Raw genomic sequence first — 62,780 nt, 5'->3', positions numbered from 1 at the left:
TGTTAGTAATAATTACTTATAATCTATGTTAGTAACTTAAAAAATCTAACACATAACTATCATTATATACATTTTATACCATTATATATATATTTTTTTTTTCTCCTTCCAAGTGCCTACTGCAAAGGCTATTGATCAGCAGCTTCATAATATTATACAAGCCAACTATTTTCGATTCAAAATTCTACAATAATATTCGAAAAGTTGTTTGATATCCCTTATTAATTCAGACAGTGATATTACAAGCCAATGAATATTTTATCGAGTTGTGTAATTAATTCAAATATTCGTCTGTGATCGATCAACTATATTTTCGAGTGTAATCATTATTTGGAAATGTAATTTGGACGAAGTAAGTTTGTTCATTGAATTATCCTTTTTATTGGGCTTGGGCCTTGTAGATGGAGGCGGCTTTTGGGGGGGTATGATAAATAAATAACTGGGAACAAATCACGCAAGGTCGATCCGGCCTCAATTTAGGATTCCCTGTATTATGGGTACCAGGGACTGACATAGATATTTATGATAGACTAGTGGTCACCCCGTTGTCGAAATTCGAGTATATAACTATATAATTAATTGAAATTATAATTTTGAACATTATTATGGTTCTATTGTCAAAGATTATTATATTTTTATAATTACAGATTTCGCCAAGACTACATTATATAAGTAGACAGATAATATTAAAGACAAACAATATTTAATCTTTTTTTAAAGGGATTTCATGACCCGGTAACTAAGACCATTATGTCATGTCTTATTTTAATTTATATTCTTATTTTTATGAAAAATGATAATATGGAGTGAAATGAAATGAAATGAAGATGATTAATTTGAGACATTAATGAACTGGGATGAAATGAAATGAAATGAGATGATATGGAATGAAATATAATATCAGTAAAACGGTCTCGCCCTTCAAACTGAAATATATGACTGTTTCACAGCAGAAATAGGCAGGTTAGTGGTACCTACCAGAGAGGCCTCACAAGATGCCCTAACACCATTATGGTAATGTGAAAATAATTTGTTTTATCTTTTATTTTCAGTTCGATTAATCACAGAGTTATTTCCATGTTCTATAGTCTTGTTAAGCATGTCGTCATGTGTACTTATACAAGACCTTGCTATTTAAAATTTATAGATATGATTAATTTATTTCATATACCATGCTACTCTTCATGCTTTTCTGGTTTACTTTGCCATGATTTATAATATCCTTTCTTCTGAATATTTCACCATTTCCTGCGCTGAGTCCCAAAAACGATATCGATTTGTTTCTCTCTACCATACAAGGAGTTTTAAGTCCTAATAAAATATTAAGTATTTATTGCGCGCACAAAACTACAATCCTTCATTAGTCATACGGAATACATTATACTAAGCCTTCCATGTGTTTAACTGGGTTAGAAACGAGCGATTATACGTATTATATTCTATTAATTTGTTTAACTATTCACGATATAGTCAACGCGAGTTGGGGTATGTTTTCTGATGACGAAACTTGCTTTCGATTCTGAATATAGAGCCCAGAGACATTCTTAGGGGGTCCTATTTTTATTACAATTTATTAGTTCGACCTACGTATGTATGTATCTTTGTATATAATCAGATGGCCCGACCAAATTCACAAAGCTCTCAGAGCCAAGCTACGTTTTTTTTATTGCTTAGATGGGTGAAGGATCTCACGGCCCCCTCCTGGTGTTGAGTGGTTACCAGAGCCCATAGACAACTACAACGTATGGCGCCACCTCGAGAGATGATTTCTAAGGTCTTACTTTTAACAGTACAGCAGCTGCCCCGCCCTTCAAACCGAAACCCATTACTGCTTCATTGTACGTCATTGGTCTCCATGACGCCAAAGACAGTCGCAACACACATATGAAGGAGCACTATCAAAGAGAAATTAATCTCTCTCTCGCTCTCTCTAAGCGCTACCACAACGGAATATATAAACCTAATTTTCAGTCAATTTCAAGTAATTCAACGTCAATTTACACATGGATCTTACATTGGCCTAATACTAGCGCAAGCTTTATTGGCCAGTACTATTGTTACGCCGGTAAGAGTAACGCCATCTATCGCGCAATAATCGAACGAATAGCGAAGGTACTTAAAAGTAGGAAGTAAGAAGTACAACGCCATCTATTGTCAGATAGCAGAAGCATACATCGAAGCTACTCGACTTGTACAGAATGTACTCGATAAATCTAGGGATGTCGACTCGTCTATAAAAACGTTGCCGAGATGGCACGAAGCAGTTAGTAATTGGAACTACTGGAAGCGAAACAGCGAACGGATCACCCGAAGCGAAGTGGAAGAAGTGAAATGCGAATTTTAGAGCTCGTTAAGTGTTCTAAGTGCTAATACAGTCTTAATTTGTACGTCGGTAGATTTTTTTTTTATCCCGAACCTCAGTGTGTAACACTATTAAATTTGATTTAGAATTATCAAAATGGGTATTTTGTAGTGAAATATATTGGAGACGTATCAAGTCTGCCCCTCCAACACTACATAACGATCACGACCACTTCTGTCGAGAGTGAAACGATTGAGGACAAGAAAACAAAGAAAAAACTTTTTTACATTTCAGCCTTTTTATAGATCTGTGTGTTCACGATTGATCGCGATTGCCTAAAATGTATATAAACAGTAACAAATACGCCGACATCAAGATGAGTTCAATTCCAAACAACCTGACGTAATACTAGTTACACACGCGATACCAACGTCAAACAACAGATAATCGATACAATATCATCTAGTACATGTGTATCAATAAAAATAACATAGTCTTGAAACGAATAAGTCGTATATCTCATTAAAAACGGAAAATTTATTATGACAGGTAACTAAGTATTTAACCAGGCAAACCTTGAAATTGGTTAAAGGAGACGCAAAATCGTGGGCCAAAAATGTAATAACTTGGAATGTAGTCTAAAAAATTTGTCATATTTTTTTATATAAGAATATAAAAAATCACCTCAATCCTCTTTCTGGGACCGGAGAAAAATGAGAAAGTTAGTTTTTGTCGGTATAACGGTGTGATCGATTTAATTAATCGATTACAGGATTATAAAAAGAAAAACATTGCACTAGGTAATTAATGCAAAGTAATTAAATGAGCGCTTTAAACTTGTTGTATACAAGTGCGGTATGCGCCGGATTTAATTGCGATTATATACATGAATGAAGAAAAAGTCTATTATTACTTAACAAAGTAATATGATTATCGATTTCAAATCGATTAAAATCGATTGTATTTTTGATGACAGCTTTGACAGTAAGCTGACATGACGTTTGTTCATAGATTAATTATACAATTATTTTTTGGCGCTTGTTGGTTTTTTCTGCACTACTCGTTTTGTATCTTCGACGCATTTTGAGTGTGTATATATCGGGCTGTTTTTATATTTTCAACGATCACTGCTTTATTATTACGGATTCCAACTCTGCCAGCCTTGTACGACAATTGCTTCTACACTGGACACCGAAGATCGCTCACACGTTTGACTTGAAATTGTTGCATTGGATACTGTTGAAATTATGGATCGCTGTGTGAATTGTGGGATAGCAATTCCATATTCCATACCTGATATATATCATTGATATTCATTCATAATATGACATTTAAAAGATTATCCAATGGATATAATAAACACTTACTTATGCTTAAATAAGTTATTATTCAGCTCTTTTAAAGAGATTGTAACATAACCTAACTTTTACTAAATCTTTATTAACTCGGCTCTCAGATTGAGAAAACTTTTATAATTTTCAGCAAGGTACTGATAAATCTGAATCTATTAATTCATATTAGTTTCATCACGTTACATTCGGGCCCAAAAATGTATGTAATCGTTTCAGTCTCCTGTCGTGCAATAATCTAAAACAAGGTCGGTAGTTGTCCGCTGCGTTCCCAAAATGAAGCACTTGTCATATTTTTAAAAGTAAAACGTAAAAAACATCACTGACTCATAAGCCATAATTTTCAAATGAACAAGTCTATTACTTTAGGCGTCCGTCAAATATCTTCTATGATCATTACTGCCTCACGAAATCTATACATTATTACGTGAAGCAAAAACTTTGTATCCCGTTTTACGAAAATTGCGCGGACGGAAGAGTATGAAATTTTCGACACTTATAGAGAATGTAGAGAAGAAGTAAGTGCACAATGCAAATTTCTTTTTAAATAATGCATTAAAGATACATTAAATCAATAAAGAAAACATTACACACACTGCCATGTATTTGACACACACACACACATAAACTCTTTGTTAATTGTCAAACTTTTGCTATTGCTTAAAGTTGACTATAGGTCAAATTGAGTTAGTATTGTTTATCTTTAATATTACGAGTATTTGTCTATAGTGTAGTCTTGGCGAAATCTGTAACAATAGGACCATAATAATGTTGAAACTTATAATTTCAATTAATTATAGTCGAATCTCGACTACTGGGGGGCCACTAGTCTTATTAAATTTACAATTTCTAAAAAAAAATTATTAATATTACAGTTTCTTAAAAACACTAAAATTGTTTACCGCTGGTCGCGGAGTTTACGACTCAACCCGCTGGTGGTTAAAGCTCCGACGTGAGAAAATATGCAGGGCCCTGAAACTGCGATACTTTAAGACAAATATTCTTTTTTATGGAAACTAGCGACATCTTGTAGCGGATGCCCCTAAACTTATATGTTGTTAAAGTTAAGGTTGAGGCATTTAATTATTGTATAACTAAAACAAAAAATAAAAAGCTTCATAAATTATACAAGTCTCTATCTGTTATAGACAAATATGTTAAATTTTATCAATTTGGATTTCTGAAAATTTACAATATCCTTCATTAAAAATAAAATACAGGATAGGTTACTGCCATCTACACGAGCAATGAGAAACCAATCGAAGCGAGGCCATCTAGTGGCCGACGCCCGTAAACATTTTTGTTGAATGCTTGAGTTGCTCATCTATAACTAATATATGTGTATTATCTGTGAAAATATGTCTTCAGAATACATGCTGGTTGCGCTATGCGGTTGGTAGACCAAAATTGTAACGGTCATCTATTACAAAAATGAGTGTGGACTGTATTTGCGTTGTTTAACTATGACACTTTCTCGGGCCGTGGCGGGAAGAAACAAAGGAACACAACCCGAGGGAAATTGTGAAGGAAAACGCCGTACCTGGAGACGATGGAGTCGTCCGAATCACGGCTGCTAGAAGTGCTTGAAGCCAGTTGGTGTATCTTCTATCTTGCACGACACTGTGATACACTGACACTAATGTTAGAATAAAGTCTTAGGCCATCTCAATAATTAAATCACAAAATAACTGATTTCTGTAATGCGGAGCGCGCGCGAGGTAACCGCCATCTTTTTTCTTTTTTTCTTTTTTCTGTGTGCCCGCGACGCTCGTACTAGCCAATCCAGGGCGCGGGGGATGGGTGAGGAAGGGGAAGGGAAAAGTGTCATAGCTGGCATATTATTATAAAAACATCTATCTACAAATCTGTTATGACGCTGGCGCAACCACATGCCATATGAAGTATAACTGCTTTTATACCAGGCACCTAAAATAGCTGAACAACGAATTTTTTTAAGGTATTTGTTAAATATCTGTACTAACCAACGTCAATTATTATTTGTATTCTTCTTCTTCTCCATCGCTCCCTCATTGCTGAGGATCGTGACTCCGTTTTAGCTTGTCGACTGTCAGCCTCCATCGGTTCCGGTCAGTTGTCTGGTATAGTGCAGCGCTAAGTGGTCCGCTGGTTTGCTCGGAGATCTGGTCGGACCAACGTTTGGGACTCCGGCCTCTAGGACGTTTTCCTTCTACTTTCCCAGTGACCAGTATTTGTATTATGTTTGCTCATTTCCATTTCCTGTTAAATCTGGCACTCTGTCATACAAGGAAAAATAAATAATATTATATGTTTTTTCTGCAAAAATAGGATTAATCAAAGGATCCAGTAGCATCCAAGATATAGTAAGCTCCTATGGTAAACAAAATATCAAAAGTATTGCTCGAAAATTTTCTGTATCAAACCATGCACCATTTAAATTTTTATTATTCTATAGATATATAAAATAACGCGTTAAACTCTCCATGAAACTAAATGTAGACCTTCTGAATAAATTATATCGACAATCACCGAGACTGGGAGCTTTCTCTCGCAATTACAAAATGGAAAAGTTTTTTTATTCTAGTAAGTTCCATTGTCTTCTCGATTTTACGAGCAGTATTCTTGTTTTGTACCTCTTGAAGACCTTCATGGTTATCAACAATATAATATTCGTTTTATTTTCTCATCTGTTCGTCAACCGATTTTCCGATTACAAAAAAAAAAAAACAAAAAAAGGAAACGTAATAGGTAGACCTTGAATTATCAGTGATTACGGACGAGTTTCAAACATTTCGTGAACATTATGACTTATGATGACAAAATTTTATTGGCGCTTTATCATAATATTATGTATTTAGTTACATTAAAATGATAAGTTTTTTGATAATAATGTTACGGCCTGGGATTCGGGATAAATAAATGTTCTACCAAAGTACAATTTAAAACTGTATTTATCTGTTATTATATGTTAAAACACACACACAAAACATTTTAATATTCTCAATTCGCTTCTTCCGCTTCGCTTCGGGTGGTCCGTTCGCTGTTTCGCTTCGAGTAGTTCCGATTACTCACTAACTGCGTGCCATCTCCGCAACGCTTTTATAGTCAATACGACATCCCTAGAATCGTCGAGAACATTCCTCACAAGTCGAACACCTTCGAGTTATTTCGATATGTGTTTCCGCTATTTGGCAATAGGTGCCGTTACACTTCTCGAGCGTTCTCGATATTACTAGTACTTTTGATAGTCGTTTCTGCTATTCGACGATAGATGGCGTTACTCTTACCGACGTAATAATAATATAATTCATCACGGACACTAGAATGTGCCCTTTGCACGCTTTGAAGTGGTAAATTTTAATTGCATTTTAGCGATGACTGAGGTTACACTTTCCACACATCTAAGCAAAAAAAAATACTCCCTCTTTGTCGCAATGAAATAATAATTTATAAATTAGTTTTTTGTTCTAATTTTACGAGTCACAGACACAATTATATCAACTTTTACGATTTAACCACATATTTTTATCGTCATTTTAATATTTATAACGTATCAAATATTTTGCAGTTTGCGTGGTCTTGGAGCGATTAAGGCGTTATTTGATGACATATTTTAAGTATTATGCTAACTACCTTCAGTTTTCCCAAAAAAGGTTTTATGTTTCATGTCGCACATAACAAATTAATAGTCTCTTGAAGTCTAACAGTTTGTTTGGCTTGAGTTATCATCTTCCCGATAACAGTATCCCTAGATGTTGTATAAGCGCCAACCGTCTTTTGTTTACCCAATCAAATGTAGTTTTAAATTATAATATACTCAATTAAACCGTTCTTCGTTAATAAAGTTACATTTCCCTAGAATTTTAATTCTAAATATAAAAATGTTGCGCTCTTACTGTTGCGCTCTTGTCTTACTGGTGGTAGGACCTCTTGTGAGTCCGCGCGGGTAGGTACCACCACTCTGCCTATTTCTGCCGTGAAGCAGTAATGCGTTTCGGTTTGAAGGGTGGGGCAGCCGTTGTAACTATACTTGAGACCTTAGAACTTCTATCTCAAGGTGGGTGGCGCATTTACGTTGTGGATGTCTATGGGCTCCAGTAACCACTTAACACCAGGTGGGCTGTGAGCTCGTCCACCCATCTAAGCAATAAAAAAAAAAAAAAAAAAAAAAATCATATACTGTGTGATCTGTGAATTATATTTTTATTCAAAACTTTACCCAAGTTCCCCTACGATCCAATTTAACACTAATCGTACCAACACTTACTGGTACCAGTTTCTACCATAGCGGGTAAATAAAGGGTATACGACAAGTATTACTACAAAAAAACAAAAAAAAAACCAAAAAAAGTATAATAACTAGATTAATTGGTAAGAAAAGTCATGAAGTCAAATGTGCAAAAGCAATAAAATGACACGTGCTATTTCAATGCAAGTTCAAAATGGGTCGTTTGACCCCTTATGGTATGTTTAGTGTTAAAAACAAATTATCCAATAAATCAAAATAATTTCAAAACGACTTAAGTGCGTCGTAAAAGAACCGGGACCCACGACTAGTTTAAAAGATATCTGGTGCAGACTAATACGGGTCAGCTCTTTCCGTGCGTTAAACCAAAAAAATCTCCAGAATGGAATTTATTCGGGGAAACCATTGAAGTTTAATCGGACCGAAAACGTTTCCCCTAATCATCCTTCTGCCATTAAGGTAATCGGGTTGGTGATTATCATCCTACGGCTCGTTACTTTCATGGCAACCATTTAAAAAAAATATATGAGTTACTAGCCGACCCGGTAGACTTCGTAGTGCCTCAATCGATAAATAAAAGACGTAAGCTTTTGTATAAAATAAACATAAAACAAACAAAAGGAATCCGTCCGTTATTTTTATTTAATTCCGAGCATTTTTATATTTATCTTTAAACCTTCTCTGGACTTCCACAAATAATTCAAGACCAAAATTAGCCAAATCCGTCCAGCCGTTCTCGAGTTTTAGCGAGACTAACGAACAGCAATTCATTTTTATGTATATAGATTATTATGTTATTCGTATTTATAACACAGTAATTGAAGCAACAGAAATAAACAAATTAGACGAACGTCTGATTCGTGAACGCCTCTGGGAGCTCATCACCTCGAAAAGCATTCTGATCGACGAATAGTTTTAATTCCGCGGTAAACGCTTGTGCATCCAACCAGTGCACCGCTTCACGGAGTATATCTTAGTAGAATTAAATAGACGTAGACCTACCCCCACGGGATCCCTCTTCTTCGATATCGCGAAGGCATTCGACAATGTCTGGCACAATGGTCTAATTTACAAACTGTACAACATGGGCGTATCAGACATTGTCGGCATAGGAGACTTTTTTCGCACTGTTCGTTTCTTTATCGAGTAGAGGAAACCTTCGCTCTCCCCCGTCAAATCTCGGCTAGACTCCAGTAAGCTTCCCGCTACTTTTTATGTATTTACATTAACAAAATACCCCAGTTACTGTTAGCTCTATTCGCCGAAGATACGGCTATCTACTACTCGAGTAGGAGGATTTATTTCATCCACACTAAACTCCACGTTGCGACCAACAATTTAAGACAGTGGTTCTAGAAGTGGCGCATCGATATCAGCCCCTTAAAAAGCACAGCCATGACCTTCAAAAAGGGTCGCCCTCCCGATACCACTGCTAGTATCTCGTCTTGAATTAGGCACAGTAACTCCATTCCGGCATCAAAATCTTTGACCAACTCATACCGTAGGCTTTGAAGGTCGAGTGTTTAGGCGTCATCCTCGACAGAGGGAGAACATTGTATCCTCACATTCGGACAATTCACAACCGAGCCGGGTTCTTACTCGGTCGACTCTACCCTATGATTTGCAAGAGAAGTAAATTGTCCCTAGGTAACAAGGTTATACTTTACAAAACTTGCATACATTCCGTCATGAGATATGCTAGTGTAGTGATCGCTCACGTTGCCCGTACACTCATAAACCCACATAAACTTGACCCTCGAATCGTAGCCGAAGTTAATTACGTAGCCGACCCAGGCGAGGGGCAAACGCAAAGCCCAAATGCCGATGTCGCCCAAAACATGTCTTTTCGGATTCACTAGATCCTCTCTGGGCACTTTTAGGTCCTACAAGCACCGTTCACAATCCTTGTAGAGCTCGTGGACTACGAAGATTTCCAAGTGCGAACTAGCCCATAGACACAACCCACTGAGTTTCTCGCCGGATCTCCTCAAGGAGTCACAATTGCGATCCGGTGGTAGATTCAGTGAAGAACTGCTCTTGTCAGGGCTAGTGTTTCCAAACTTTCTCAGGCTGAACTCAGCTACCAGTCCGTAAGCAGCAGGATTTAGGGGCTATTCCAGCTATTCTAGCTACGGTGAGAGCACGTATTGTGAGCTCACACGATGATCAAGTTTTAGGTGGGCCGGTGCACAATAAAACTGAGACCTCATGTCTCAAAGTGGATGGCAATCTTGTTATATATTATTATCTATCAAGCATCTATTCACAATACAAGGTACTAAAACATAAGAACTGAAAATGAATATCGATGAGTCGAAAATATGGTAGATATAAATAATGCCGACAGATGCCGTGAAAGCAGTAAGCTACCTATCACAATGTCCAATTCTGATTAATAGCCAAACAAGTGATTATCATTGTGTAGAGCGTGGACTGTATTTTGTGCTGGTCGCTTCAATAATTAGAGATCATTTCATATATTTAGAGAGAAGATTATTTTTATTTTATTTTAATATAGTTAAAACATGTGCACGTACGACCTGAATTGTTGATTGACTTACAATGACTGTGTTGTCAAAATTATTATTCTATTTCAAAATTCCAAAAAAATTGTTATACAAACTACATGTTTAAAATTGCTCTACATCATCTCTCAGCTCTACATCTCAAACAATAATGACCTTACCTACGTCACCTTAGAATTGATAACTGATTACACAAAAAACCAAACAAACCCATTTTAGAAGGATCTTATTATTCTACAAAATCACGAATCGTTCGAAGTATTTTAGTAAAGGTTTCTTTAAATTTTAAAACCTTAAATCTAACACCAAAAAGGTAGAGTCAACTAAACGTCTTCTTTACTGTCTTAAAATATGTATCGGATTACCAATGTTTGAACACATTGTAATTTTACGAAAATGTAAACCGGCAACACAAACAGATATTTATAAAGTTAAAAATATTAAATGAAAATATATTATGCCTTCCTATCATATAGGCCGTTTATGTTGGACCCTTCTGTATCAATGAGTGTTTGAAATATAAGCTAAAGCGATATTAATGGCATCAACAAAATTATATATGCTTATACCATTTTGTAATAGAAAATATGTATTTATCAAAAGATGATTTATAAAAAGAATAGATGAGCTTGACTCAGATATAAATTTTCTTGAAGTAAACTCTAAATATATGTTTTTCGAGAGAAACATAATTGTGCTCATATTTTTCAGTCAAAATACAAAAAAAACCTGTTAAGAAAGTAGAGCACGGAAGTTTAAAAATCTCTTAAAAGTTGCCAAGCCCGACGCAATGTTCTTAAAAATATTTTATGGGGTGACATATAGCAAAATTGAATTAGGTTCAGCAACTAATCCGTTCATACTGATGTTAATCCATTTGGTAGGTAATAAAATTATTTCAGACGCAAAATTAAAAAAAAAAAAAACTTGGCGATATAAAACATTTTTGAGGTCAAAACGATTTGGAAAACATTTTAATCACCGTCATCATTTTCGTCACAAGACGTCTAATATCGAGCACGGATTTTTATAAGCAATCAGATCAGCTTCTGTTTGTTCTGTGTCTACCTAAGTCTTGTGAGCGAAAAATATTATCTATACTAATATTATAAAGAGGAAAGATTTGTTTGTTTGTTTGTTTCGAATAGGCTCCGAAACTACTGGACCGATTTGAAAAATTCTTTTTCCATTAGAAGCCGACATTGTCCCTGATGAACATAGGCTACTTTTTTAATTATTTTTTTTAATTTTTTTTTTTTTGGTTTCATGTGTGTTTTAATGTTTCCGAAGCGAAGCGAGGGCGGGTCGCTAGTACTATATATTTAACAAGAATACAAAAACACCGTTCGATCAGTGAGTGTCGCAGTCAAGCGCCCAGTCGCCGACATTCCCCATCATAGGAACCACAACAGCAGACATACACCAGAGTTCTTCAAGGCCATCGAGCCATCAAGCGGAGTGAGCCTCAGAGTAACTTGAAGCGCACATCGTAGCTCTCATTTATGGTATGGTGGTCCACCAATTAATCGTAATTACTGCACCTAATGGCTACGATAATAGCTCCCGTAGCATGGAGTGCGGCAGGACGCGTCGAGTAGTTCGCAAGGACTGTATCAAAACGCCCAATATCTGTAACACCGGTAGCTAGGTATCTTGCATGACTCATGGAGCATGAGTGTACCAGGTTCACCACAAACCAGGAGAAGTGGCGAATGCTCGTGAGGCGCATAGCATCTGCTCACAGCAATGATATTGGCGACAACGACCGCTCTAATAAGAGTGATACGACAAGGGAAGGCATATTTTTTTTTTGTTGCTTAGATGTGTGGACGAGCTCACAGCCCACCTGGTGTTAATTGGTTACCGGAGCCCATAGACATCTACTACGTAAAATGCGCCACACACCTTAAGATATAGTTCTAAGGTCTCAGTATCGTCACAACGGCTGCTCCACCCTTCAAACCGAAACGCGTTACTGCTTCACGGCAGAAATAGGCGGGGCGGTGGTACCTACCCGTGCGATCTCACAAGAGGTCCTACCACCAGTAATTACTCGAATTATAATTTTGCGGGTTTGATTTTTATTACACGATGCTATTCCTTCACCGTGGAAGTCAATCGTGAACAATTGTTAAGTACGTATTTCATTACAAATATTAGTACCCGCCTGCGGGATTCGAACATCGGTGCATCGCTACATCCGAATGCACCGGACGTCTTATCCTTGAGGCCACGACGACTTCAATACATCTTGATACTTTAAAGTACATTACATGATTATATTAATTATTATATAATAATTAAAACGCTATATCCCATAACTTACGCTTGACCAGGTCCCGCGGAAACTCTGTGCATTAATCTCTGTTGAACTCAGATTTCCAAAGTTCCGTTGAATTTTCAACGCGAAATCGGAAACAATTTTCGTATAACAACAAACCCCATAATTTTCGCTCCCACCTTTAAAGCTATTGTTCTGAACCTTGATCACGGTGTATTGTAAAGCAATTTGAGGCAAATTGTTTCAATTACGGTATTATCGGGTGGGTGGATGTGATTCTATTTGCACAGACTTTTAATGACTTCTCAAATAGTCGTTACCCTGGAACGGTTTTGAGATTATCTGTGCGCTTACGAATCCAGTGTAACCGAATAGCTAATTTCGTGTGGTTTTCAAGCCCAAAACTCATCACTATTTTTTTTCCTTCGCCTGTATGTAATTTTAAACATCTCTCTTTTTTGATTCATATATGCAAATGTTATTAACAGATATTAGAGGAGAATAAACAGAAATCGAACCTTAATGCGATTCTCTAAGTGTCATAATAGTCTATGTAACGTTACTGTGAAAGTTTGTAAGGTTCTTGGTCAATTAAGTACAAATAAATGAACGGTTTTGAATAAAATTTCGTATAGAGTTTATTACCTCGATCAACACAGGATATTTTTTATCAAGGTAAATAACAAGATCCGTGTTGCACCAGATATATCTGCTATATTAAATTTGAGTGTTTTAGCTGACTAGTGATTTTAGGTACCAATAGATATAATACTAATCGAAAACTAGTCTATGGATCATGTCATATCATATGGATCAGGGTGACACAAGAGATATTTTATCCCAAAAAAAACGCAACATCTTTTTTTATGTTAAGTGGTTACTGGAGCCCATAGACATCTACAACGTAAATGTGCCACCCACCTTGAGATATAAGTTCTATGGTCTCAGTATAGTTACAACGGCTGCCCCACTCTTCAAACCGAAACGCATTACTGCTTGACGGCAGAAATAGGCGGGGTGATGGTGCCTACCCGTGCGGACTCACAAGAGGTCCTACCATCAGTAAAAAAGTCTTCTTTTCACCTTTATTCGACAATATGTAGAATTAGCGCAGAACTTTCTCTTATGCATGCGCTGCATGGATTTGGCATGAGTTTTACGACCCGTCACCTGCCTGACGACCACCCTCCTTAGGGCTATGTCTTCATAATATGTCAATTACATTGTGCCATAATGATGTTCTTTTTGTGTTTCTTTTACTTCTGTCGTTTGCGGGTCTATTATATTTTACGTTATTATTATTTGGTACATTTTATTATTATAAACATTTACACTAAAAATTTATGAATATATTTTCATGTTAATATAAACACGATATTATTATGAAATCCTTGAAAAAATGCTACGTGTTTTATTATTTATGATTACTTAATTTAGCGCGGCTGAGACTGCGGGGCACGTTGTAAATTATTATTTTCAGAATTATCAATTCTTAGCAATAGAATGACTTAACCTAATTTGATTTTTGTTCGATATTGGTAGACGTCGTCATGACGGTAAATTAGTATCTGGTCGGGATAAAATAAGCCAAAGCTTAATAAAAAACAAAGTAGAAAAAAAAATAGACATTACTATAATTCTCATGTTGTATTTGTTATTTTAGCTGTTCTACACACACTCATCATTTTTAATTATTATTCTCATAATTCTCTCGCAGGGCTGCTGGAAGAGGTTTCTTAAAGAAATAAGCAATGCCTTTGTACATAATTTTCCTATTACTCTGTACTATGTCTTCTTTTAAATAAATAAATAGACGAAGTAGTGGGCACAGTCAGTATGTTCTTAAAATCGCCGTGCATTTAAATTCCTGGTGTTAAATCATTCAACCGCCTTCTACTTACGAAATGCATACACCAAGAGATATGAATGAAATTCAATACGCTAGGTACGTCCCATATTGAATAGCTTCATGTGTATCCGATATTGCAAAATTCCTTTAAGTTTTCCGTGGAATAAGGAAAAAATGTTCCATTTTATCGCGGTGGAGGGCTCAAATATGTCGACAGGGGGTATCTATCGGCATTATTAGGGCAAAAGGGTTGGGCGCATCAACCCTTATGTTCCCGTTAACTTACACATAAGGGGATCTAGGCTATCTTCACATATTTTCGTATAACATCTGTTTTAGAACCCTTTTATACGAGACCGTTTTGTGTCGTGAGAATTAAAATGAGAGTTTTTTTTTTTTTTGGATTTAATTTGGCCTTTATGAACTTTGTTATTTTGCAATACTTTTTATTGTTTTAGATTTGTAGCGGTAGGCAGCGGCTTGGCTCTGCCCCTGGCATTGCTGAAGTCCGTGGGCGACGGTAACCACTCGCCATCAGGTGGGCCTTATGCTCGTCTGCCTACAAGGGCAATAAAAAAAAAGGATAAGTCCGTGGCCTACATGATATCAAGCGGTTACTGGCGCACAGACATTACAACATAATTTCGTCTCATTACCATCCCGCCCAGACATGACACTATCAACAACATTTTTAGACGCGAGATCAAGCTTGGACTATCATCATCTTAAGCCCTTTGAAACTCACTGCTGGACATAGGGTCCCCCTATTTTATGTCGCAATGTTCAATAGCCCCCCATTCTCATACATGTCTGCTCTACATCCTGACTATGTCATTGGTCCATCATGCCATAGGTCTTTCGGCACCCCTACGACTTAACGTGATGGAATGGTGACCAAGATTAGTTCGTCGAGGTGCCGAACTTTCAATAGTCAGTGTATAATTTTTCCAATGCTTATGCCGGAACTCATGATTGCTTCGCAGCATTAATAAGCAGCAGGGCGTTACTTATCCCTGAGGGATACAACAAACTCTACCACCATTAATTATAATTGCAAGTTTCATTTTATTACACGATGCTATTTCTTCATAATGGAAGCCCTGTGTGGAGTATGTACATGTATATTTCCTCAGGAAATCTACTTGCGAAATTTGGATTTTGCATAGTTTTATCGCCTCACATAATTACTTTGGCGCGCGAAATACCGTCCGAGTCTGCAAATAGTTCGTTTTTTTTTATCGCTTAGTTGGGTGGACGCGCTCATAGCCCACCTGTTGTTAAGTGGTTACTGGAGCCCTTAGACATCCACAACGTAAATGCGCTACTCACTTTGAAATATAAGTTCTAAGGTCTCAAGTATAGCTACAACGGCTGCCCCACCCTTCAAACCGAAACGCATTACCGCTTCACGGCAGAAATAGGCAGGGTGGTGGTACCTACCCGCGTGGACTAACAAGAGGTCCTATCACCAGTATGCACCTAGATGCACTAAGATACGGAACGGCCACTTCATACCGACCAACAATGGATGAATTTACACATAATACCTGATTTTTCAAAGTGACTTAAACTTTCCCACATTTTGCGAACACTCGTCGAAATTTACAAAGATTAACAGAGAAGCCAATTACCACATTCCATAACTTCAGTCAAGCTTTCAATGAGGGCGTAATGAAAAAAGTTTGTCTTGCGAATCTTGCCTGAACACATACAAGCTTAAAGATTAAAGTCCCATGAGCAAAGATAGTTTTGATTCTTTAAAGTATGTTAATTTTTAAATTAATATCTTATGGCCACTTCATACCGACCAACCATGGATGAATTTACACATAATACCAGATTTTTCAAAGTGACTTAAGCTTTCCTACATTCTGCCAACACTCGTCAAAATTTGCAAAGATTAACAGAGAAGCCAATTACCATATTCCATAACTTCAGTCAAGCTTTCAATGAGGGCGTAATGAAAAAAGTTTGTCTTGCGAATCTTGCCTGAACACATAATACAAGCTTAAAGATTAAAGTCCCATGAGCAAAGATAGTTTTGATTCTTTAGAGTATGTTAATTAGTACGCTTTTATTAGCTTCAGACGTATGTATGTTAGTATGTAACGGAATTTTTGAACATGATTTTGACTACGGACTCTGGAAACCACTTAACCAGACAGGTCATGACTTCGTCCACACCACCACGAACTTCGACAACGTACAGAAGTTCTTTGTCACAAAGTTGTCGTCGTGGCCTAAAGAAAAAGACGTTCGGTGCATTCGTATCTAGCGATGCACCGGTGTTCGAATCCTGCTGGCAAGTACCGATTTTTCTAATGAAATACGTACTTAACAAATGTTCACGATTGACTTCTACGGTGAAAGAATAACATCGTGTAGTAAAAATCAAACTCGAAAAAATTTTAAATTGCGTAGTTACTGGTGGCAGGACCTCTGGTGAGACCGCACGTGAAGCTACCACTACCCTGCCTATTTCTGCCGTGAAGCAGTAATGCGTTTCGAGTCAAAGTGTGGGGCAGCCGTTGTACTGTTAAAACTAAGAACTTAGTACTCATATCTCAAGGTAGGGGGCGGAATTTTACGTTGTAAATGTCTATGGGCTTCGATTACCACTTAAGATCAGGTAGGCCGTGAGCTCAATAAGGACAATAAGGACATCAACCGCATGTCTCAAGGTAATTAGCATTTATACCTATGAGTACCGTAAATACATATTCACCCTTCAACGCTATAAAAAAAACTTACATCAATTTTGTTATAAATAAAAAATCCCATAAATTTGAAAACCTCATCGCCAAAGAGAACTTACTTAAATGGTGCAAAAAATAACTTAACCTATTAAGTCAGACCATTTGGTACGAACGACTTTTCATCGTCTGATCAATTTAAGTGAATAAATCTTCCAAGTTTGTCATCTGCTGTGAATAGGCCAAATGAATGAAATTAATGGCATGATCATTTTGTAAATGGATTAATGCGTTGGTATAATGTAGTTAATTAATCCTCGACTGTCGATTTCTTAAGTGTTTTAGTTTTTATACACAACATGCCCATAATATATAATATGTTCCTAGGTACCTAAAAAGAGGACTATATTATTTTCGGCAATATTATCGTCCTTCAAGCGAATCTCGTCACAATCGACTGAGTAGTTTTAGAGATTAGTCCGATTTTTTGGCAATTATTTATTTAAAATAAATAAATCAAAACGCCTACATTATTTGACATAGATATAACTTTAGGAGGGATTTTGTTGCAAACAGCTAGATTATTTTGAACTAAAAGTATCCTTCATTAAAACATAATCCCAAAAATATAAACGATAATAATGTTTTGAAATATTTATTTTCTAATATATCTGGTTTTATTCATTTCACTTGAAATAAAATTAAATATTTCATTTACGTTAAAAAGTTTCTAAAAAACTTATCGTACGAATCTTCCTATCCCGCGGTATATTCAGTGAAGTACTGCTCTTGCTAGGACCGGTGTTAGGAACCCCTTCCAGGCTGAACCCCGCGAGCTCACCTAGCAATGCGTGAGGTATGGAGCAATTAGGCAAGTAATTAAAAATCACCGCTAAAAATAATCAAATAAAGACATATATTTGCGTGTTCTATTTTCCTGATACTATTGTGAAAAAATACCAGAAACACATCGAAAAACAATTTCCTTTCAAAGACATTTCTCCCTATTGGAAACAATGTGAATATAACACGCAACTTCTTACTCAGAAACTTGAAAGACGATGTAAATCTTTCTTAAATTAAATAACAAAGAATTAATATTCCATTTCATCTAATGGCGGGTTAATCTCATTCGGGATTGACCTGATTAACAAGGATACATCGACAATATAATATGATAGAAGCGACGTGAATTTTTCGTCAGTGTGCGTGACTGTTCACACTTTTCGTGTAAATTAGGAGAGGTTTTGGTAGGACCTCTTGTGAGTCCGCACGGGTAGGTACCACCACTCCGCCTATTTCTGCCGTGAAGTAGTAATGCGTTTCGGTTTGAAGGGTGGGATAGCCGTTGTAACTATACTGAGTCCTTAGAACTTATATCTCAAGGTGGGTGGCGCATTTACGTCGTAGATGTCTATGGGCTCCAGTAACCACTTAACACCGGGTGGGCTGTGAGCACGTCCACTAATGAAAAAAAATAAAAAATAAAAAAAAGTTAACAGGTGTAATATGTAATAACTATCCAGTTACTATAATTTTTAATGGTTAAAACGAGACTGGAGATCGTAGTTTTCGCTATTCTACACATCAAACCTGAATGCATAATCATAGTCTGATTAACAACAAGCCCGAGATATGAATTTGCAGTTTCACCATTGAAATAAATCGAGAAGAAGAATCGATAAGAATCGACAATGGATATTTTGTTCCAAATATACTATTGGAACAGTTTACAGACAATAGCTTAGTCTTTTTTAATTCTTCCACCATTCCTTAAAAATCCCATCTTCCTTAAAAAGCGCCACCCACCTTGAGATGTAAGTTCTAAGGTCTCAGTATAGTTACAATGGCTGCTCCGCCCTTCAGGCCGAAACGCATTACTGCTTCACGGCAGAAATAGGCGGGGTGGTGGTACCTACCAGTGTGGACTCACAAGAGATCCTACTACCAGTAAAAGTCTTCTTCTTTCTTCTTCAACCCGTGTCCGCTCAATGCTGAGTATGGGTCTCTTCTCGTTATTTGTAATCACAAACGCCAAAGCCTTTAATTTGTGAGATTAAAATATCTAAATGATCATTTAGCATAGGTAACGAATGCTTTAAGCCACCGTTTTTTTTCCATTACTGATTTAACGTAAATGGACCAATATTGTTTTGATTGCAGCGCAGAAAGTTGTTGCTAACCCAGCGGTAGATTGAGTATCGTCAGCTACCAATATCGCCTTTAATTCTTCGTTGTTGACTTTAGTTGTCTTTCTTCCATGTCGGAAGCGTTCGAAGCAATAGCAAGGCGTGCGTTCTTTTCTAGTATTCACTCTGTATACGTCATTAATATTGTAATCACGTCCTTACGGATCCATCAGATCCAATAACCTTTGCATTAGACGCCTTCAGCTCTAATACTAGGAGCAGGCTTAGGAACCTCGGTAACCGTACTCGTCGAACTCGACAAAGAGGTCAACGTGCAACCTAACCCATGCATCAGCTCGCTGAGTTTCTCGCCGGATCTTCTCAGCGGGTCGCGATTCCGATCCGGTAGTAGATTCATTCGCGAAGCAATTGCTCTTGAGTTGTTAGGTCTCCTTCGGTGGCACTCGGGCAGCTGTTAGCAAATCCCACCCCTCCTGACTGAGCCTTTGCTCGCCCACCTGTCCTGGTGAAACTGGAAAGGCCTTCGTGTAAGCCCTTTGTCCGGCATTGATACCGCAACAGAAATCGTGTTCTATAATACTATGCGTATTTATATCGTACTCATCCTGATAAAAAAAATTAGTAAAAACTAAACACTTATTAAGAAACAAATGAATGATTATCTAAATAAAATTTCAATTTTTTTAAATCAAATTCTTTAGGATTTATTACCAGTCATATTCCAGTTCAAATGGCCGGTATTCCAAACTGACTACTTCATAAGTAAATATGTATTATAATATTATATGATTATATTATAATAGGCAAAAAAAAATCATCAAACGAATACAAGATCTTCGCCTAATGGTATTTACTTAATTGTTCGAGGGAAAAATCTAAAGGTACTCTCCAATGACATTAGCAAAATCTGTTTTGTCTTTATTTTTATTTTATTTTTTATTGCTTAGATGGGTGGACGAGCTCACAGCCCACCTGGTGTTAAGTGGTTACTGGAGCCCATAGACATCTACAACGTAAATACGCCACACACCTTGAGATATAAATTCTAAGGTCTCACGTATAGTTACAACGGCTGCCCCACCCTTCAAACCGAAACGCATTACTGCTTCACGGCAGAAATAGGCAGGGTGGTGGTACCCACCCGCGCGGACTCACAAGAGGTCCTACCACCAGTAAGGTGCTGGTGCTTAGAGCTACTTGTAAATATGCCACAAGTATTAGCAGATAAGTTAATCTTGTTTAATGGTATGGTGTCAGGAAGATAAACATTCCAAAAACAAAATATTTTGATTACGTGAACTAGTTCGTTTTGAATTTCAGCAAGTTTTTTTACTGTTTTTCTGATAACTAGAGGTCCCGCAGTAGTCGAAATTGGACTATAATTAATTGGAGTTGTAAGTTTGCACACTATTATGATTGTATTTTATACTTCTATAATCACAAATTTCGAAAAGACTACACTATACAAATTTTTAACAAAGACAAACAATATTTAATCTATTCTCAATTTGACAACAGACGTCAAGAACAAAAGTTTGACAATAAAATAAATAGTAAAGTAAAGTGTGTGCGTCAAATACATGGTATGTAGCGTGTGTAATGTTTTCTTTATTGATTTAATGTATCTTTTATGCATTATTTAAAAAAATATTAGTATTGTGCACTTCTTCTCTATATTCTTTATAGGTGTGGAAAATTTCATACTCCTCCGTCCGCGCAATTTTCGTAAAAAAGGATACAAAGTTTTTGCTTCACGTATTAATATATAGATTAATTATTTTACTGATAAGCAGGTCGCGTAGGTGTTAAAAACACTTACGCGGGCAAGATATAGATCATACAAACTAAAATTAATTATAAGTAAAACCGAAACAATAGAAATAAGTGATTTTAATTAAACAAGTTATCACTACATAGTGTAAACAAAGTCGCTTTCTCTGTCCCTATATCTGTCTGTCCCTATGTATGCTGAAATCTTTAAAACTACGCAACGGATTTTGATGCGGTTTTTTTTAATAGATAGAGTGATTGAAGAGGAAGGTTTATATGTATAATAACATCCATTAAATAGTGGAGAAATCAATAATAAATTACAGTTTCCGAAGCGAAGCTAGGGTGGGTCACTAGTTTACCATAAATTCGATAAGATAAGCACTCCAAATATGTAGCTTCGTTCAAAAGTTTTCTTATTCATGTACCGAAATTTTTTTATTATAAAACTCCGACGTTACAACGTTATAAATCATCCGAGTACATTATTTACGAACGTAACCTTTCGCGGGCCGCAAATTGAATAATAAATAATAATAAAAAACCCTCAAACTCATGGTCCTATATTAAATTCTCTGTGATGTCGAGAAATTCGTAGCCGTAAACGGGAGCAGAATTTTATTGTAAATAATTGATTGAGGGAAATAAGAAAAAAAAAATTATTGCCCTTTTAGGCAGACGAGCATACGGCCCACCCGATGGCGAGTAATTAACGTTGCTCATGGTCATCAGCAAAGCCAGGAGCAGAGCAAAGCCACTGCCTAAAAATTTTACAGTCTAAGATTTTTATTATGGTCTAGAGTTTTATTATGGTATTGCTTAGATGGGTGGACGAGCTCACAGCCCAGCTGGTGTTAAGTGGTTACTGGAGCCCATAGACATCTACAACGTAAATGCGCTACCCACCTTGAGATATAAGTTCTAAGATCTCAATATAGTTACAACGGCTACCCTACCCTTTAGACCTAAACGCATTACTGCTTCACGGCAAAAATAGGCAGGGCGGTGGTACCTACCGGCGCGGACTCACAAGAGGTCATACCACCAGTAATTACGCAAATTATAATTTTTGCGGGTTTGATTTTTATAACACGATGTTATTCCTTCACCGTGGAAGTCAATCGTGAACATTAAAATTTGTTGAGTACGTATTTCATTAGAAAAATTGGTACTCGCCTGCAGTATTCGAACACCGGTGCATCGCTTAACACGAATGCACCATACGTCTTATCCTTTAGGCCACGACGACTTCAAACCACTTATCTATGAAAATACGTACGGCATATTCACGAGCGACTTCCACTATTAAGGAATAGTATCTTGTATCAAAAGTCATTCGTTTTGTCAGCCCGTATTGATTCCACAATTCTGCCTATTCTTACGACGAAGTAATCAAAGCTACATGAGCACCTTATTGTATCTACGAGATAGTCTAGCATACATCCCACCTGGTGGTAAGTGATTACCGTCGCTCATGGACGTGAGCAATGCCAGGGGCAGAGCCAAACCCGTGCCTACCGTAAAGTTGTATAAGTAGTAGATTGTCTTAACTATATAAACACTAAAACTTTTCACAGAAAATTGCTGCATAATTACTATCGAAATATTTTTTTTGTTGTTTAGATGTGTGGACGAGCTCACAGCCCACATGGTGTTAAGTGGTTACTGGAGCCCATAGACATCCACAACGTAAATGCGCCACCCACCTTGAGATATAAGTTCTAAGGTCTCAAGTATAGTTACAACGGCTGCCCCACCCTTCAAACCGAAACGCATTACTGCTTCACGGCAGAAATAGGCAGGGTGGTGGTACCCACCCGCGCGGACTCACAAGAGGTCCTACCACCAGTAAAAATTTTGTAATAACTGAGAAAGAACGTAATTACACGTCTTTAGCTGAGGAGGTCTTCGGTAATCAAATTTCAATTGCTATGAATTCGTCGTTTATCTAAACGTCCGCGAATGATTGTTCCATATCAGAATTCTTTTTCATAGTTGACATGTCCCACACGTTCCGTTTGTCCGGGATAAAGAATTGCCGGTGTCAATCTCTGGTTTTTGAATTCCCAGTCGAATTTTAGATGTTTGACGTGTAAAATCATGAACCGACGTACATAGATACTGTCGTATTTATTATCAAGGTTTATATGTACATGTACCATGGTAAATAGTGTGATATACCGCATTTAGAATTGAAGCTGCTTAATCCAAAATTATTGTATTTTCGTAAACGCCAAAAATTTAATTGAAGAATTGTATTATTTCAATTTTGATTTTAATACTTTAGGTCTTAAAATACATACCATAAAGTCTTAAAGCTTAAGGTATACGCTTTATTTAAAAGAGACAGAAAGTGTATTTTGTTTTTTTTCTAAGTAAAATTTAAATTTAAATTTTAGTTAATTAGTTTAGTTAGAATTTAAATTTTATTAACTTATGGAATACAAAATATTTATAAGTCGTTCAAAATATAATACTCATTTTCTTAAAGTTTTTAGTTAAGCCATTTCAAATCTTAAGGTGCAATATTATGTTAATAATAAATAAATAAATATTTACTAACAATCACGCCACGATAACTGGTCCCATGGTAAGTTCGTAAAGAACTTGTGTTACAGGTACCAGACAACGGAAATAAATGTAATATTTTTATTATACACATACATATATTTAATATACATCCCTAACCCTGGAAAAGACATTTTTATATTTATCATAAAAAATATCCTCCCTTGGCGGGATTCGAACCCGCGACCCCCTTGTGTAGTGACCATGTCACTTACCACAACCCCAGACGGCCGTTGATTAATTCAGGTCATAAAATTTGTTTGTGCCACAAAAATAACTAATTCTTTGAGCATACAATCTCTCACATTTATCAAATCAAAAAATAGTGATATAGTTAATTCGGGTTTCAGTACCAATTTCAATTTATTGTAAACTAGCGACCCGCCCTCGCTTCGCTTCGGAAACATTAAAACACACATGAAACAAAAAAAATAAAATAAAATAAAAAATTAAAAAAAGTAGCCTATGTTCATCAGGGACAATGTCGGCTTCTAATGGAAAAAAAATTTTTCAAATCGGTCCAGTAGTTTCGGAGCCTATTCGAAACAAACAAACAAACAAATCTTTCCTCTTTATAATATTAGTATAGATATATTGTAAATGTGATTTGATTGATGTTTTATAATGATCGTAAATTGATGTCACCACAAAACTAATATAGTAACACTTGTTTGAAGCTATGTCTGTTTGTTACGCTTTCACGCCAAAACCGCTAAACCCACTTTGATAAAATTCATTATATAAATTAACTGTGTCATAGAAAGACTATCTATTCCCCTGCCTAGACGTTTTTCACGCGATATATGGTTTCTTCTTCTTCTGAGTCGGTCTCTTCATTGCTGAAGGTCTTGTCTAATTTAAGTTTTTGACTACTCGATGCACAATGCTTCCCCGCTTCTTCCTGTCCTCTGCGGTCTTAATAGCCTCGATTATTGGCAGGCCGATGAGCGTCTTTACCAGATCAGGCCAGCGGGTAGGTGAGCGTCCGCGCGATCTTCTTCCGTCAACCTGACCAACTACCATCAGCTTCTTTAAGTTATCGGGGCCTCTACAAGCGATGTGGCCGAAGTACATGAGAATACGTTGGAAGCAGATAGCGGACAGCCTTGTGGTAATACCGAGCTCCTTCAGAATGGATAAGTAGGTCCGACGCGTTTTCCATAGAATTCGCAATATCCGCATCCAACACCACATTTCAAAAGTGTCGATCTTTGCCCTTCGTCTTATCGTCCAAGATTCGGCACCATAAAAGAAATTTGAGAAGACCAATATACGTACCAACCTCACTTTGGTTTTGCGGGTTATTTGCGGTCTTTCCATATCCTAGTGAGTTTAGTCATTGCTCCTTTGGACATTTGGATTCTTCTACTAGCCACAAAGAAGAGAACCAAGATAAACGAACTGGTCAATGGGATGGGTATGATTTATGTGGGAAAAAATATTTGAGTTGTAAAGACGAAAAAAAAACAACATAATTCTTTAATAGACTTCATTATTTTAACGACTAACAATATTAGCGAACAGAATTTCTGTATAATATATTTCAATATGGATTTCCTATTTTGAAATTTGCCTTGAAAAAGAGGAGATTCTGTGTTTGTTCTGGCAAGCTTCGAGAGAGAGACTATTTAGTACCAATTATAGGGAAATATACAAAAGGTAGCACAAAATAAAAACATTCTATACTCTTAAGTTCGACCTATAAGGCTTTTGAGACTAATAAGAAATGAGATGATTTTTCTACATTAGCTTTCAGAATCCATTCGGTTGTCAGTAATGTCGGTTTAGTTAGTTAGATAGTTGAACGTGACAACGTCATAAGAAAATACTGATGGAATGGTTTCATTTTTTCAAAAGAAAATTTTAATTTTATTTGTTTGATAGTTATTTTGTATGTACAATTGACACCACATTCACTTTTCACTGAACTTGACGAATAAATACTCGACGAAAACATGTAAATGTATTATTGTATAGCAACTGTCCACGCGGATGCATCGCTCACTCAAGTAGGAGAGAGACAGATGTCGAAAGCTGCCGAACGCGGAGGCCGATTGTGCCTCTTTGTCGCTCGTAGCGCGCTCTCGCTTGCACTTCAAGCCTTAAATGGAACGCCTCCATGAGTCATGGTTTTTCGTGCGTGCAGCCGGCTCCATCGAATTATAAGACGTTGTCACGTCAAAAACCTTTGAAAGTTATATACACGCCCCTTCCTGGGGCTACAATAACAGTCATTAGTTAGAATAGGCACGTAGGCCAAACACTAGGATAGACACCATTTAAGATAAGAACTAGACGATCTAGGATAATAATATGTGTGTGTAAATACACAATTTCGCGATCATTTCCTACAGTGTATAACAATTAAATTGTAGTGAAATGTGGCGGTCTTTGTGCGTCTATCAATGATTCTCATATCTTCCGCGACTTCCATGATATCGTCAAAGAATTGCTCGTAGAGTTTTTTGTCCACATTGAAGGGGCTTACAGCTTCTAATATATCTGTAAATATTAAAATGTTAATTGTGTCAGCTTGTATTATTCGAATATAAGGTGGTTGGTAATAAATATCGAACAAGGATAATTTTCAATATGCACATAATTAGGTACTGATAGGAGGGTGTGAAACCCCATAACCAAGGTGATGGAACAATCATTATACAATACAGTAGATAATTTCATACAAGATAGGCCATGACTTCTACCACAGACTTAGTGGAATAGAAGCATTTTTTTGTTTCAAACATCAACAAGAAAATGAATGGCTTGAAAAACAGCTTGGTGACATGTAGTTATCGGAGCTCATAGACATGTGGCGGCACATCACTAGTACCATAGACATAGCAACGTGAATGCCGCAATCCGCCTTGAGACATGAGTTCGAAGACTCAATTCAAGCCTAGATTCTGCGAAACACTGGTCTTGGTAGGGCTAGTGTTAGCAACGTCACCAGGTTAGAGCTCCGTGAGCTCATCTAGTCGCTCGGTGAATCTAGCATGACCCCTTTAGGTCACCAGAATAGGTATGGATTTACTAACAAAAACCAAACTAGGCTTACTTCTCAGCTGTTGTATGTCCTTGAATTCATATTTCTTTTGTCTGCAACGCACGTCCACATACTGGAAGCCAACTTTCTCCAATAACGACTGTATTATCACGTCTGGATCCTAAAAATGGTTCAATTTTCAATCACTCAATTTTTTGTAATAGAAAAGATTATTTCTCTTAAGGCATCTTAGACATCTACAGGCCTTTTCGAAGTTCTGTCAGGAGAGGACGTTTGGATTTTAGACATGTTTAGTTTTGCGCCCCACTGTGCCACTGCTAGGTGTGTCTGGCTAGCGACTTTCTATTAAGTTAAAAAACATCAGCTATTACTTCTAAACGTTTGCCACAACGATATGTTTATTTGCGGTATGCCACGCGATCATCAATGTCACCAGATTGGAAACCATTATATTGAAAAAAAGTGTTTTTCTTTAATCATCTTAACGTAATCAATTTGACTCTCTGAATATTCCAGATTACATATTCCGCAGCCGCGTACTTAACTCGACCTCGCGCACGACATACACAATTATGGTTGTTATTATTACAAGCAAAACTTATTAATTTGCGTAATTACGTAATGTTTTTTTTTTTAAATGTTAATTGTGTTTTGGTTTGCTATAAAGTATACTCTCTCTTTCTTTCAATATTTTTTATAACTTACGGAAACATCATGGTAAGGCGAGATGAATTGATTGATGTATTTAAGCAAATATCCCCATGTGTCGGTATCCTTTAGTGCATTGAAGAGGCTGTATACAGGTATCCGAGCCAGGAGAGTCAACAGGCATTCACCGTCCTTTGCCATCAAGTCGTAGATGTTTTGAAATGCTTTCCTGCGAATGTCTATGATATGATAAAAACGTTCTTTATTCTTAAATACAATATAATACTTTTGATTGCTGTACTCAAAACTCGTTTGAAGAAGAATTCCTCATTCGTCGCGGACACCATATTATGTATTCCAAATTTACTATTCATTCAAAACTTCTTCATTACTCATCAAACTCAAAAACACTTATTCATTACTAGCTGACCCGGCAGACTTCGTAGTGCCTCAATCGATAAATAAAAGACCTAAGCTTTTCTAAATAAACTTAAAACAAACAAAAAGAATCCGTCCGACGGGGAACACATCAAAGGGAAAACAAAATTGTTATTTTTATTTAATTCCGTGCATTTTCATATTTATCTACCTTTTAAACCTTCTCTGGACTTCCACAAATAATTCAGGATCAAAATTAGCCAAATCGGTCCAGCCGTTCTCGTGTTTTAGAGAGACTAACGAACAGCAATTCATTTTTATATGTATAGATTTCAATGTTTCCGATTTAAGTTCGACCTTTAAGGCTTTTAAGACTAAAAGTATTGAGATAAATTTTTTTTCTTCAAGCTGACTTCTGACTTTCAAAATCCATTACTTAATAATATCAATAGTAAATGTTTTGAAATGCTTTCCTGCGAATTTCGATGATATGAATTTCTAGAAAAAATATGACGCTAAAATTACGCTTTATCGCGAGGTCACGACCCGAGTTATGAGGTTTGTGTTATATTCAATTTAGTGTATAATTGATAAAGAATTATCAAGAATGAATTTTGACATATTAGCGCACAAAAAAATTATATTATGTCTGCACTAGGTGATGGCTGCCTTAATATATGAAGAGTGCTATACTAGAATCAATAATATGACATATAGGTTATCGAATTACTATGATTCCAACTTACGTCTTAAAGCGCTGTTTTTGTAACATATAATCTTGGTCAGGAAGGCATCGTTTCGACGGCCCATGGACTCAACCCACTGAGTTTCTCGACGGATCTCGTCAGCGGGTCGCGATTCCGATCCGGTGGTAGATTCAGCGAAGCACTGCTCTTGCTAGGACCAGTGTTACCAATTCTCTCAGGTTGAGCCCGTGAGCTCACCTACCTACATTCGAACATTTGTAATAACAAAAACACTCACTCTTGATTCTTGATCCACTGCAGCGTATAGAACGAGAAAACGTTATCAAACTTCCCATTCATCTCTTTCGGCAGTTGCCCCTCTATGTCCATCACGCGGAAAATCATTTTGTCAGTTCCGTAGTATTCTGTAGCGTATTTCACGGCCCGTTCATTTATGTCACACGCTTCGAACACTTCGTAATCGTTGTTACAAAACGCGCTAATAATATTAGTGACGCTACCATCGGCACAGCCGATATCAAAGATCCTCTTTTTGCCTTCCTTCCATCTGAATTTGGGTAGGAATTCTGTCAATACGTCAACAGCGTCGCGTCTAGGATAACAATTACTTTTCTGGTACAAGGCAGCGTCATCGTTCATTGCGAAACTGTAACAGACCAATTTGTAAATATGTGGCGAATGCAATTTGTATAGGTACTATGACTGATCAAAGGAAATATTTACAAAAGTCTCACATAGAAGCATTTTACAAATGGAGATCCGAAAACCGGCCACGGTGTTTTTTAGGGCTATGTCAAGCACTGGACAACTATATGCTGATACACCATATGAATAATTGGTCACGCACACTGCACAGAATCGATTCGCGTTTTTTAACGCATTCAGCACTTCAAGGTAACAAGGAATTTAAATCCGCAGGAAAAACATTGTGTAAATTTAAAAAAATGGACAATTTATACAAATATTTCCAGGCAACTGTGCAAATTTCCATGGAGTCCGGGTAAATTGTGTTGAGAATTAGCTTGTCTTAATCAGTTATATAGATAGAACTTACTTGAGTGAAAACATGCTATTATAGATTCGTATTTAAAGTGTGAGTCATATTCGTGATTTAAAAAATAATGTATTTACCTCTTTGCCTTGTAGTTCTGACTGTTTTGTTCGCTCATCGTATTAAAAATGATAACATTTTAGTTTTGGACGCAAATTTATACTAGGAAGAAATAGTTTTATAAGCAGTGTTTTTAGGGTTCCTTTATCAATCGATTAAGCAAGTTTTTTATTTATATTTTTTATTCTCACTTCTGTCCGTCTATCCAGAGCCACATTTAAATCTTGCTTATTTCTGCCGCGAAGTAGTCGTTGTACACCGTACAAGACATTACTGTTCCATCAAACACCCCTGTTTAAGCAATACAATAAAGTCCTAAATATAACTTTATGACACTTATTGTATGATAATTCTTTCTATATGACATAGAAGCTACGAGATATCTTCTTCTCGCATTAAAACTGTATAATCTCAAAACTTACAAATTTTACAGGAGAGCGTTTTAAAGGTTTAACATGTGATATTTTTAATATTAATCATCCTTGCAACATTTATTTTCTATTTTATTTTTTACCAGTTTCATTATATGTATTTTAAGGTAAGATAAAATTATGTACTAATTTTGGTAATAGTAGTCAAAACATAGGTAAACTAAAAAATAAACTAAAACTAAACTACACTCTTTTGACAGTATTTATGAGAAAAATACTGGTGATACAAAATAATTCGGCACATTAACTCAATTTCGAATATTTTTGGAAATTGTACACTTTTAATACGAAAAGACGATATGTTCGAATAAGTGGTTACCGTGTGGTTACTATAGATATCAACAACGAAAATGCTGCAACCCACCTTAAGATAAATGTTCCACGTCTCAGTTTTCGTAGTACAACAGTTGTCTATTTCAGTATACTACGAATGAAAGGGCTGATTGTGTGCTAACATAACACCGACCATATTTTTACCACGAAACCATCAGTCTTTAAAGGTTGGAGCAGTTGTTATATAATACTAATGAGATGTGGTTCGTGAGGAACGTTGACCTACACGACGACCTTGGCCCCGAATCAATCCGGAAATACATGAAGTCAGCGTCAGAGCGGTACTTCGATAAGGCTATGCGTCATGATAATCGTCTTATCGTTGCCGCCGTTGACTATTCCCCGAATCCTGATCATGTAGGAACCAGTCACCGTCGACGCCCTAGACACGTCCTTACGGATTCATCAGATTCAATAACCTTTGAATTAGACGTCTTCAGCTCTTATACTAGGAGTAGGCTTAGGGACTTCGGTAACCGTACTCGTCGAACTCGATAAAGAGGTCGACGTGCAACCTAACCCATGCATCAGCCCGCTGAGTTTCTCGCCGGATCTTCTCAGCGGGTCGCGATTCCGATCCGGTAGTAGATTCATTCGGGAAGCAATTGCTCTTGAGTTGTTAGGTCTCCTTCGGAGGCGCTCGGGCAGTTGTTAGCAAATCCCACCACTCCTGGCTGAGCCTTTGCTCGCCCACCTGTCCTGGTGAAACTGGAAAGCCCCCGGGCCACCAATAATCTTTCAATCATAAAAAAAACCTAATGAGATTTTGACCTCATGCCTCAAGCTGGGTAGTAGTCGTATTCCGCTCGCGGGGTAAATTTGAAAAAAAGCAAGACCTATTTTTTTTTGGAACGAAGTTCCTTATGGGATGATGCGGAGGGGTACACTTGCAGTAACTCAAATGAACATTAACTTTGTTCAAGCCAATTAGCCTTGGAGAACATTCATGTGATATAAAATGTACAGAACCGTAAAACTAGATAGAGCGACCCGTTATCAAAACTCATTATTCCTGCATTAAAGGCAATTTTCAAAACAATCTCAAACAATAATGATCAAGTACATGTAATAATTATATTTATTTTTATAAGATTAATGTCCAAGAAGATTGCGTAATATTTGTATTACGTGTAGCATTAATTATGTAGAATCGACAACGCTAAATTAGCAAATTCATGGTCATTAAACAAAAAATAAAATACAATAATAATAACTTAGATTGCCGCTTGGAATATCTTTGTAAAAAGATTTAGTTTTCTTGGTCCAATTGAATTCGTTATGTTGTCGTGTTTTTTTTTATGATTGAAAGATTACTGGTGGCCCGAAGGCCCTTCCAGTTTCACCAGGACAGGTGGGCGAGCAAAGGCTCAGCCAGGAGGGATGGGATTTGCTAACAACTGCCCGAGCGCCTCGGAAGGAGACTTAATAACTTAAGAGCAATTGCTTCGCGAATGAATCTAATTTTGTCGTATGTGTTTCCGGTACTGACCCTAGAGCTAGCTAGCATGGAGCCGCTTGATTAAGAAGGTGAAATTATTGTATTGACGGCGCTGTGTCTGAAGCAAAAAGTGAAATGTAGTTTTTGAAGTCGTCGTGGCCTAAAGGATAAGACGTCCGGTGCATTCGTATCTAGCGATGCAACGGTGTTCGAATCCCGCAGGCGGGCATCAATTTTTCTAATGAAATATGTAAGTACCAAATGTTCACGATTGAATTCCATGGTGAAGCAATAGCATCGTATAATAAAAATCAAACACGCAAAATTATAATATGCGTAATTACTGGTGGTAGGGCCTGTTGTGAGTCCGCACGGGTAGGTACCACCGCCCTGCCTATTTCTGCCGTGAAGCAGTAATGCGTTTCGGCTTGAAGGGTGGGGCTGTTGTAACTATACTGAGACCTTAGAACTTATATCTCAAGGTGGGTGTTGCATTTACGTTGTAGATTTCTATGGGCTCTAGTAACCACTTAACAACAGGTGGGCTGTGAGCTCGTCCACCCTTAGAAACTGAAATGAAAATTGAAGCAAAACACCGACCAAGGCAGGCAATTAAAAAATTGTAATTTCGATCCAAGCGATGATCACGTATCCCGTCTGATTTGAAATGACATCACGCATTGATATCGTTCTCAGAAATAGTCTCAGTCAAAACGACTTACATAACTTAATTAATAAATAACTGTAATAACTAATCATGATTTGTCAAGCTCAAACATATGCATCAATCATACATCGACTAGAAACATTATGCGCTAAAATGATTTAAATATATCACTTAATCAATAGATTTGATACGCACATGGTCACTAGAAAGATTATCCGCTAAAATGAGTGATATAATTCAATTACTGTATTCTATTTTTCCGTCAATCTGTTTCAAGGAAATCAGTGCTAGTATTGATTGCTTCAGAATTTCAAGATCCAACGCGACTGTGTTACGATAAAATTTTGCTTTAGTAACACGTTTTTTGTATAGAGACCCTTTAGAATAAACATTGTTTATATCTTTCGGCATTCTCTTCACAACAACAACACAACTGCTTTTTTTTAAATTGAATGAGATTGTTATTATTGGCAAGAATTAGATTTATAAGCAAGGTAGATTTTTTAATTTTATTTTTATTATTCGATGCCCAATATTATTATTTTATTCTTATCTTAATTGTTTGATGTTTTTTTTTTGCTTAGATTAGCTCACGGCCCACCTGATGTTAAGTGGTTACCGGAGCCCTTAGAAATCTACAACTTAAATGCCGCCACCCACCTTGAGATATGAGTTCTAAGGTCTTAGTACAATATTATTATTTTATTCTTATCTTAATTGTTTGATGTTTTTTTTTGCTTAGATTAGCTCACGGCCCCCCTGATGTTAAGTGGTTACCGGAGCCCTTAGAAATCTACAACTTAAATGCCGCCACCCACCTTGAGATATGAGTTCCAAGGTCTCAGTGTAGTTACAACGGCTGACCCACCCTTCAAACCGAAACGCATTACTGCTTCGTTAAACACAGATACGTTAGTATTATAAATATATAGTACGTGATAATAATAATATAGTATGTCATTGTATAGTTTGTGATAATAATTAGGTAAAAAATGAATAAGTGTTTGGTTTTAAGCGCGTTTCGACAGACACGTGTCTCATCGGAATGTTAGTTAGTACTAGAGGTCCCGCAGTAGTCGAAATTCGATTATAATTGAAATTGTAAGTTTGTACACTATTATGATTGTATTTTATACTTTTATAATCACAAATTTCGCCAAGGCTACACTATAAAAAAAATATTAATAAAGACAAAAAATATTTAATCTATTCTCAATTTGACAACAGACTTCAAGAACAAAAGTTTGACAATAAATAGTATGCATGCGTGTGTGCGTCAAATACATGGTGTATAGTCATAGTGTGTGTAATGTTTTCTTTATTGATTTAATGTATCTGTTATGCATTATTAAAAAAAAATATTAGCATTGTGCACTTCTTCTTTATATTCTCTATAAGTGTGGAAAATTTCATACTGCTCCGTCCACGCAATTTTTGTAAAAAGGGATACAAAGTTTTTGCTTCACGTATTAATATTAGTTAGTATGTTTTTTCAGGGTCACACGTCGTTATCGCTACTCTTGCTACTAATCTTTGGAAACTATCGGATTAGCAAGATAACAAAATCTATAATCATTTTATCTATTGTGACGTAAAGCGTGTATTCTATGTTTGTTTGAATAGTCGTATCGGAACTAGGAAAACTGGATGAAGCAACTTGCTGCTTTTTTTTTATGATTGAAGGATTACTGGTGGCCCGGAGGCCTTTCCAGTTTCACCAGGACAGGTAGGCGAGCAACGGCTCAGCCAGGAGGGATGGAATTTGCTAAAAGCTACCCGAGCGCCTCCGAAGGAGACCTAACAACTCAAGAGTAGCTGCTTCGCGAATGAATCTACTACCGGATCGGAATCGCGACCCGCTGAGAAGATCCGGCGAGAAACTCAGCGAGCTGATTCATGGGTTAGGTTGCACGGCGAACTCTTTGTCGAGTTCGACGAGTACGGTTACCGAGGTCCCTAAGCCTGCTCCTGCTCCTCCAGTTAACAACGCTTCCTGTGATTCTACGCATATCATCCGCTATTCCTTTGAATATTTTTACGAGCACAATATCTTTAAAAACCTGAACAGAATAGTAATACATTTTGGCGTTTTAGATTTTTTTCTTTTCAGTTACCGATTCGGATTTTTATATAATTACGATATCAATATTGTATCACATAGTTTTTAAAACCATACAATATTATTTTCCTATAATCTTTTGTACGTAAATTACTCGTAGGCTGCCACCAACTACGTATTCTATACCTACCTACCTACCTATAAAATTAGGGATTGGATATAAAAATCTTAGGGAACAAGAAAGTGACTGAATAGAACAAACTCTAATCATTGCAGAATCATACCATTTGCAGGAGCAATATTACAATTAAATCAGTCCCGTTGCAAATATTGAAAAATTATTTGCAGTTTTTTAAATTTTTTTTATTGCTTTGTTGGATGGACGAGCTCACAGCCTTCCTGGTGTTAAGTGGTTACTGGAGCCCATAGACATCTACAACGTAAATGCGCCACCCACCTCGAGATATAAGTTCTAAGGTCTCAGTATAGTTACAACGGCTGCCCCACCCTTCGAACCGAAACGCATTACTGCTTCACGGCGGAAATAGGCGGGGTGGTGGTACCTACACGTGCAGACTCCCAAGAGGTCCTACCATCAGTGAAAAGAAAATAGAAAATCATTTCAATTTCTGTTAACCCTATTTTACGATGAGCTTAAGTATTAGGGACGTCGATATCCACAGAGCAGTAACAGTATAGAAAGGTAACTTCCAAGATAATAGCTTAGTTTGCGTAAGTAGTTTCCGCACTAACCATTACCATAGTGGAATAAAGGAAGAACTCCTCAGTACATTGAGTATAAAATATAACGTTTATTTTTTGTTTACCTGTTACCAATATTTTGCTGCAATGTGATGCATCGTGTGGTCAATATCCTTGGTGGAAAGGCAACTTTTTTTTTATTGCTTTGATGGATGAACGAGCACACAGCCCACCTGGTGTTAAGTGGTTACTGGAGCCCATAGACATCTACAACGTAAATGCGCCACCCACCTCGAGATATAAGTTCTAAGGTCTCAGTATAGTTACAACGGCTATCCCACCCTTCGAACTGAAACGCATTACTGCTTCACGGCGGAAATGGGCGGGGTGGTGGTACCTACCCGTGCGGACTCCCAAGAGGTCCTACCACCTGATGATGAGTGGTTACCGTCGCCCATGGACTTCAGCAATGCCAGGGGCAGAGCCAAGCCGCTGCCTACCGTTTAATACTCTCCACAAGCCTCGTTTGAAGAAGGACATGTCATAGCGCCGATGACATGGCACACGATTGCTTCTGGCATGACGGCATTACAATGAAAACAATTCGCCCAATCTCACGACCCTGGCAATATCGATTTATACATTTTACGAGATGTTTTTTCCACGATCGAAGGATTAGCCTTTATCACGAATGTTATTCATGCATATTGCATTTAAACATGCAATATACTTCTACACTTCTTATAATATACTTTACAAGATAATCTAGGATCACAGCTCAGTGACTATAATCTTCTATATATAGGTAGGTATATAATAATGAATTGCTGTTCGTTAGTCTCGCTAAAATTCGAGAACGGCTGGACCGATTTGGCTAATTTTGGTCTTGAATTATATGAAAAAGTCCAGAGAAGGTTTAAAAGGTAGATAAATACGAAAATGTTCGGAATTAAATAAAAATAACAATTTTGTTTGTTTTAAGTTTATTTTATACAAAAGTTTGGGTATTTTATTTATCGATTGAGGCACTACGAAGTCTTCCAGGTCAGCTAGTAACTAATAAAGCGATTTCAATGCTCCAGATGTCAGACAGACAAACTACCACTGTGTTAAGAGATTTTGGAGGTCACATCTATCAAAATTTGATTGTCGCATTAAGGCTCTATTGTGTGCGATAACGACGACTCTAACCTTCAAACCAGAAAACGTTATTGGAGCATTATACCTATTAGTCCACAACTCAAAAAAAACGTTTTCTACATTTTCACAATTCACATACAAATCTAGGCCATTTAGTACCTCTAAAAAGGTTTCTTTAACACTGCGAAACATCCAGAAGGTGGCACGGTTTAGCACCGTTGTCGGCGCTAATTTTTTTTCCAAAAAATAATTCTACGTTCTGATGGGAATTCGAAAACATTATGTCCCAAGGTCAGAAAGGGCATTCAAATAGTGTTATTGATGAGGTTTTGCGAGTAAAAAAGAAGCTATTATAAAACTTAATATCGCTCACCATAATGCGGTGAACGAAAATTTTATTGAATAGGTGAACAGATCCAAAGAAATTAAAATCGCAACTGAATAGAAATGACCCAAGACTAAGATGATTATTTATATTAGAAAAAGGGTCCATGCTAACCAGCGGTTACGAACTGAAAATTTTGATGATATCACTGATATTGACATGTTACCGATATGTATTTTATTTTAAACTAGCGATCCGCCCTCGCTTCGGTTCGGAAACATTAAATTTTATTATTGATAGCTGAGTCCGCCATGCTACCCGCGATTATAATTATTGTCGTACGGCGGGTGACGCCGCGAGGCGAAGCTAGTCTAAATAAAGTAGCCTAAGTTACTCCTTATATCATCAGCTACATATCAGTGAAAGTCTCGTCAAAATCGGTCCAACGGTTCCAGAGATTAGCCGGAACAAACAGACAGACTGACAAAAATTGTAAAAAATGTTATTTTAGTGTATTTACCGTATATATTCATATGCATGTAGTAAAAAGCGGTTATTTCAATATTACAAACAGACACTCCAATTTTATTTATATGTATACATAAAAACGAGCTTTAGGTAATGAGTGCAATTAAAGCTATGTCTTGTAAGAAAGCGAAGAAAAAGTAAAGGACAAAAGTCAAATGAAAATTATTATCCGAAATACAAAGTATAATTAATACATACTCTTGACAAAGTCAATGTAAAAATAGTTTTATTCTTGATAAAAGTATTGTACCGAACATTTATTAAGTCTGTTTTACTGCAGGCGATATTTATCGAAAGGGAACTACTGTAGAAATTCTAAATTTTATTAATTAAAAGACTTTTGGGGGGGGAACGCGAGGAGTGAAGTTGTGTGATTAGTTTTATTTTGTCTATTTAGTGTTTCTTCGGGTTTAAATATATAATAACGGTGGTTAATTAACTGTTTAGTATCTGTGAAAGTGCACAAATGTGGGAAAATAAAATAAAGCCGCTGAACGTAACTTCTCGGGATCTTCCAATAAGTCAACTGAAAAAGTCTCAGTAAATGACCACCATTTTACTGAGATTATATTTCATACCATCTCATCTCATTTCATTTCATTTCGTTTCCATTTCATTTCATGTCATGTTTCATATTAATCAACCTCATTTCATTTCATAATATAATTTTTCATATAAAAAAAGTTTTCATTAAAATTAAAATAAGACTTGACCTAAAGGTCTTAGTTACCAGGACATAAAATCCCTTAAAAAAATATTAATTTAAAAGAACAATGCAGATATGACTTGTGAGTTGTGACTTAGAGCGCACGAAATGCACTGAGGTAATCCATTAAGAATAACAAAAGTAAACAAGACTTAATTTTTTAATTGACTAGCATTTCATATTAGAATTTAAATTGTGTACGTTAACTAAGGAAAATTAAAAGATAATTATTGGCAGAAAGATTGACATTTATATGAATACAATATTATATTCATTACTCCATTCATGACAGGCCAAGTCATAATTCAACATCAAATTTTAAAAACTTTGCATGAATAGTTCGAACTGTTGCCCAAACTACACAATATTAGGAATTTCGGCAAAATTTTCATACATCGATATTCCAAACTTTAGTCATATTATTTAAATTTCTATGCTTACTACATGTTTGATCCAACATGTTTGATTGCGTGAATAGAGCACACTCTGCTGGTTTTCACAGGCATCCAGTCATATTCCTGTCTTTCCAACTCAACTGAAGCTATTCACTTTTTTTTCCTAATTGCATCAGCAGGATAACTAAAAGACAACAAATTATGCAAAATCCATTATCATTATAAAATTATCAAAATAAATATATTTATTTTATAATAAAAAAAGTGTGTGTGTCCGCTCCGACGCACGACTGGAGTTTACTGGATATAAAAAATTAAACGAAACAATACGAGAAATAGTTCTATATTACGACACACGATACACTACAGATTATTAACAAATTAACGAGACACAAAACAAACGACTAACAAATATATGAAAATACAATAATGAGAGAAACGCGCGATCAGTACGAGGCTTTGTGGCGGACTGCCGGCGCAGCAGCCCGGCGTCACCTGCGATAACGCGGCCGCGCGTTGGCTCCTGATTGGCGCGCGCACGCATCACGCAATCAGGAGCCAATCAGGCGCATAACGCATTTCGTGTGACATGCTAGTACGATTTTGGTCCCCATAATTTTCATACCCCGGGCCTATATATGTAAATCGATTCTAAAGGAGTAAACTCCAAAAATATTTTATCGATGTACTTTTCAATATATCACCAAGAAGAAAAAAATACAATCAAAAATTTTACTGACTTCATCTTGCATAGTGTTAACAATCTCCGTTTGATAACATATTTGCAAATCATTAAATATAATTACAATTTTGCTACTATTTACTAGTGAAAAGTGATCCCTGGGCATTTTAGCCTTGTATGGCTCCTGCACCACTTCACAACACACGCTGGCATGATTATTGACAACACAATAATAAATCAAAATAAGAAGTGTGCTCGCTTGCAAGAACAATATCCAAATAACGACTTTTGTTGGGTCACTTTTATTTTTTTAATGCTTTGATGGGTGGACGAGCTCACATACCACCTGGTGTTAAGTGGTTACTGGAGCCCATAGACATCCATGACGTAAATGCGCCACCCACCTTGAGATATAAGTTCTAATGTCTTAAGTATAGCTACAACGGCTGCGCCGCCTTTCAAACCGAAACGCATTACTGCTTCACGGCAGAAATAGGCAAGGTGGTGGTACCCACCCGCGCGGACTCACAAGAGGTCCTACTATCAGTATACCATTTTTAGAGCGCAGTTACATTTCCTGACTTATTATTACACGTCCTTACGGATCCATGAGATCCAATACTTTGCATGAGACGCCTTCAGCTCTAACACTAGGAGCAGGCTTAGGGACTCTGGTAACCGTACTCGTCGAACTCGACAAAGAGTTCTACATGCAACCTAACTCATGCATCAGCGCGCTGAGTTTCTCACCGGATCTTCTCAGCGGGTCGCGATTCCGATCCGGTAGTAGATTCATTCGCGAAGCAGCTGCTCTTGAGTTGTTAGGTTTCCTTCGGAGGCGCTCGGGTACCTGTTAGCAAATCCCAACCCTCCTGGCTAAGCCTTCGCTCGCCCACCTGTCCTGGTGAAAATGGAAAGGCCTCCGGGCCACCAGTAATCCTTCAATCCGGCTATGGAATTGCCACGTACCATCCCGCTATGGAATGAGCTCCCCTCCACGGTGTTTCCCGAACGCTATGACATGTCCTTCTTCAAGCGAGGCCTGTGGAGCATATTAAGCGATAGGCAGCGGCTTGGCTCTGCCCCTGGCATTGCTGAAGTTCATGGGCGACGGTAACCACTCACCATCAGGAGGGCCATATGCTCGTCTGCCTACAAGGGTAATAAAAAATAAATAAATAAAAAAAAATCATAAAAAAAATAATTATTATTTATTCTTGGTATTAGCATCAACAATTCGATGTTTTTAATAATTAATTGTACTTCAATTACCGCATTATTACCGCATTCAAATAGCTGAAGAAATCTTTTTGTTATAATATTTTTTTTGACAATAATTTTAAACTTGAAATGGCTCTACTGTAAAGTTGCAAACATTTCGCTTAAATAAAATATCCTTTCACCCCCCTCCATTTGTATATCGAAAATGGTAATTTTGAGATTTGGAAATCGTATGTTAAATAATTTCAAGTCAACGTTTCTTAACAATTCTTTGATGAATAGCGCAGCACACCTATCAGATGCGAAATCCGGTGCACTCAGAAGGAACATTTCCACTTTGAAATGGTCCTTTGACGTTTCATTAGCTCAGTGGATTCGATGTGAAATAATCAGTCGTTTGAGAAAATTAATCATAGATGAGTGACTATGAACGCAAAGTTACGTGTTATCTTAAGATCTATTTGCTCAGGGTTTCTAACTCATTAATCTCTCACTGGGTTTCCAGGGCAGACCTCTGGGTCTGCGGAGGGACTTCGCTTCTCTCTGCATTTTGTACCGCATGTTCCATGGGGAGTGCTCCGAGGAATTAGTTGAGATGATTCCATCATCTCGTTTTTACTATTGCACCGCCTGCCACCGGAGTAGAGTCCATCCATACTACCTGGAGCCACTGCGTTCATCCACAGTGCGTTTTCAGAGATCTCTTTTGCCACGTACCATCCGGCTTTGGAATGAGCTCCCCTCCACGGTGTTTCCCGAGCGCTATGACTTGTCCTTCTTCAAACGAGGCTTGTGGAGAGTACTCAACTGTAGGCAGCGGCTTGGCTCTGCCCCTGGAATTGCTGACGTCCATGGGCGACGGTAACCACTCACCATCAGGCGGGCCGTATGTTCGTCTGCCTACAAGGGCAATAAAAAATGAATAAATAAATAATCTAGTTCCACACTACTGATTCTACTTTCAATAATAGATGTAATATTAAAATAACTTTTAGTATATATATTTTTTATTATTATTTTAGACTTTTCTTATACATATATTCCAGTTTTCGAAGTTACTGACGACTCACCTTGACATTTAGACATTGTGGCGACTGCCGTCTATTTTCCATAAAAAGTAATTTTGTCTGTTACGTTTCATTTCACGCAGAATGTACTAATAGCATCTTGAGCTCTGGCAGTTTTTTGGACTTGGGTTTTCAACCTCAAGATGAAGGAATTTTAAGTGTTAGGATAAGCGCCAATCATCTTCGCTATTGCAAATATTGTTTTATTATTATTTCAATGTACCATACGTGAAATTCGTTTGTTTTCAACCAATAAAAAAGAAACTTATAAATAGCTTCGTAAAACAAATTTGGTTTTGTAGTGGGTAGTCATCATAGAACACAAGATAAAAGAGATATAAATAATAATAATAATAATACTTTTCGTGTATAATCGATAATAACTCTGACAGGAAAAGTGAACTCTAATTCTTCAATTTCGAAATTGGTCATAATCACTGACCTGATATTTCAGACCTCAATATTTAGCTTAATGAAAACACCGAATTAATGAAAAATGAAAAAAAAAACATAAGATAATTTACAAACAGACAATAAAATGCTATCTAAATATTTTGTCGGTGTGTACTACCAAAAGACAGAAAAATAATATTAGAATTCGTTTAAATAACTTTGATTAAGACAGCCTAAATCATGTGGCACCGAAACTAGTTGTAAATTCTCAGAAAATTCCAGAAAAACCGAATATTAATTTATACATATAAATGAAATTGGAGTGTCTGTTTGTAATATTGCAATAACCGCTTTTTACTACATGCATATGAATATATATACGGTACATACACCAAAATAACATTTTTTACTATTTTTGTCTGTCTGTCTCTCTGTCTGATTGTTCCGGCTAATCTCTGGAACGGCTGGACCGATTTTGACGGAACTTTCACTGACAGGTAGCTGATGATACAAGGAGTAACTTAGGCTACTTTTTTTAGACTAGTTTTGCCCTGCGGCGTCACCCGCGGTACGACAATAAAATCGCGTTACTCAACTATCAATAATAAAATTTAATGTTTCCGAAGCGAAGCGAGGGCGGGTCGCTAGTATAATATAAAACAGGCAAAGTCCTCGAATTCCTTCAACAAACAAATTGTTTTAACAAAGTTTCCTAATTTTCATAAATATATTTCTTGAATTAAACGTCTTCGCGCACCATAACACCAGATTATTTAGGCCTTGAAATACTTCAAATCCCAATATACTGAATTCTATGGTCTAATTTAAGCCGAGATGCCGATAAATGATTCCGAAACAGAAAATTTTCTTATTTACAGGATTTTTGAAGTTATACTCCTTTAGGCGCGTTATGAAAAATTGATGAGAGTGAAATTTTACGATGCGCGCGCACCGTGACACAAAATTAACAGAATGAAGTTGACCACTAAATCGCTCATTACAATACGACCGGCGTAACTTGGCGAGTCTGAATACAGCCGCAGGTGAACTTTCGCGCATGTACACTCGTAAAAAAAAGTGTTATTAGCATTCATTTTTTAGTAATATAAATAACAAAATTATTATTTAATAAAATTCATACTAAATATTATTAAATTATTAACGTTTAAATATTTATTATTAATTATTTAATATTTAAAAAAAACAGAAATAAATTTAATAAAAATAAAGTATAACTTCTTACGCGCGTACATAAGTACACGCACCCTTTTTTTTAAGTTTTGTTTTAATGGTTATAAGCAAATAGTTACTTAAGTTAAGCAATTTTTACGCAAAAACCTTAGTTGACCGTGATCCCTTATACGTCGGAGCCATGAAATAAACAAACGCGAGATTTATAGGTAGTGGCTTCACTATGACACTGATTAGCATTACTGATCATTCATGAGCGATGGTAGTTCCACTCGCCATCGGATGCCCGTAGACTCTCACATATGAAAGCTATAAAAGTGTTAGCCATAAAAAAAAATGTATGGTGTCGCGGGACACCGGATAGGAACGAAGTTCCTTATTATAAAAATATTAATTTAAAGTTCTATTCGAGGTATAAGGAAAATAAAACTGGAGGTTTCACAACAACCCACGGTCATTCGATAACGTGCGAACTTATTGTGGTACACTTCATTGATGGTTCTTTGCATAAGAGTTAGTGTATTGCGCAAACGAACGCTCTGAGATCGTGGTCAATGAATGATAAAAAAATATGTTATTTTTGTTATGTTATTACAAAGTTAAGTCGTACACTGTGTGCATTACTAATAAAAATCTTACGTTACGGACGTTTTTTCTCGGTTAGGGTAACCCTCCGCATCGTCCCATAAGGAACTTCGTTCCAAAAACAGTTTTTATTATGTCCACAATACTACGAATAAGGATGCAGTATTACGGAGATGTTTATGTGGCGGTTCTGCATTCTGAAATTCGTGTTCCCGAATCAAGCAGCTCATGGCCTTTCTAATGGAGAATTTTGACATCTGTTACAACCACATTCGTAAACGTGCACGAGACACACGGATCACGCGAATAGCTAACTATACTTTTGACTTGGAAGAATTAAAAAAAAACATTGTAATTTTTTTTAAATTTTTTGTATTATCTATATCTGCTGGTAAAAACCACCCATGGGCGTCCGGCCCAAAATTTGGATTTTCTGTATTACGGATACCAAAGATTATAAATAAATACACTGAACTATACTGAATAAATATATTATTATATTTAAATGTATATAAGTATGTAGTAAGTATGAAGTCGTCGTGGCCTAAAAGATAAGACGTCCGGTGCATTTGTTGTTGCGATGCACCGGTGTTCGAATCCCGCAGGTGGGTACCAATTTTTCTAATGAAATACGTACTTAAAAAATGTTCACGATTGACTTCCACGGTGAAGGAATAACGTCGTGTAATAAAAATCAAACCCGCAAAATTATAATTTGCGTAATCACTGGTGGTAGGACCTCTTGTGATTCCGGTCGGGTAGGTACCACCGCCTTGCTTATTTCTGCCGTGAAGTAGAAATGCCTTTCGGTTTGAAGGGTGGGTCAGCCGTTGTAAGTATACTTGAGATCTTAGAACTTATATCTCAAGGTGGGTGGCGCATTTACGTTGTAGATGTCTATGGGCTCCAGTAACCACTTAACACCAGGTGGGCTGTGAGCTCGTCCACCCATATAAGCAATAAAAAAAAACAAGAAAAAATGTATATCAGTATGGTAATTAATTAAGTGTATAGGTATCATTTTGGATATTTTTAAATTTGCATTTTCATTTAACTTCATAGCTTATTCTCGTTATTATTTGGACACATAAAGCACATAAAAAAACAATGTGTATCATGAACTCAATTTTAATTTTCAAATTTTTAATTATATAATAAAAGGCAATCTGAAATTTGGAGCTTTTTCAAAATAATTCTCTCGTTGCTTACTCAAGATGTTGGCCGTTCTCTCTCAACATTGATCACGCGTATGGCTGCGAAATTCCATTCACTCTGCATAGCTATAATTTAGGAGCGAACAACCCGCAGATGCCAGCGCAATGCTCATTCGTATGGACTACAATTGAGAACAAGTTTCATATGCATGATGGTTTTAAGTTTAGGGATTTGGAAATTTGTAGTATTTCAAAATTTATAAATTTCCCTCATTCTAATAGTCGTCTAGCATTCAAAACTAGGTGGTATTGCAAACCCAGTGCACGCCCAGCACTCAATCCGTGGACCCTGTTCATGTAGAATTAGTAGACAGTGAGGTAGAACGCAGTCTCCTTGCCACCCTCGGATGCGTTACCACCCGTCACCCCAATGGAAGTTAAAGACTTGATCAAAGACCTACGTCCTCGCAAGGCTCCCGGTTCCGACGGTATATCCGACGGTAGTCAGCGTCGGAACGGTACTTCGATAAGGCTATGCGTCATGATAATCGCCTTATCGTTGCCGCCGCTGACTACTCCCCGAATCCTGATCACGCAGGAGCCAGTCACCGTCGACGCCCTAGACACGTCCTTACGGATCCATCAGATCCAATAACCTTTGCATTAGACGCCTTCAGCTCTAACACTAGGAGCAGGCTTAGGGACCTCGGTAACCGTACTCGTCGAACTCGACAAAGAGTTCGCCGTGCAACCTAACCCATGAATCAGCTCGCTGAGTTTCTCGCCGGATCTTCTCAGCGGGTAGCGATTCCGATCCGGTAGTAAATTCATTCGCGAAGCAGCTGCTCTTGAGCTGTTAGGTCTCCTTCGGAGGCGCTCGGGTAGCTGTTATCAAATCCCACCTCTCCTGGCTGAGCCTTGCTCGCCCACGTGTCCTGGTGAAACTGGAAAGGCCTCCGGGCCACCAGTAATCTTTCAATCATAAAAAAAAAAACTAGGTGGTAATTAGAATTATAGTTAGTGGTAACTAGTAGCTAAAACATATAAAGGACAAACCCGAAATCCATACAAACTTGGGCCTGGCGTTACAGTGCTAGAATTTGGGCATAAGTTACAATACCTAAGAAGGTTTCATGAGCCCAATTTTCAGGTCTCCCAGCAATGGCCAAATTGGTAAAATCAGACAATGTTTACATTTTAGGTTATGTTTATTGTTCGAGATATTTTAATAAAAACGATATTTTTGAGGCTGTTTTCTACTAAAGATGAGTAATTTTTTACGAAACCTGTTGCAGCAACAGGTTGTTTTAAAATAAAAATGGAACCTGTTACGAGAAATCGCGCGTTAGGTTGTTTACGAAAACGAACGAAAGCCAAAAATTAAAAACAACGTAATGCGAAACGCGCTGCGCACGAAATTATTTTTTTAAGGGATTTTATGACCTGGTAACTAAGACCTTTAGGTCAGTCTTATTTTAATTTTAATGAAAACTTTTTATATGAAAAACTATATTTAACTGATAACTTTTTTATATAAAATATAAATCATTACGTGCTCCCATAATATTATCTCATCACATTTCATTTCATTTTATTTCATGCCTTTTTTATTTTTATTTTTGATTGCTTAGATACCCATCGACGAGCTCACAGCCCACCTGATGTTAAGTGGTTACTGGAGCTCATAGACATGTACGACGTAAATGCGCCACCCACCTTGAGATATAAGTTCTAAGGTCTCAGTATAGTTACAACGGCTGCCCGCCCTTCAAACTGAAACGCATTACTGCTTTACGGCAAAATCCAAAATATCTTCAGTTGGCAACATCAAAGATAACATAACACGATTTGATACATTTGTGTTTTTCTATGGCATAGTCACATTAATATAAAAATGCAAAACTACCCTTTCATGCTATATTTAATGTTGTCGGTTGTAGATATTTTGAATTGCCGCCATTGTAAGTAGTTGTGTCACGATTCGATGGCCATACTCTATTTACATTGATTAAAATACCTATAAAAACAGTCATTTATCCTTAAGCAAAAGAGTATTAAATATTTTTTACACTTGATTTCCACTAAATCGATCCTATTTTATGGATGTTCTAATTCTAATCCGCACGTTTGTGGAGCTAGTTACGTATATTGAAATAAGTGTTGCAGATGTTTACAAAGATTGTTTAAAACAAAAAATTGAATTCAACTTATTTTCTACACTTGGCCATTGTCAATGAAGCTAAGATTTTAATAGGTTAATCAAGCAAAATAGACGAATTTTTTGGTACATATCCCATTCGTGTAACGCTTAGGCCCAAAATGGGGTTTCTCCTTTAAATTTTACCTAAAAGGTTTGCTATCAGTCAGGACTATGGAATAAATTGATGGATGGATGGGGAGAGCTGAAGACCGGGTTCAGTAATGTGTATTAAGATAGGTCTATGTTCAGCAATGGGAGACAGGCGACCGCAGTCCACGACTGTGGGCTGATAATGATGATGATGCGAACAACGAAACAGTATGGATTTGAAATTATGCTCAACACAGCAATTACAGTGCTGAATCAATATTTGGATAGGGCTAGGTATAGTTATGTTACATAAGTATTAATTTAAAATATTCGTAGGTTTTTTATTAATATTGCGATGTACGGATATTTTTAAAAAGGCATATTGAGTTTCTAACAAACTTTTATCAGCATTCTGAGTCTCAAGTTATGAGTTTTTAAAAAATGCCTGTAAAGGCGTAATTGAATAAAAGCTTTTAGATTTTAATGAAAACTATTAATTTTATTTTCGTATTGTGTTCGAGGTTTTTAAATTTTGGGTATAGTTAATTTACAAAGAAAAAAATACAATATTTTTTTGCTCTCCAAACGTTGAAAATTATAAAGTAAAATTAATAAACTGGATAAAATAATATAAATAAGGACATATTGTGGCGCTGCGCGTCGCTTGTTTTCTCTAGAAAAATGGTAACTAAGGGACTAGTACTACGGAACACATAAATTACAAATAACACAGTATATTGTAGACTGAGAGGTATCACACAAAGTACCTCACAAACAACTAGCTACTGGAGTTTTTGTAATTATATTTATTTATGTTCGTAGCCGTTTCAGAATTCCAATAGATTTCCTTTACAATAAATAAATAAATATTTACTAACAATCACACCACGTTAACTGGTCCCGTGATAAGTTCGTAAAGAACTTGTGTTACAGGTATCAGATAACGGAAATAAATGTAAGATTTTTATTATACACATACATATATTTAAGAGACATCCATAACCCTGGAAAAGACATTTATATTTATCATACAAATACCTTCCATTGGCGGGATTCGAACCCGCGACCCCCTTGTGTAGTGACCATGTCACTTACCACTACACCAGACGGCCGTTTATAGATTTAATTAATTAATAAATAGATTTAAACTAGACAGTACATCACTTTAAATGGGACAATCGCAATGTTACAAGATTACGCCGCTATGTTCGGGAACAATAACTAGGAACTAGGATTTGAGCCCAGGGGTACACTGACAAACGAAATTCGAAAACAAACAGATTTGGCATTGCGGTAACATTACGTCTGGATTTTCGATGAAAGTAACTATTTAAGTTTGGCTTAGAAGTTGGTTAGATATAAACAAAATTGTAACAGAAAAGCTAAATGTATCATCAAAGACTGAATTAAGACATTTACGTCATTAGACCCTCCTTAAAAAAAATGAACCTAAGCAAACAAACAAAGCCTTACCGCGTTCCAAGAACGAGTCATTAGACCCAAAGAGCTCGGTCTCGGTAGCAATTAGTGCACAAATGACTTACAACCTCGACATTCACACACACATGTAGAATTTTCTCGGATTGTAAGTAAAGAACACACTCATTGCTACTGTTTTGCATTTGTTGAACCAGATTAACTACCGCAGTGGGCTATGCTAAATTCGACTGTAACGTTTGGATGTTAGAGCTTTGCTGGATGAAGCCGTAAAGTGGCTTATAGGAAGGGAACGCAACCCCTGCCAAATTGATTCTTGAATGTCTTAATGCCGACATTCTACGTCAGGCAAATGAAGTAGAAGATTTTACATCTTCCGCGCTGAATGGAATACGGAATGAGTGCTTTTCTTATTGCTCGCCAAAAAAAATAAAATGTGTGTTTCCCGAGTTGAGGATTGAGGGTTGCGTGTTTTCATTTTATCAAACGTTTGGATATCGAAAATTGAATGGGGACAGGTTTCGGGAAATAGGACATTAATATCGTAATATTATTGTGTAATTTTATTTCGACAACCTTATTATTCCTTTTCTTAAATAATGTTATAATTTATAGATTGGATCACTGTATACTTAGTGAAGATTAAAAATATTTCAACGAATCAAACTCCCGTTTTTTATACTGATTTTATTATTCTTTTTTTTATTGCTTAGATGGGTTAGTTAAGTGGTTACTGGAGCCCATAGATATCTAAAACGTAAATGCGCCACCCATCTTGAGATATAACGTCTAAGGTCTCAAGTATAGTTATTCCATCCAGTCCACCCATATATGCCCAGCGTTTAAAACACTTTACATTTTTCATAGCCACACACAGTCATCCGTAAAGCGTAAATCCGTAAAAAAGTTATAGTTAAGGTTGGTATTTGCTCATGCATCTTTGGGACTAAAGCATTGCGTCTGCCTCCCACACCAATAAAAATCAGTAGTTTTCATATTTGATCATATAAGAATTATAAAAACAAAAATGTTCACCCTTTTTCACTAGTCAGAGATGTGAATATAACTCAATAGATATCTAATTTTTGTTCGCTGTTGCCGATCTCGCTGAGTCGGTACTGTAAGTTTTTACAAAATTATTTTCAATTGTCACAACCACGCCACCCAATCGTCGCTAATTCTAAGACCAGTAAAAAAAAATGTGCGCGCGTAAGAATTTATACTTTATTTTTAGTAAATTTAATTCTTTTTTTTTAATTTAAATTTTAATCAATTTGAAAAAAAATCGATTAAACAACATCCTCAAACACGCATATTGGACATCCCTTTTCTTGACATCGTATAAATTCGGTTATTCTCGGTACGGTTCGAAAAGTTCACCTGCGGCTATATTCAGACTCGCCAAGCTACGTCGGTCGTATTGTAATGAGCGATTTAGTGGGCAACTTCATTCTGTTAATTTTGTGTCACGGTGCGCGCGCATCGTAAAATTTCACTCTCATCAATTTTTCATAAGGCGCCTAAATAAGTATAACTTCAAAAACACTTTCAACGATATGTGAATAAATTACCCATTTCGTATGAAAATCGTTTCACGTGCTTTTGAAAATCCAAACTCCATTACGGAAAGTTAGGAATAAATTTGGACGGCTCTAAGATTTCCGGCATCGCCTTAAATTACTTGTGTGTCTTCGTTTCCTCAATTTTAAATTCAAGTCTCGTGATCCATTATAAATTCAAAATCTTCGAAATTGTTCTGGCAACGATCCTTAGATATCTTTGGAGGAGTGTGGTCGATTTCACAAATTGAGCGTTCGTACTTTTCAACTTTTGTCGTGGCTTTGTTTTGTTTTTGTATGAAAATTTAATTATCAATTGTTGTTTGTGATTGTAATAGCAAAAGTTTTGGTCGGACAAGTTAACTAATTCAGTTGGCATTTACGAAACATTCTTATAAGCTATGGAAATTTTACTGAATATTATAGTTGTTGGTATGGCATCAGCAACTTTTGCTATTGTAATTGATTTATATCCTCGATGTCATGAAGTGAGTAAATGCATAGTCAACTATTCATTTACTATTTCGCATCTATTGATTTTATTGCGTTTTCCTAACTCATGTTCGAAAACAAAGATTTATAAGAATCAATACTTCAAGCCAATCTGTGTCTTTAAATAGTTTCTCAGTAATGCTTTCCATCATACAGAAGACGAATCATAAAAATGCGGATCTTGTTAAATGATTTCATATAAGTTTATAATTTTTTAGACGTTTAGGTCTTAAGCAAGCTCTTGGTTGATCTACCACAGAGTAATAAGGTCTTATAGACGTATAACGAAAATCCTCTCAACCACCTTAAATCTCTTGAAACAAGAGACTTAAGTCTCAATTTTATTGTATTCCGACTATTCAAAGTGACAACAGTAGCGGCCCCCATTTAAGGGTTTTTTTTTTTTTTTGGAATCATATTAGACTTGGACCTAATACAATTTCACAGGCAATAAACAGTTCGGGTCCAAAGTTAGAAATTACTTTTCGTAATAAAACTTGTACGCTTACTGTATCACAGAGATAACACACTAATAACACAGAACACGTTTGATTCTTTACGTGATCGTCTGCGATGTAGTCTAGACTATAATCACATATGCGATATTACATGCTATAACAAAATTATATTAGGAATGTTTCTCTCGTCTTCAATAAAAATATTATAATATAATTTAAGATTTATGATTTCATCTCGTGCTTATTTTAAATGATTTTGAATCAAAATACGATTTTTAAAATTGTATTTCTTTAAAGTCTTCCGTACTAAATAAAGCTGCGGAATAGCTTCTGATATCATCTACGATACTTGGAATTTCAACAACTTAGTTAATTAAATTATATTAAATTGTAAGCTTAATGACAATGCTTGTTTTTTTTATTAGTTTACAATTCTAAAAAAAAAACAGAAGTCGTTGTGTTTGGGTATCTAATGTACCATTACCTTTTGGTAACGCACAAGCCAAGCTGTTTAACCTTGAGATTTGGTAATCTTTTTACTAGTGGTAGGACCTCTTTTGAGTCCACGCGGGTAGGTACCACCACCCCGCCTATTTCTACCGTAAAGCAGTAATGCGTTTCGGTTTGAAGGGCGGAGCAGCCGTTATAACTATACTGAGACATTAGAACTTATATCTCAAGGTGGGTGGCGCATTTACGTTGTAAATGTCTATGGGCTCCAGAAACCACTTAACACCAGGTGGGCTGTGAGCTCGTCCACCCATCTAAGCAAAAAAATAAAAAAAATAAAAAATGACATTCAAAATAAATTCACCTTTGTGAAATTTCACGGCCAGTGAATTTTGGAAGCCACGCTTATCTTACAGGAAGAGGAAATTATATTCCTAAGCAGTGAAAAGTAGACGAAAAGACTGACAAAGTATGAATGACAATAATTCTGTAAGGATGCTTCTAAAAGCACTTTGTGAATATACTGTACTCTTTATAGGAATAATATTAACGGTTGTAATATTCAATCCAAAGACTGACATATATTATGTTGACAAATATGTTATTGAGAAATATGTTGTATGTTCCATAAAAATCGTATTATTGATGGAAACGCATGTTGTGTTGTTGTCTACAGGCTCAAGGACATTTTAGATTAAGACAAATAAGGTAAGCTTTCAGCCTATGGCAAAGACAGTGTTATTATTATCTTAGAATATAATAAAATTGTTAGATTAAAAGACGTTCATCCGAAGGGTCCCAAAATGACCTTCTGAAAAGAGAAATTATCATATAAATTGCTTTATTAGTTTCGGTTTTAATCATGATGTTCATTTTCGGCTGCTTGAAGACCTAAAACGTTTTCTTTTATGTAATTTCGTGAAATTGAGTTTCCAGAAAAGGAGGCCTTTTGTATTAAAATTACAGTTTCACATATAAATCAGTTTTAGTCAATATGTTGAAAATAGCCATTCTTATTAATATATTTACTGAGAGCATTAATAGTCATTCTGATTAATATACTAAGAGCATTGCTTGGGTTAAAACTAAGAAAGGGGTTAGAATTGTTGAAGATACAGAGATTCGTGATAAATGAAGAAAAAATAACACTTAAGAATGTTTTCGATGAAGGATAAAACCCATTTTTTACAAATCAACATTATACTCGATTTTATTTCCAATATTATCTTTTAAAAATGTATATATCTTTTATAAATTTCGAATAATACAAACAGAACAAAAATATATTATATTTACGTAAAGACGGACAGTTTGATGTTAGAGAAGAACGTCTCGCCTACAAATTCATTGGTAACTAAGAATAATCATTACCTTGGGAAATAAGATGTGGGATATACTACAATGACAGAACAATGATTGGTAATTTGCAATAGATCAAGGAGGATAACGTCATATAATTTTTGTAATGATAAGACTATCGTAGAATTTATGACGAATAACACCTAAATAGAAACACCATAATTTCTATCAAAGGCTTACAACATCCCGTATTAACACCATTAAACAAAAAAATAATGATAACGATCACACGAATTACGTAAACGTAATCGTAGGAGGCCGTGACACGATAATTTAAGGGGAACCGTAAATAACTGTAGGTGACATTATCAGAGTGAAATCGGCGACAGGGCAAGCGTAATAAATAACTAAAATTACATCGAAACCTTGATAAGGCCGTTTGCTAATGAAGCCGGCTTTAATGTTGAAGAAATGGATACGGCTTCTCCTTTAGAAGTCAAATTTAAAAAGTTTGATGTTGCATATAGAGTTAATATGACCCCAATCATCATTCTCCTGCCCTTCTCCCAGTCAACTGGGGTCGGCGCAACATGCTTTCTCCTTCCATGCTCTTCTATCGTATACCATTTCTTCGCTCACTCCCCTCTTACCCATATCGCCTTTCACGCAATCCATCCATTTCTGCTTAGGTAAATATAATAATATAAATAGGACCCCAATCTGGTCCAAATTTCGGTGTCGTCAACATGCCCATCGGAGATGACGGTAGACTATATTTTATAATTTAAGCACATAATATGTGGAGTTGCAATTTTAGAACAGAAAGGGCGCTGCTAGGGTCATAGGCAGTTCCATTCTTACGAATCGATTAAAATCCCTAGGTCTAAGGAGGGATTTCCCTATGTCTCATGTGATGTACTCTGAGATTTTTTTTAAGATAACCTCGTCATCTATTCTTATATTCGCACCTTCCGTCATCGCAACAATGTTCATAATACCTAGAACCGCAGTGTACTTCCAAATATATTTTTGCCAACCTCGGGCTTTGGAATGTAATTTTCTCTATGGTGTTTCCTGAGTGCTTATAATATGACACTCATGAAACGAGGTTTGAGAAAATTACTCAACTGCAGCCACAGGCTCCCCGAAGGGCTGTGTGGCTTGTCTGCCTACAAAGATAATGAAAAATGAAGTGTTTGAGTCGTCTTTGTCGTGCTCTGTGTTGTTTTTAGAAGTAAATTCATCATACTTTAGCACATCACATGACACTTTAGAAGTAACGGTAAAGAGAAAGAAGCTTTTGCACCAAACGCAGGAAATTACTCGGTAGACCAACGGTTCAAATGCTACTGTTCTAAACTTGTATGGAAGGTTTTCTCGAAAATATCGTAAGCGCGATTCAGAATTCATAGAAGTATTTTCTGTTCTAGATAGCTGCTGTATAGTTAACCGCGAGAACTTAAAATATTATCTACTTTGAAAGTGAAGATTTTTCTACTACGGAAGGATGATGGAAATATGAGTTGTCGAACATACATGCAAGATCATAATATATAAGAGCCACGCTGCGTAGTCCTATGTCATTTTTGTCAGGGAAATGTTTCCCACAGACGTCGGGAGCTTATCTCGGGTGAATTTAAAAAAAGAGCCGAAATACAGTGAAAATTAATAGAACACTACAAATTTTAAATTTTTACTTTGTATATTAATATGATTTTAATTCCAAATTTAATTTGGTCTTAGAAATCTATTTATTTATAGATTGATCAGTGTTTACTTTTTTATATATATTTCTCTTTCTGGTGTTAAAACTTAAAGAGCGTCGGAATCCTGAACAGATTTCTACCACATACCAATTCAATTTGATCACAATTTTTCACGAGCGCGCAATCAATCAAGGCTTTTGTAATTTCATTCAGACGCTATGAATCTTACCACAATTTTATATTAAGCACGAAATACCGTCGTAAATGATGTACGTCAATAAATTCAAATAGGTGGCCCTAATTTAAAAAAATGTGAGCCGTCACGGGACGCCTGGCATATGTGAAACATCGACATTATTTTGTAAAAGTAATATGCAAAAAAGAACAGATTGTGATAGGAACTAAATATGTCATAATGATAAAATAAAATATTACGAAAAAATATTTGTTTTCAAGTAAAACACAGGTTATGTGTACTGTAGTAAACAACACTGTATACACTACGGAGTATACACTATAGGTATCCGAGCTCAAAGTAGCGAGAGAGATGGCTTAGCGCCGGATCGAGTGGGAGAGAATCGCACAGTCGATTGCGCAAGGCGACGCGTCGCCACCGCATGCGTCGCCACGCCAGAAATCGATTTTACGTGCGGCTATAGATGTTTTACATCAAAACCCGTATAAGTTCAAAGACTAATACTTAAACCGATCAATAATAAACCAGTCCCCTTTTAAAATTAATTGAGTGAAAGGCACGAACGATTCCCCAAAAACTTGCGTATCACGTCGAACGATTTGTCGAAACATGAAAAAGCCCTTTTAATGTTATTAAAATGTATTTGAACTAAACGTGTATTATGAGTATATTGAATTTGGCGTAACGCCAATATGCTTGATGTGTGTAATGTTTGCAGTAATATTTTTAGATTTAGCGCCATATATAGTAAAGATTTGGAGACGACTTAGAGAAGATTGATTGATTTAGCTAGCATTTTGTAAAATTTTTGATGTTATACTTCTCTACGCACGTTATGAAAAATTGATGAGAGTGAAATTTTACGATGCGCGCGCACCGTGCACACAAAATTAACAAAATGAAGTTGCCCACTAAATCGCTCATTACAATGCGACCGACGTCACTTGTCGAGTCTGAATATAGCCGCAGGTGAACTTTCGCGCATGTACACTCGTCAAAAAAAGTGTTATTAGCATTCATTTTTTAGTAATAATAATGACAAAATTATTATATAATATAATTCATATTAAATATTATTAAATTATTAACGTTAAATATTTATTATTAATTATTTAATATATTAAAAAAATATAAATAAATTTAATAAAAATAAAGTATAACTTACGTGCGTACATAACTATACGCACTCTTTTTTTTAGAAAATCTAGTGCTTGGTCAGAACGACTGAATAATAACAAATATATGTCACTGAGCAAGTTGACGTTTCTTAAAAATATAACCTAGGAACCGATTATATTGCCACTTACTGGGTCCAATTTGGAATCTAAAACATCCATTCACAAATATACGCAAAAAATAAGTGTTCAAATTTGATTCGGCGATTAAGTAGTAATTCAATGATAACGACGCGTATATAAAAATAAAAAATACATATAGTAAATAAAACTAGATATTATAGAATAATACTGGTAAAATAATACTGAATAATACTGGTTAAAAGAATTCTAGTTAGCCCATTCTCCTTGATTTTACTAGTAATAGATTTCGTTTCCCCACTAACCTGTATCATAATATAATATAATTATATTTTAGTTTCGATTATATCCTACTGCATAATTTAAAAATTGAATAGTATACTTAGGAATTATACTATACGAATTATAACATTTTTATAGTCATTATATTATTATTATTATTATTTTTTATTGCTTAGATAGGTGGACGAGCTCACAGCCCACCTGGTGTTAAGTGGTTACTGGAGCCCATAGACATCTACAACGTAAATGCGCCACCCACCTTGAGATATAAGTTCTAAGGTCTCAAGTATAGTTACAACGGCTGCCCTACCCTTCAAACCGAAACGCATTACTGCTTCACGGCAGAAATAGGCAGGGTGGTGGTACGTATCCGCGCGGACTCACAAGAGGTCCTACCACCAGTAATCACGCATATTATAATTTTGCGGGTTTGATTTTTATTACACGATGTTATTCCTTCACCGTGGACGTCAATCGTGAATCGTTGTTGAGTACGTATTTCATTAGAAAAATTGGTACCCGCCTGCGGGATTCGAACACAGGTTCATCGCTTCAACACGAATGCACCGGACGTCTTATCTTTTAGGCCACGACGACTTACACTACTACTATTACAGACGCTTCAAATATTTTAGAGTTTTTGTGCTCACGGAAACCGCAAAGTTTTCTGAGAAACAAGTATTGATAATTTTGATTTTTGTTATAAGATGCTCTTTCTTCATTGTGGAAGGCATCCATTAGTACAAGCTAGGTATGCCTTTTTGTTTTAGAAAAAAAAAAAGTTACCTTTTCGTGACATTCAGCTAACATAGTCTCATTAATAAGAGTACAAAGGGCATCTTATGCTTTATTCTAAGAAGAATTCACTTAAAAAAGTGAAGATTCAAATGAAGGATCACAAACTTTAATCCTCACTATTATACAGCCATCTCCAAATTTCGTTACTCCACTGAAGCGACTGTAAATATATTATTCAGGTATTATTCGCCACATAATACACCCTATTCCATACCTAAAAGCTTCAGCAATTCCCTTGAAATAATACGTCTCTAATGTCTCTATTCAGAATAATACTGATTTGAGGGACCATTAACTATTGGGCCAGAAAATGCGTGTGTAGAACTGCTTGTAATAAATGGAAAATTGGATTTAGAATTAATAATAAATAATAAATATTTACTAAGAATTACTAATAATACCGTGGACTACCATGAGAACTAACAAGTCCATTCTAAGGGAGCTAAATATCCGATTAAAGCTCTCTTCTATTTGCCGGGAACGTGTTATGAGCTTCTTCGGACACATTTTTTTTTTTTTTTTTTTTTTTTTTTTTTTTTTTTTTTTTTTTTTTTTTATGATTGAAAGTTTACTGGTGGCCCGAAGGCCTTTCCAGTTTCACCAGGACAGGTGGGCGAGCAAAGGCTCAGCCAAGAGGGGTGGGATTTGCTAACAACTGCCCGAGCGCCTCCGAAGGAGACCTAACAACTCAAGAGCAATTGTTTCGCGAATGAATCTACTACCGGATCGGAATCGCGACCCGCTGAGAAGATCCGGCGAGAAACTCAGCGGGCTGATGCATGGGTTAGGTTGCACGTCGACCTCTTTGTCGAGTTCGACGAGTACGGTGACCGGGGTCCCTAAGCCTGCCCCTAGTATTAGAGCTGAAGGCATCTAATGCAAAGGTTATTGGATCTGATGGATCCGTAAGGACGTGTCTAGGGCGTCGACGGTGACTGGCTCCTGCATGATCAGGATTCGGGGAGTAGTCAGCGGCGGCAACGATAAGGCGATTATCATGACGCATAGCCTTATCGAAGTATCGTTCCGACGCTGACTTCATGTATTTCCGAATTGATTCGAGGCCCAGGTCGTCGTGTAGGTCAACGTTCCTCACGAACCACGGAGCCCCGACAGCTAACCTGCAAAAGCGGGATTGTAGGGATTGGAGGGTGTCTATGTGTGTGCGGGCCGCGTGAGCGAACACCACACTCGCGTAAGTCATGACGGGCCTTATGCAAGTTTTGTAAAGTGTCACCTTGTTCCGAAGGGACATTTTACTCCGCTTACAGATCATGGGGTAGAGTCTACCGAGAATAAACGCGGCACGGTCACGGACTGATTTTATATGCGGGCGGAATGTCATCGATGCATCCAGGGTAACGCCCAGGTACTTGACCTTCCTGGCCCAGGGTATGGGTTGTCTAAAGAGAGTAATCGGGGGTGTGAGATTCCTCCTCCTAATCCGGGAGGAAATCCGTGTGGAGCTTCCCCTCTGAAATAGCACCGCAGTACTTTTCGCTGGGTTGATGTCTATGCGCCATTTTCGGAACCACTGTCCTAGGGCTAGGGCTGCGCTCTGAAGCTTCTTCGCGATTAGGGACTTATTTCTACTAGAATAGTAAACAGTCGTGTCGTCGGCGAATAAAGCTAAATGGGTCGGCGGCGACCGGGGAATATCGTTGACGAATAAGCTAAATAGGAGGGGTGAGAGGACAGAGCCTTGCGGGACTCCAGCTGTGAGAGGTCGTGGGGAGGAGCGGGTTCCCTCGACTCGATATCGAAAAGAGCGGTTCGACAAGAAGTCCCGTATGATGAGCACGAGACTATCCGGCACGCCCATGTTGAATAGTTTGAAAATCAAACCATTGTGCCAGACTTTGTCGAACGCTTTTGCGACGTCGAAGAAGAGAGCTCCCGTGTATAACGGTTTTGGTCGATTAAGCCCCACAAGAATGTGCTCCGTGAGGCGGTGCACCTGTTGAACGCATGAGTGATTTGTACGGAATCCGAATTGTTCATCGATAAGAATGCCCTTGGATGAGACGAAGTCTCTGAGGCGTTTGTAGAGCAGACGCTCATACAGTTTGCCTAGAGACATGAGGAGGCTAATCGGGCGGTAGCTCGTCGGATCATTTTTTGGTTTACCGGGTTTATGTATGCCGATAACGTCCGCTTCTTTCCACACCGCGGGAAAGATACAGTTCGCCATAGCGGCATTGAAAATAGATGCCAACATCACGATGAGTTGGACGGGTAGAAGTTTAATAACGCGGTTGGATATACCGTCGGAACCGGGAGCCTTGCGAGGACGTAGGTCTTTGATCAAGTCTTTAACTTCCATCGGGGTGACGGGTGGTAACGCATCAGAGGGTGGCAAGGAGGCTCTGCGTTCTACCTCACTGTCTACTAATTCTACATGAACAGGGTCCACGGATTGAGTGCTGGGCGTGCACTGGGTTTGCAATGTATCGGCCAGCAGCTCTGCTTTTTCGTCATCATCGAACGCCGCGAGTGGGCCTGAGGGGCCTACGAGGGGGGGCATAGTTACTACCGTATCCGATTTGAGAGTACGAGCTAAGCGGTAGTAAGACCTTTGGGAGGGCGCGAGTCCTTCTAAGAAATCAGACCATCTGGCATCTCGGACTTCGGCGATGCGAGACTTTACGTCGCGTTGTAGGGCACGCATTCGAATACGATTTTCCGCGGTAGGATACCTGTCGTAGGCGCGTATCGAGGCGTTCTTAGCTCTAAGAAGTTCCCTAATATCGTCGGACAATTTGAAGCGGTGAAGGAAGTCCTCCGCTACAACTTGTTTCGATGACCTATCTAATGTCGAGGTGATGTGTGACGTTAAGATGTCTATGGCTTCAGCGGTATCCTGAGGAGACGGGATAGAGTCCGGGTTAAACGGGAGCGATGGTGGATCAGATTCAGCCAGGCTGATGCCCAGCGTGTGCCAATCCACCACAGTCCTCGTGACGGGAACGGAATCGGGAGCGCGACCGAGCTTCATAACGACGGGACGGTGGTCTGAATCTAACTCTGAAACTACTTCGATCGAGTGTAAGCGCAGAGTTACGTTTTTTAATAACGCTATGTCGAGTATATCCGGGCGATGCGCGATATTTAGCGGGTAGTGAGTCGGGGTTAGCGGAGCGACGATATCGAAGGCGAGATCATCGACTAACGCGTCAAGCCGCCTGCCATTCGGGGTTGTGGTGTGTGAGTTCCACCTGATGTGTTTACAATTTAGGTCGCCCGCCAGAATGACAGAGCTCCCCATACCGAGCAGCGCCTCGATATCACTGCTTAGAACGATCTTATCCGGTGGAAGATAAACGGACGCGATAACGATCGGCGCGTGTCCCGTCAGTGAGATTCGGCACACTGATGCTTCGATATTAGCGAGCGCGGGAGGATCGAGCGGGACGCAATGCAGGGCTCTTCTATAGTAAATGACGGTACCACCACCACGGGCAGAGAGCCTGTCGTTCCTGACCATGTTATAGTTCGCGATTTTAGGGTCACGGCGCGCGGGCTTAAGTAGGGTCTCCTGCACTAAAAAGATATCAATTTGGTGGTCACGCAAAAAGTCAGAAACCTGATCACGTTGATTTGCGAGACCGTAAGCGTTAAAAAATCCTATCGTTACGGATAGGGGCTTTATTCTACTTATATACGCCATTGATTACCGGCGGAGTGAGGGGAGGACGTACGTATTTAATGACGCGTATACGTCGGCGTATTCCTGCACAACGGCGATAAAGTGTTGTGCAGTGGAGGCAGCGCGAATGGCGTCGCCCAAAGCGTTAACGCGCTCAAAGTTGATCGACTGAAAGAAGTCGATCGCTAAAGCGAGATTGTCGGACGCGGTCGGAGGGCAAGTCGCGGGAGAGGGACGAGTCGCGGGGGCGGGACGAATCGCGGAGGAGGGAGTTGTAGCCGTGTTCGTGTACGGCAGCGGTTTTGCCCAGGCCGAGACACTGGGCACCGCCGCCGGAACGAACGCTGGCTTAGCCTGCGACGCAGAGGGTGCCGAGGCTTTGATGTCTGGGCCGGAAGCTCGGAGGCGGTTATGGCGGGCGACGCGGCGATTTATTTTAGGGGCTCGGGGGCAACCACGGTAATTCGCGGGGTGACCCTGTGTTCGACACAGGACGCAGCTAGGCGGTTCCGTCGCGGTTTTTTGGTCGCGAGCGCAGAGGGCCGTGGCGTGATCGCCCAAACACTTAACACATCGGGGGCGCGCGTGACAGTTACGGGAAGAGTGCCCGTACAATTGACAATTATGGCACTGGCTAGGAGTGCCTTTTTTATGGGGGGCTTCGACAGCGATACCAGAGAGCCTACAGACGGTCTGTGTGTTAAAGATTTTCTTACCCTCGGGGGTAGGCTGGAGAGCGACTAGAACCATATTATATGGCTCCCTACCGCGACCGGTGTGCATACGGTGCACAGAATTCACTGGTAGGCCTTGTTCTAACAGGTCGGCTTTTACGAGCTCTACATCTAACTCTTTAGGGATTCCGCGTATTACAACGCGGAGTTCGCGCTCCTCCTGGAGCGTATACGTATGGAAACTTATACGCTCCTTACGGAGGTAAGAAGAGAGGGCCCTATGGTCGTCGGGTGTTTGAACCTTAATTTGAATGCCGTTCGCGAGGTTACGGGCATTCGTGAAATTTATATTTTTGACCTTAAGGGCCAGGCAAACTCGATCCCAAGCTGCCTTCTCCTGAAGGATAACCGAGGGAGGGGTCTGGGTTTTATTTTGTGCCACCGGACGCGGCGACGGAGTGGCACGGGCTGGGGGCGCAACGGGAGTCTGAGGGCGGGGGCGCGACGCGTTCACGGCTTTGCTAATTTTAGCGGCCGCGGGAGCTCGAGACTCCGCGGCACGCTTCTTACCCTTCTGTACCAGGGTGAATCCATCCGTCGATGAGGCGGGGGCGAGGTCGACCTCCATGTCCGAGTCAGAGTCGGAGCACGAGGAGGCGGGTGCAGGCGACCTACGAGCAAGTGTAGGTGTTTTAGAGGGCGCGACGGAGGCCGCGGATGATCGCTCAGCTGAAACGATGGTCACGGCGGACGACGCAGCAGCTTTTCTCGCCAGTATAGGCGACACGGGAGCGGCAGGCACGACAGAGGCTGCGGTGCTCAATGCAGAAGCTCTGCACGCAGGTACAGGCGACGCAGGAGCAGCGAGCGCGGCGGAGTCCTCGAGAGGGCTCGCAGTGTGATTGGCCTTGAAGGCCAAAAACTCCGAGGCGAGCTGTGGGTGGCGAAGTCGGAGGAATTCCGCGAATACAGCGTCCATGATCGCTGAGTACCCAGGTGGGGCGGCCACGGGTCTTGAAAACACTCGCCTTGCGGCGAGGCCCCAACTTCTCGGACCTGAGCGGTTCTATTGAACACAGGTGGCAATGCGGCGCGATTACTACAGGACAAAGAAAAAGCACAACAAAACAGAAATTACGAAAAGAAACAAAACAAATAAATACTTGCAGGAAACCACTTTGTCGGCAGATGTACCACGAACACAGAAACAACAAAAGGAAACAAAACAAATAAAAACTTCCAGAAAGAGCACTTAGTCGGCAGATGTACCACAAACACAGGCCGCGCGAACAATGGCCGGGCTAACAAAAGCCGGGCGAACAAAGACCGGGCGATCGAGTGGACGATGAGCACGTCCGCACGTGACGGGTGCCTCTATCGGAATGTTCGGACACATCATGCGGTCTCCCAGACATGAATTAGAGAAGCTCATAATTGCGGGTCGCATAGAGGGAAAGCGCGCCGTGGGCAGAACTCCAGCCAGATGGTCAGATCTAGTAAGAGAAGCGCTTGGTGGTAGTCTGTACTATACGGTCCATGCCACCCATGATCGAACACAGTGGAAGAAAGTCACATGTGGTCGCGATTCTCAACAGTGAGGGACAGATATAGAAAAGGACAATCACGCCACGTTAACTGGTCCCGTGTTAAGCTCGTA

The 62,780-nt window shown here is 37.9% G+C and overlaps 1 protein-coding gene across 1 annotated transcript; it reads right to left on the bottom strand.

Moving 5' to 3' along the window:
* Positions 1 to 25,187: 25,187 nt before the first annotated feature.
* Positions 25,188 to 29,728, bottom strand: LOC101738236 (juvenile hormone acid O-methyltransferase-like). Its single transcript, XM_004933519.4, has 5 exons — positions 29,584 to 29,728; positions 28,730 to 29,098; positions 27,425 to 27,596; positions 26,771 to 26,879; positions 25,188 to 26,214 (listed from the first exon to the last, which is right to left on the bottom strand). The coding sequence occupies exons 1-5, from the start codon at positions 29,619 to 29,621 to the stop codon at positions 26,054 to 26,056; spliced, it is 849 nt and encodes a 282-aa protein (XP_004933576.1). The 5' UTR covers positions 29,622 to 29,728; the 3' UTR covers positions 25,188 to 26,053.
* Positions 29,729 to 62,780: the final 33,052 nt, after the last annotated feature.

This window comes from Bombyx mori, chromosome 28, assembly GCF_030269925.1.
Source record: "Bombyx mori chromosome 28, ASM3026992v2".
Classification (NCBI taxonomy): Eukaryota; Metazoa; Arthropoda; class Insecta; order Lepidoptera; family Bombycidae; genus Bombyx; species Bombyx mori.
Note: the sequence above shows the minus strand (reverse complement) of the source record. Positions and strands in the feature narration are given on the sequence as shown.

Coding starts and splice junctions, on each gene's coding strand:
- LOC101738236 (XM_004933519.4), bottom strand. CDS start 29,621: ATGAGCGAACAAAACAGTCAGAACTACAAGGCAAAGAG. Junction 29,099..29,583: donor CAGAACTACAAGGCAAAGAG/GTAAATACATTA, acceptor GGTCTGTTACAG/TTTCGCAATGAACGATGACG. Junction 27,597..28,729: donor CAGTGGATCAAGAATCAAGA/GTGAGTGTTTTT, acceptor AGACATTCGCAG/GAAAGCATTTCAAAACATCT.